The following is a 72,089-nucleotide window of genomic DNA, read 5'->3' as shown; positions in this document are numbered from 1 at the left end:
TGACTATAGAGGACACAGTCGAGGAGGGACTGTGAGCTATCTCACACAAGGCACTTCGTAGAGTGATGAGGGACCACTACAAGCACCTGAAGACGACAGAGTTCTGTCTACTTCCCTAGGCCCTCGACCTCAGACTTACCCCTAGTGAGTAGAGTTTCGCAGCCGGCAGAGTTATCCTTGCCGAGGAGGATAGATGCCTATGTGTCTCAGCTATTCACCTACTGGAGCAAGATAGGTACGTGACCTAGCTGGAGTAGAGGAGACGTCAGGACCAGGCCCTCCGATGGGAGTACCAGGAGCGAGACTCGTAGGGAGCATAGGAGCGAGCTAGTCTACTAGAGATAGTTGCCAAGCTGTAGGACGAGCTCAACCGTCGTGAGGAGGACCACAGAGCCAAGGTCATTGACTTACAGGACAAAGCAGCCGACCTAGGCAATAGGAACTGCTACCTTGACAGCAAGGTCTTAGAGTTGTAGAGAGAGTTGGACGACAAGAAGGCCAAGTTCAACCGCAGAGGAGACAGAGAGAGATCCAAGGGGATTGACATGCTAAAGATCCAATCTCGAAATAAGACCCTGACTCAGGAGCTAGAGGAGTTCAGGAAGAAGGCCGTTTGCAACTAGGGTCACCTAATCGAGGCACTCAGGCAGACAGAGTACCTACAGGACAAGTGTGAGAGGACATGGCAGGCTTGATAGAAGTCTGACAGGAAGCGCCTCAGGGAGATGAAGGGTATGTGGGATCAGCTACCCAAGGAGATTCGCAGCAAGACAAAGCGTAGGATAGAGGAGTTTGAGTTAGCCCCGACTTGCCTCAACCTAGACACCTGCCCTACCCTACCTAGAGCCAAGCCTACTGAGGAGCTCGCCAAGGCCTTAAAGTATGTGTCCCGACTTCACAAGTCTGATGAGGAGATCGAGATCGAGAACAGTCGTATCCCAGCTGCGGTATATGAGTTAGAGTAGAATGACCCTGCGTGGTCATGAGTCATGTCAGTAGCTTCTGTAAGTTGTACCCCATGATGTACCCCTTATGAGATGTATTATGAGACATTATGCGTAGTACGATTCTCGCACATCTTTAAGTGTAGCTACTAGAGATGGTGCTATGTAATAAAACCCATGTAATGAATGTTTTGGATCTTATTGCATCTTATGGATCTTATTGCTTTTTTGTAATGAGTGTTGGATAGTGTAAATATTTTTCTTTAAATCATCAAAAATCATGTAATCATATTAAATTATAAGCACTTTTGGCACAAACACTAAATTTTCTATGATCCGTGTTGCAGATGCCGAACCGCCGATCTAATCACCTAATGAACCGTGGACATGCGCCCACCCCTAAACCAGCTAAACCAAATGGGGGACGTGGTGGCAACAACTGTGGCCATGGCCGTGGCCATGGACATGGAGGGATACCCTTCCACCTGGAGAATACTCCACCGCCTGAGGAGAACATTCCTCCACCACCACCACCAAACCTGGCAGAAGTGATGGCATAGCAGACCCAGCTTCTTGCAGCTCTTGTTGAAGGGGCAAACCATCGCTATGGAGGTCAGCAGAATGACTTCCAAAGGATGCTGGAGGGATTCCTGAAGCTAAGGCCACCTACCTATGATGGCACCGACCCTGACCCGCTTGCAGCCGATGACTGGCTCAAGGAAATGGAGAAGAAGCTTGACCTCACTACTTTCACCGATGGTGAGTGTGTTGGAGCTGCCACACACCAGCTCACAGGTGCAGCACGCGCCTGATGGGACAGTTTCAGTGATTCCCATGAGGACCCTACCAATATCTCATGGGATGAGTTCGCCGAAGCATTCACTGAGTATCACATTCCCAAGGGTATCATGGAGGCCAAAGTGGAGGAGTTTTGCAACATCAAGATGGGGAAGGAAAGGGTGACTGAGTACACTACTCACTTCACCAATCTTCTTCGCTATGCCCCTTCCTTTGTTGTGAACTCTGAGAAGGAGAAGCTGTACTATTATCGCAAGGGACTCAACCCGCATATCAAGCTAAAGTTTGGCGGTATTGAGAGCAACACATTGCGTGCTCTGGTGGATCGCTGCATCCAGATTGAGAAGGACCGTGCAAAAGCTGGAGAAGAGTACAGGGAGAGGAAGCGTAAGCCTAAGGAGTCCTTCCATGGACATGATCGCAAGAGGTTCCATAGAGATGCACCCTCCAGGGAGCACTCTCACCACAACAGGGATGACAACCCTGGATCAAGTAGGGGAAGTGGAGGCTACACCGCCAAATACTCCCACCCTGCTTAGGATCGTTACACCCGAGACCGTTATACGCAGGACCGCAACACTCAGGACCGTTCCAACCATCCCTGCTCAGCAAGTGAATGCCCAGCACAGAACTGCTCCACACCAAGCATAGGAAACTGGAAGGCACCTGCGCCAACCCCTACAGGCGGTACGCCTTTCACCTGCTTTGCTTGTGGTCAACCAGGTCACAAAGCCGCTGAGTGCCCACAGAACTTAGCTACTCAGAAGTCTCAGTTCAAGGGATCTGCTACCCATGGTCGTCTGAACCATCTGGATGCTGAGGAAGCACAAGCTACCCCTGATGTGGTGTATGGTATGTTTTTAGTCAATGGCAATACTGCATTAGTTTTATTCGACTCTGGAGCAACTTGTTCTTACATATCATCCAAGCTTGCATGGGAGCATGACCTGCCTGTAACCCCACGTGAAAAGCCTATCATCACCAGTTCACCTTTAGGAGATCTAAAATGCACCCACATCTATAAGGGAGTGAGTCTCACCATTGAGGGTCTTATCTTTAAAGCCGACCTAACCCTGTTACCTTCCATGAACCTAGATGTCATCCTAGGTATGGATTGGTTAACCATTCACCGAGGTATCATATCATGTTCACCTAGATATGTCCAAGTGACCCACCCATCAGGCCAAGTCATTAGATGTGAAGCCCAGTCTAGAAAGTCCACCTCTATCCTATGTGCCCTTAAGGCAAGTTCAGAATCACAAAAAGAGGAGAAGATAGTTCATGATGTGCCAGTAGTCAGAGACTATCCTGATGTATTCCCTAAAGAATTACCGGGTATGCCGCCAGACCGTGATGTAGAGTTCATCATTGATCTGTTGCTAGGAACAGGACCCACTGCCAAGAGACCCTATCGCATGTCAGTTGATGAACTGGCTGAGCTCAAGAAATAGCTTGATGAGCTCATCTCGAAGGGATATATCAGACCCAGTGCTTCACCCTAGGGATCCCCTATTCTGTTTGTCAAGAAGAAGGATGGTTCAATGAGAATGTGCATTGATTACCGAAACTTGAACGCAGTCACCATCAAGAACAAGTACCCCCTGCCAAGAATTGATGATCTACTTGATCAGCTTCGAGGTGCCAAGTATTTCTCCAAGATTGATCTCAGATCTGGCTATCATCAGATGAAGATTTGAGAGAATGACATCCCGAAGACAGCTTTTGTGACTAGGTATGGTCAGTTTGAGTTCACCGTGGTGTCCTTTGGACTCATGAATGCTCCCGCATACTTCATGAACATGATGAATAAGGTTTTCATGGATGAACTAGATAAGTTCGTGGTGGTATTCATTGATGACATCCTTGTCTATTCATCCATCGCTGAAGAACACGAACATCATCTGAGACTGTACTTGAGAAACTAGCCCAACATCAGCTTTACGCAAAGTTCAGCAAATGTGAGTTTTGGTTATAGGAAGTTGCCTTCCTAGGCCATGTACTATCAGCTGAAGGTGTTGTAGTTGACCCAGCTAAGATTGAGGCTGTGAAAGAATGGGAACAACCCCGTAATGTGACAGAAGTCAGGAGTTTCTTGGGATTGGCTGGATATTACCGCCGATTCATCGAAAACTTCTCCAAGATAGCCCGTACGATGACTAACCTTCTAAAGAAGACTAAGGAGTTTGAATGGATGCCCGAGTGCAAGCAAAGCTTCCAAGAATTGAAATAGAAGCTTACCACGACTCCTATGCTAGCATTGCCTGATATCAGCAAAGAATTCGTGGTCTATTGTGATGCATCCCACCAAGGACTTGGATGTGTACTGATGCAAGATGGAAGAGTGATAGCTTATGCTTCTCGATAGTTGAAAGAACACGAGAACCATTACCCTACTCATGATCTTGAGTTAGCAGCAGTTGTGCATGCCTTAAAAATCTAGAGGCACTACTTGATAGGCAACAAGTGTGATATCTACACCAATCACAAGAGCTTGAAGTACTTTTTCACACAAGAAGATCTGAATATGAGACAACACCGATGGCTAGAATTGATCAAGGACTACAACCTAGAAATTCACTATCATCTAGGAAAAGCTAATGTAGTCGCAGATGCCCTTAGCTGTAAGAGTTACTGTCACACTTTGATCACTGAATCCATACCCCCTAAGCTCAAGGAAGAGATTGATGATTTCCAACTTGAGATACTACCGCATGGCTTATTAAATGAACTTCGCATATAGTATAATCTCACAGATCGCATCCGTCAAGCTCAGAAAAATTGTGAAGAGATCGAATATCTCCATGGTTTGATGAAACTAGGCTACAAGACCAACCACCATAAGGATGAACAAGGAACCATCTGGTTCAAGGACAGAATCTGTGTACCTTCTGATCTAGCCCTACGAGAGGAAATTCTATCAGAAGCCCATGATTCTAAGTATTGTATACACCCTAGGAATTCAAAGATGTATCAAGACTTGAAGAAACACTTTTGGTGGAAAGGCATGAAGACAGACATTGCAAGACATGTGGCATGATGTGACATCTGTAATAGAGTAAAGGCTGAACATCAAAGGCCTGCAGGATTGCTAAAGCCTCTTGACATTCCCGAGTGGAAATGGGAGAGCATATCCATGGATTTCATAGTTGGATTACCCCGTTCACAGAAAGGCAACAATTCCATCTGGGTGATTGTTGATCATTTGACCAAGATTGCTCACTTTGTACCAGTAAAGACCAAGACCAATGCCAAAAAATTAGCAGATCTATATATTGAGCATATTCTCAGACTGCATGGAGCTCCCTCTAGTATTGTATCTGATCGTGGTCCTCAATTTGTGTCCCAATTCTGGGAAGCTCTGCACAAGTCCATTGGAACCAAACTCGATTTCAGTACCGCTTACCACCCACAGACAGATGGACAGACAGAACGAGTAAATCAGATCTTAGAAGACATGCTTCATGCTAGTGTACTAAACTATGGCTCTGATTGGGAGAAATGCTTACCCTATGCTGAGTTCTCTTACAACAACAGCTACCAAGCCAGTATTAAGATGTCACCATTCGAAGCTCTATATGGCAAACCATGTAAGACACCTCTGATGTGGTCCCAACCAGGAGAAAGATTGTTCTTTGACTCCGCTAAGATTCAAGATGCCGAAGAAGGAGTAGCTCAAGTAAGAGAGAATTTGAGAATTGCTCAAAGTCGATACAAGAGCTATGCTGACAAAAGGAGAAGAGAACTTGAGTTTAATGTGGGGGACTTCGTCTATCTCAAGGTATCCCCGCTATGTGGGACTGTCAGATTCCATGTGAAAGGAAAGATTGCCCCTAGATTTGTTGGCCCATACAAAATTTGCAAGAGAATTGGAAAGCTCGCGTACAAACTTGAGCTACCCGGGGAATTGGCGGGTGTACATCCCGTATTTCATGTCTCATAGCTAGCAAGTGTTTGAGGGTGCCCGATGAAGTGGTTCCAACTGATACACTTGACATTCAAGATACACTCGAGTATAAAGAACATCCTTTCAGAATTCTGGATAGAGATACCAAAGAGACCCGAAGCAAAACTATTCCAATGTGCAAGATTCAATGGAGCAACCACACCGAGAGAGAAGCAACGTGGGAGAAAGAGTCTGACCTCCGGCTACAATATCCTTACCTCTTTAAAGAGTACGTTACACTTTAATCTCAAGGACCAGATTCTGTTAAGGGGGTAGGACTGTAACAACCCAAAAATCCATACACCAAAAATCACAACTACAAAATTTTTCTCAAAACTCCCATGGGATGATGAGTGTCATGTATAGAAACCCAACCTAAGAGATGCCTTAGGTCTAACCCAACCCAAGTCAACACATAAGCATGGCATGTCATTTGTTAGTTATGTTTACTTAATTTCCAACAATCAAGGTGTTGCATACATTGTTAACTAAAATGGTGATTTGAATTTTAATGAATTATGTATTGATTAATAAAAACCACCAATTATTGAATTCCACAATGAATAATTATATTAACATGGAACCAATATCCCAAACATATACCATGACCAACACTTTTTCACCATGGAACATTATGCCATGGGTGCAACATGCTACTTGATTTATATACACATGTGTGAAGCATAAAACAAAAATAGAAAAAGAAAAAGAAAAATAGAAAAAGGAAAAGAAGAAGGCCTCGCAGCCCAGGCCTGCTCGGCCCAGCGCGCGCACGCAAGCCCAGCAAGCAGGCCCAGGCTACCGTAGCCGCCCGCGCGCCCAGCCCCGCCAGCTGCCGCTGCCACTTGGGCCCGCACGTCAACTGCGCGCTGTTCACCTGCGCGCCCCTCTTCCCTTCGCCGCAGTCGCTGCCAGCGGACCCCGCTCGTCAGCCATCCCCTGCTCATCTTCCTCGTGCCACGCCCAACCGTCAGTCGACCGGAGGCCGACAGCGAGGGCAGAGCGGGCCAGGGGGTCACGCCCGGGCCATGGCCTTGCCCCCCCTTTGGCGCCGCGCCCACGCCAACTCCATGCCAACCACCCATGCCCCACGATGCCGCTCGATGCGCTTGGCGCAATCCTCAGCTGTCCGCCGTGGAGCTCGAAGCTCCAGCTATAAGAGCCCCAGCTCTGGAGCCCTAGCGATCGTCCATCACCCACCACCATTTGGTGGCCATACACTACGCACTGGAACCAAGAGAGAGGAGGGAGAAGGGGAAGGAAGGAGAGGAGGAAAGCACCGAAGCCGCTGCAGAAAAAAGGAGATCACCGGAGCCGAAGGTGATGCCGTCGTCTTCATCACTAGCGCGGGCAATGCGGCACTGCACGGCCACCGGAGCTGCATGGCCTCGAATCGACATGGCATCACCACCCACTCTTCCACACCACCCACGGTGAGCTTTTCCCCCTTCCGGTCTCTCTCTGCCGCTGGACCTCATCGTCGGCCATGGCGCTCCACACCTGGAGCGCATAGGCCAGTGCCTTGCCTCCGGCCACTAGGAACACACGCACCCTCGCACACGTTAGTAACACACCATGACCACCCCACCGGAGCCCGTAGCGCACCAGCATACGCATCGCCATCGACACCATGTCGCCATGGCCGCTGGAGCCCCTAACGGCCACCTGGAAGTCCGAAGCCCCGCTTGAGCCCTGGACGCCTTCGTCGTGCACCCATGAAACCACCGGAGCCATCGTCTGCCTAGCCTAGTTACTGAAGAGCCGGCGTGCGCGACCTTGCCACCGGCGGGCACCGCCGAGCCGCCAGCCGCCGTGGCCAACGCCTTGGAAGACCTCGGCCACAACTAGGGCCCCAGGATCATGATCGCTGTGGCCTAGGGTAGCCTTTCCCCTCCCTAGTTGGGCACCAGCCTCGCCACGGAGGCTCACTAGCGAAGCTAGCTACCGGCAGGAGTGCTGTCGTGGGAGAAAGACAGGGGAAACATCCCCCCCTCGCTGACACCCCTGCGTGAACTCGGTGCATATGAGCCGAGCCAAGAGGAACAGACAATGGACTCGGTCCACCATAGACCAGTCTGCGGTCCATGGACTGTGAACTTGGGTCCACCATGAGCCGAGCCCATGCCCACAGCCTGAACACGAGGCCCAGTAAGAGCCCATGACCGTGATGTGGCAGCGTCACAGCGTGCCACGTGTTCGGCCCGATCTGGCCCAGACCGGCCCAACCCGAAGCCCGTTTGAGACCCGACCATGTTGACCGTTGATTGGTCAACATTGACTGTTGACCTGACCCCACATGTCAGTGACACGGACACTGTGGACCCACACGACAGGTGCTGATGTCATGCTGATGTCACACGGGACCCACATGTCAGTAGCCCATGCAACCAGGGTGACGTCATGCTGATGTCACGTTGACATCAGCTGCTGACGTCAGCAGCCAGGCCCCACATGTCAGTGACCCTGACTGTTGACCATTGACCATTGACTCGATGATTGACCGCCGTTGACATTGACCGGACCCACCTGTTAGTGACCCAATAGCCTTTGGCCCCACCTGTCGGTGTGGACGACGCTGATGACGTCATGCTGACGTCAGCTGGGCCCCACCTGTCAGCTCGAAACCGTGATGCCAACGTCATGCTAACGTCATGCTGACGTCAGCAAGCCACGTGGACTGACCACATCATGACACGTGTCAGCCCAGGATTAATTAAGCCTTTTTCCATTTTTAGAAATAGATTTAAACTTTGGAAATTCATAACTAATTCATATGACCTCAGAAAAATATGAAACTAGGACCAAAATTCATCTAAAAACAAGCTCTACGCAATGAACCCATGTTTGAGTACATTTGGCTCTTTTGAATTTTCATTGTTCCTTTGTGCTATTCTATAGACGTCGCTAACGCGACTATAATGCGATCGTTTGCAGACTCAGAGGAGAAATAGACAGAAGAGGACCGTGAGTACCGTGAGGAGTATGGAGACGACTACACTGAAGGTGCCACATCCCACCCAATATCATAGCACCTATTACGCATGGCTAAATATAGAACTGCTATGGCTTTACTTCATTGATGTAATCACACTGTGATAGGACTTGCATGGTAGTATGCTTACTTGATGGCCTCTACCTTGATGCAACCTTACCCTTGGTCACCTAGTTGTTAGGCTAGTCACACACTTGCTACTATACTTCAGTGCTTATTACTTCTGCTACGCTTGCACTATATTGATGCGTGGTGGAAATTGGTGTTATCTGGACTGTGGGGAGAGTGCTGCGTGTGTGACTTGGGTGCGTGGAGGGTGAGGGTTGTGTCGACCAAGTTGGGGTATATGACGAGCCTGGGGCAAGTCTTGCCGTGTGGTGCTACATGGGCACCCCTAGAATGGATACCTGTGGTGGGTAAATGGTATATGAGGTGGTCCTGGGTGTGAACCTGTGATGAGAGGAGCCTAGGATGGAGGTGCTGTGGTGGCATGATAAATGGAAACCCTGATGGAGACATTCTAGCTTGGTCATCCCTAAGGACTTACTAGTACTCAGATTCACCGGGAAGCCTTACGTACTACTTGCCCTATATGGTGCGGGACAGCCGGACTACTTGGTAGGATATTGCCACTACTGCTACATTGATAGCGGACAGTGTAAGGAGGTACGGGGCACGGAGGATTTCCCCCACACCCTTCCGAGACTTCATGGAGACCTTGTTGACCTGGCTCATGACTCATAGTTTCAGCCACCCCAGACCAGACTTGGGGTGTACCAGGGCTGAATGGTAGAGTGGCATTATCCTAGGCTAGCAAGTGGTCGGAATCAGCCCAGTTGACGATGATCAGCGAGGAAGGCGGATCTTGTGGTTATGTAAAACCTCTACAGAGTGTATGGTTGATCGATCGATACATGTGCCGACTTGTCGGCTATGGACCTTTCCTGGGTTTCGCTTAAACTAGATAGAGAGATGAGTCCTTCTCTTCTTCCCTCGAGAGAGAGTGTCGGTTGTAGCCAGGGGCTACAGGCCTTGAGATAGTGCCGAGAGGGAGTTGGCCTATCGACTGAGCGATGGTATGGTATGGAGATGATGCGGAGGTGGTGGTATGTCGATCCCAGGATCGAAACCTAGCTCTGGAAAGGGAATGGGGTGGATTGTGCCTGGGAATGGTGTTAAAACTAGACAAACTACTATTATATACTTAATATGCTAAATGCATAGGAAACCCCAGCCTTATAGGTTCCTTTTGATTATATCCAATGCGCATCCAATTTCCACAAAGCAATGCTCATAGGGTTGAGAGTGGCCAGCACAAATCGTACTGATAATTTTTGGCACATAGGTTCTGCTGAGGAGTTTAGCTCCGAGGAGTTTGACGGTTGAGGGGTTCGTGCCTACGCTCGAGTTTGGCGATCTTATCTTCAAGCTGTTCTGAATGAATGCTACTTTTGATTCTGCCAATGTGGCGATGTAATAATTTACGTAATTCCACACTATTTGTACTCTGATATTATCATTGTATGGATGTGATATTCAACTGGAATTTGGGTAATATGATCTACGATGGTCTTATTACACTTCGACGCTATGGATTTCCCTTCGTGGAAATTGGGGTCGTTTCAGTAGTAGTATGTAATGAATGAGAAACTTATCAGGGGAGAAACAATGCAAGTATGTAATGAATGATTTATCATGATGCATGCATGTTCCATACGTCCTCACAAACTTAGGAAAATTAAAACTTCTAGCGGCATACACGGTGGCATACATACGTTCTCTCATAAATAACATAACTAGTTGGGCTACATGTTTCATTGTTAGCGTACCTGTACAAGAATTTCATTTTAGTCCAACCCCACAATTATATAATATAGAAATGAAAATCTAGGCTCTAGGTTGAATACTAAATACTTCCATATATATATATACTTCCATATCAAAGCTACCCGAAAGTAAATACGTCCCATATATATATAAATATGCATATACAACTGTATCAAAGCTAACCCATAATTAAATACCTTAGTATATATATGAGACATATATATACTTCAGTATCAAAGCTACCTCTCCCCTTAGACCGCACGCTCACAACTTGTGGTCATGCCACTCATCATCTTACCTTGGGCGTAGAGGCATTTGATTCATACATTACCACTCAAGTGAATGGCAGCCATACAATAGCATGACGTATGGACGACGAAATAAAAACCCCCATGTTAGTACCTATTTAGCCACCTAAAATCCTTAATTGGGCATAAGGGAAATGATCACTGGCACACCTTAGATTCAAATTTCAGATTTGAACACCTATATATATGATTATGAGTTGCCAAAAACTAGTTTTGGAAAACAAAAACCTTTGTTTTAAATATAGATGTGGCAAATAATGTTAAATCTTGCTCCGACGCCAGCTGTAACAGAACCATCCAATTTATAAGAGCACAAGTATAATGGCAGCCACGGAGCGATAGCACTTTCATACTTGAGCCCATATAAACCCGATAGTCCGTCGAGTACCATGAATGGTCTTGATTCGTCGCCAACATACAACAAAGATCATACATGATTCAACATACATGCCACATATCACATAGAGTTCACAATTACATTACCATCCATCGGAGTACAATTAAAAGTTATTACAACCCAAGTTCAAATAAAGTAGTAGTACTAGTAGTAGTAGCAGAAGCAAAGGTAGTTTTGAAACTAACATCTCACACCATTGTTCAAATACTTGCCAGTTTGTGATCACATCCCACAAAAGCATCATAGATTAGATATATAGAAGCATCTTGCCCATGGCCTACTCCTCGTCCACGGCGGGACAGAAACAGTTCTTACAATATCCATGATATACTGTGTTATTTGCAACAAGTGAGAAATAAACCCTGAGTACGAGAAGGTACTTAGCTAGACTTACTCATCATAAACCAAAAATAAAGTGACTCTAAGGATCATGCAAGGCTTTATAAGTGGAGCTAGCTTGACCACATTTTGCATAAAAAAGCCACTAATTCAGTTATATATTTTATAATTCGGTCATCAAGTTAATTATAGCTATTCATCTATAGATTAGCAACTAACCTATGCCAAACATGTGGTATATCATTTATTAGCATAACAATAGTAAGCATAGCCGGTGTAATAATTCCATGTTTAGCGTAACCATCATATTTCATAATCCAGTTACTATGTTGTTGGAGCTAGTCAAGTTTCTCAGTATTAGAGAGAGACAGTGATTTGAATCGGTTGCAATCAGCTGGGCAGTATTCCTAACACAAACCCAGGTCTACCAGCCATGGTAGTCTTAGGTCACCTTTGGTACAACTTAGGTACACATTTCATGGATTTGATCAGATCCACACAATCAGGGACTCTACCACTTGCCAGGACAATCAGGACTACCCTACCCTTGGGCTCATGTCTGGCCCCCCATACATCCTTACTATCTCCAGTGTGCGCACTTTGATAGAACAAGGCCCAACCTGAGTTGAGCTACTTGGCTTCACGGTTGGAACGAGTTTTTCGTCCAGCTAAGTGAGAGGCATGTGTTCAATCTCGAAAGAAGTGCCAACAATGGTACGGTCCTTAATCGATACGGACAGGATCAACATAGACAACCCAACACCATTGCATATAAGATCCCACCCGGTCTTCACTTGATAACATCCTATGATTATTTTCCACGATAGCAAATATAGCCAACCATGCTCCGGTATCCACCTATATCTCACAGATGACAGGAAATCACCCGACTTCTACCGGTCTAAGCATTGCTAAGCATATATTCGATCCTAGACCTACATAGGGTTCAAGGTATATATTGGGACAAGGTAGTTCCATGCATCAAGTGTTTCCAATCAACTCTTAGAACCTAATGCATCAAACATAAAGGACTCAAGTAATATTTTGTAAAACATAGGAGGCTTAAAATGCTTTAGGGCTTGCCTTTTAGAAAGGAGGTAGGCCTATGATCGGGGAACTCCGGTAATTCCTCAGGAACCTGCTCCTTGCTTTTGGGAGCTACCTGCTATGGTGCCTCCTGATTCTCCTCCTCCTCTACCTCAAACTCTAAGAGTGATTCCTTCCGGCGATCCTATAATTATGAGCGCAAAATAAGATACAAGAATACACAGGTAATGACATGGATGATATGATATGATGCATAAAATAAATGTTCTTAACAACAAGGTATTAGGGTGATAACAAGATTAACTTTCTTTTACTGAGTAGGTGAATATCTCCTCTCTAGTAACTAAACAAACATCCATTTAAAGCATTTTCTAGACTGCAAGACAACAGCTACTTGTTTCGACCATAACTAGAGTTTTATACACCCAAATAACATTATCTTAGACTTTTTGGGAATATTATAAAATTGTCTACAACTTTACTTGAATCATCTTAAGGTGATTAAGTATCTATCTAGGTCAAACAATTCAACCTTCTAGATCTATCCAGAGGACAAGTAAATCTGATAGCAGACTTCTAACAGATATAACTCTTAAACCATTAGGCATATGACCATTAAATTTTAGGACAAGCAAGATCAGTAAGTTATCTACAACTTTGTTATTAACAAGTTTCACAGAAAAGGTCAATATCATCATGAATTTGCCAACACAACAGAACTACTCATGCAGCCATTTAGTTGAGTTATAAAGCTATAATTAACTAGCTGCCTATAACTAATTACTTCTAAGCCCAACTAATAACATCAATTGATCATATGCATTAGAAGCACCACAGAAAACATCCTGGTTAAGCCCAACTAATTTATTTATGTGTATTTATTAATTTCCTTATATAATAGGGTGATTTAGAGGATAAATATTTATTAATTTCCTTATTAATTTATTTATGTGCACAGTAAATCTTGAGAAAATTATAGTAGCTTAAATATGACCCCAATAGTCTATTGTACAAATTTTATTCCATTTGGATAAGTATAGCCACCTCTACAAAAATGACAAGTTGCAAAGGCTTATTTTAGCAAAAAAATAGTTTAGCCTAGTGAAAACTGTCAAACAATAGATTTCATATTTTTCTTACTTTCACCCTAGCACCATAACACTATGCAAAAATTTGCATGATCATAAGTTATGTATTTTTACCCCATTTATTTTTACTAGAAACTAGCAATTAATCAAGGTTAAATAGGAAGACTATATTTTTAGTATGCCTACTGTAGGTTTAGTATTTTTACTAGCTAAAGAATGTCAACACAAGACTAAAAAGATTAGAATCACATGTTTAGGACCTCCCTAACTCAAGTTATGCATTTTACAAGATAAAGGTCATTTCAAAAGCACATAACCAACTTAATTTAATTCACATAGAAAACTACTCCAAACAACAAGTTTCATATTTTTATCAAATAGTATACTGCATGATGAATCCAATAAAATTTGGTTCACTCAAATTGGACAACCCTAGCTCTAGTTATGAATTTCCAAAGTTTGCATTCAAAACTAGAAAAGAATAAAGAAAAAACAAACAAAATCCTAATTGCTATGTACACCCGACACAGCACACCTAGGTGCCGACAGCTGGGCCCCATAGGTCAATGGGACCCACATGCCACTAAGATCGAGGCAGGGCACGGTGTTTGACCGGTGAGAACTTGCCGACGGTGAGGTCTCCGGTGAAACCACCACCACCATCATGCTCCCCTCGTCAACCTACGTCTAGTGGTGTAGGTGGTTGAGCCGATTACGGTGGTAAGACCGGTGGCAGCGAGCATGGCGGCACGGTGGAGGTGTGTGGTGGCACCATTGCTGTTCTTGGCAATGCCGAGCTCTCCCGAGCTCGGTTAAGGCTTCAAGGTGACCTACTTGATGACCTAGGGCTAGGGTTAGGGTTCGGCAAAGCACCGGTGAGCTCGGCCGCATGCATAGCAACACGGCGGTGAGAAACACGATGGTGCAGTGCATGTCGTTCTAGCAAGCCAGCGGTCAATGACGGGTCTCCGTCTTCAGGGTTGGCACTAGGGTTCATTGCGACTCAGAAACAAACATAGGAGGGGGAAGGTGGGGTCATGCGAGGGCTGGCCACAACAAGCTTGAGCTCGCGGCCATGGCGGGCACACTCGGTGCGACAGCGTGTTCCCACATGGTGGCGGCAATAGCAGTTAAATAAATGATGATGTGAGCATCTATGACCTAAGGCAATGACGGACCAAGGGAGAAAGAGGTAAGAGGAGCGGCGGATAGGGCTGGCCACGGTGAGCTTGGAGCTCAGCAGCACTCCGTGGCCATGGCGGCAATGACGACATGAAATGTCACATTACCTGGGCTTGAACGGTGGCAATGGTGGGTCAGGGAAGTAGAGCGGCTCACGGCGAAGCTATGCACATGATGGATTGGGTGGAGGTGCGGCGGTGGTGGCGCACGAGTGTGGTGAAAGTGTGCGGCGGTGATGGCGAGCATGGCTCCGCTCGTCGAGCTAGCGAGAGGGAGAGAGTAGAGAGAGAGAGAGAGTGAGAATGAGCGAGCACAGCGGCTTCGCCTCCCTTTTCTCCCCCTGCTAGCCTGATCGGTCGGGCTGACGCTGATGAGCGGCTGCCACACTGTGCGCATAGCCTGGTGTCAGTCAGCCACTGCTACGCTGCTGCTGCTCTGTTTTAGGCCGGCGATGGCCAACTGATGGGGCAACCTCAAGCACATGTAACTCCCAAATGAGCTCAAGTTGGTGAAAACCCCCTTAATAGGAAATGTAGAGCTACAGGTACTCTCCATCTTAGCTTTAGAAAGCTTCCTCTAATTCGCCATGGTTTTCATACTACAATGCTCCAAAGTAGGCTACTTTGAAACTGAAAACCAGCTTTAGACTTAGCAAAATTTCTATCCCTAAACAACATTTGATTGCTACTTTGGAGCTATTTTTGACTATGTTAGGCACTGAATTAGCTTATGACCCTTAAATAAAGTTTGTTACTCATTCAAGAACTACAACTTTTATTAAGGACGCACTACTATGCAAACACTCTATGCTATAGTTCAACTTTGGTTAAAGTAGGATCATGAAAAAAATGACATCATGAGTAAACTAGGACTTAGAAGCAAAATTGGCCCATGTCATGAATACGAACATTGTTCCATTTACCATCCTAGATATTTCTAAGGCATTTTCCTAACCCCACAACCATCTTTTGCATTGGTCACACATGATCACAAGCATATGCATGTATATAATCAACATCACATGTGATAATATGTAAAGATTAAGATGAAATTTCATATTCTAGAATGCTTATCCTTTTTATATGAAACTACTATGTGGTGCTTCTTTATCTGTGCTATTGTAGTAAGTGCGGTAGTGCTGCACTTCCAGCCCGGTAGTGCCGATGTGCGATAGTGCTGCGGCTGAGGAGCGACTGTATCGTGCCTTGATGTTTCAGTAAATCCCTGAGTGCATGAACTGTTATTCGCATCACGTTGATATTCTTGACACCGTGTGCAGCACCCCATAGGAGCATGGATGTAGGGGGAGCCCCATTACTTTGACTAAAGTGTGAATTTTGGCATCTAATGCCAATTTGAGAATTTAAATCTCAATTCACACATTTAGGGGGAGTCTCTACACCCATGGCTCAAAAAATCTCAATTATATTTCATATCTTTTGTGAGCTCTAATTGGGTTATCATCAATCACCAAAAAGGGAGAGATTGTAAGTGCTATCAAGCCCTAATTATGGGTTTTGGTGATAATGACCACGCAATTAGAGGACTAACAAGATTTATCGAGATGACAAGCAAAAGATTCATTTATGAGGATGTCATACATAACGGAGGAGCCCCCAATTACAATAGGTGATGTCATCAAGCTCAAAGGAGGTTTATTTTATTTTATATTTAGAATTTGAGTATAGGAAAGCCATACTATAAAGGGGGACACAATTCTTAAGGTAACATGTACAACCAAGTGCTCAATCTTACACTAAAGCATCCTCAAAGTTTAGCCAAGACAGCTAGCTCAAAACTCCCTTCCCCTTTGCTGTCTGGCCTGGTGCGGCAGTGCCGCACCTGAAGCATGGTTGTGCCATAGAGCGGCACTGCCACAGATAGGCTACGGCACCGCCGTGACTCATCTGACCATAGGGAGGGGGGAGGTATTTATACCTCCTCACCCTCACAACGGCCTTGTTTGACCTTCAGCCACTCAGACCGACACAGAACAGACTTATGCTCACTCTCTCTCTCCTCCATTGGTACCATTAACCTCTCAAGCATTCCCTTTGATTTCTCCATCAATCATTGAGGGAAAAGGCTCCAAACTCGATTAGAGAGCAGATCCGCTTGTTCCCCAACTCTAAAGAGAACTTGGTTCATATTTTGGCCAGTGGTTGTGTTTGTTACTTTTGGAGCTTGTCTCCTAGCCGGCTAGAGCATTGCTCATGGAGCTTGCCAACTTGTGTGGCAGCCCCGGAAGGTATGTAACCATCTTTTGAAGCTAGTAAACTCATTCCTCATCTCAAGAGTTAAGTCTCTTGACTTGAGAACAAGGAAGGGTTGCAAAGCCTTAAGCCTTAGTGGCTAACCTCAACAACATGAACTTAGGCAAGCCTTAGTCGTGAGCTAAACCACGAGATAAATCATTGTATCACCATGTACTTGATTTACTTTGTTGTCAATCTTATTGTTGTTGAGGTGATTTTCTTGGGTTTGTGATTGATCTACTTATGTGAGCTCCTCCAACTACTTCTAGCTGTCGATCTGTGAACTATACACCTGCAGGAAGCTCAGTAAATTCTCTGATCTATGTTTCGATTCATAGTTTTTGAATTGTTCTTCTAGATTATCTGTAGGTGCGGCAGTGCTGCTGTTTTGGCCTGGTAGTGCTGCAGCGCTGTAGTGCCGTGGGTCAAATTTTACAATTGTTCAAGTTTTGTTTTAACAGGCCTATTCACCCTCCTTTAGGATAACCAGAGATCCTATAGTACACACTACTCTCGCCATCTCTCCACTCCCAATGCGCGGTTGGCCTTTCTCATAATGGAATAGCCAAGGTATTAGGCTTACCGGAGTATGTGGCTAGTACTACAAGTCACGATCACAAGCTAGCCTACAATGATCAATCCTCAATTGACATAAGCAGGATGAGCATGACTAGCTGAACTTGTCTGCCCAAGAACACTTACCATAACATCAATTCATGCTCGGTCTCAATTTAAACATCATCATTTATCATGGTATTCTCGTGACCCAAAAGCAGAGCCGAGAAGAGCAAGGTAAAACCTATTTCCCACGAATGATGAAACCATCATTCGACTTCTATAGAAGTCTAAGCATTAGAGGTATCGACCTACACATACTAGTGGGGTAACAGTAGGGATACCTGAATATCAAGGGAATCATGCAGCAACGGTATTCGATCAACTCCTAATTACTTAATGCACATCACACAAGACTTAAAGTATAATAAAGATTTGTAAATACTAGAGAAGGGTTTATGCTCTCGGGCTTGCCTACGTTGTAGAGAAGGTTAGATTCCAAAGAGAGATCCAGAAGTTATACTTGGCACCCCACCACAGATGGATGAACCTTCTCCGAAACTTGATCAACATGAATCTTCTCACTCTCGTGCACTACACGTAATAAATGATGTAAGCTTAACATGATGGGATGCATGGCATGATGCATGATGAGAGACATTCAAGTGCATAACAGAAGTTAAACAAAGTTAAGTAGTTGAGTACAACTTTCCTTCACCAAGAAACTAGGGTTATTATCATAAAAATATTTTAGTTAGTTAACTAACAAGTTAATTAGTTGTTATCATGAAAGTATTTAAGCTTAACATGGACTAGCAAGTGACTCACATTTATCCTAACTCATGATCATTATAAGGAACCCATAAAACTAATTATTGATTAAGCTATTTTAATTATTATATAAACATGTTGATTATAACACATCAAGGAAAATAATTAAGTTGCCAAGCAACAACAAGTGTTTGGGTGTTCCAAGGTCCACAAACAATGCCCAAAATACACCAAAGCCATTTAAGTATTTTCCTAAATCATTTTAGCATTTATTAATTAAAGCAAAAGCAGTGTTTTCCTAAACGTTAAACGGTAAACAGTCGGTCACCTACCGTTTAGTCATTATTCGGGCAAAACATCCCATTAAACGGGCTAAACGGCCAATTAAACGGGGAAAACGGGTGATTAAACGGAAATGGCGCACCACCGTGTAGCGTTTACACGGTGTTTAAACGGGCTAAACGACCGTTTAGGCGAACAGTGAGCAAAAGGCATTTAAAAATACTTAAATTAATTAACCAAGTTAGAATTATTAAAACAGTACCAAACTTTTTGTGAAGGTAGATATTAATAGGTTAATATTACACAAAAAGTTTCATGATTAAAGGATTATTACTTTTATTTATAAAAAATCATATAACAAGCATTTTTGTATTAAAAGATGCAATTTTTAAGCATACCAGAATTACTTATCATGATCAACTAATATTTTTCTATTATAGATCACATCATAGCAAAGCTACACAAAAAGTTTCACATTTTTATCGCCTCTAATTATTTAATTATAAATTAAATAAAATTAGCACATTTAATCATTTTCTAAAAAAGTATAAACTGGCGAAAACTTTTCTCACCCAGCTCACCCTTACCCCCAGCCACTGACACGCAGGACCCGTGGTCGAACCGACCCTACCTGCCTTGATCGTGACTGCGCCAGCGGGTAAGCGGCGTAACTCATCAGCGACGAGTCGGCCGGCGACGGGGAGGGCACCAATGTGACCCCATGATATAGCGCATCTATCTAAGGTACTGGTTGAACACCTAGGGTTCCACGACGAGCATAGCAGTGACCACGATGGCCCCGCGATGCTCCAACGCGGCGGAGACAACCGGCGATGAGGAGGCCACCAGCGCACTCGCCTCACTCACGCAAACACGCCTACGTTACTAGTTGAACGGCTTAAGGCCTCGCGCGAGCATGCCCACGGCCATGGCGGCATGACGGGGAAGAGCGCGGCAGCGCGACGTGTTCCGGCCACTAGGGCATGGTAGAGATAAAATGGAGGGCACGGTCAGCGCTAGGAGCGCACCACGAGCATGCTCGGCTTGATGGTTCAAGTGGAGGCGGTGTGGATGCGGCTGCCGACGGTGAGGACGAGCACGGCGGCACAAACTAGACGGCGAGGTCATGTTCTGGCGCGTCCTGTGGATGAAAGGAAAACTAGAAAGCCGGTGAGCGTCATGGCATCAAGGTGAAGCTGAAACGAAAGCTGGGATGGCGAGAGGAGCTCCAGAGCGAGCTGACCACAGTGAGGTGCCCATGGCGACCGTGGCGGCTCGGTTGCGGTTAGGGGCAGATCCAACGGTGGGACGGGGGGGGGGGGGCTCGAGCCCCCCCTACCCATACCGAAATAGTGGAACCCCCTATAGAGCCCCCATGAATTTTTAGGGAAAGTTCTATAGTGTAGGGGGGCTGAGACTTAAGATCGAGCAACAGTGTTGTTCAGCCCCCCCTAAAATATTTTCTAGATCCGCCGTTGGCTGCGGTGGCAAATGGCGCCGAGGGCGATTGTGGTGGAGAGAGGTAGGCGAAGCACAAGGGCGAGACGAAGTTGGAGGCACGAGCAATTGGATGGAGGGCGAGCAAGCATGGTGAATTTGGTCGGCAAGCTCTCGCTGTCTGGCGGCGGAATAGAGAGAGGAAGGGAGGAGACGGCGGCTGGGGTGGCTTAAAACGGTGCGGAAGAGGCTTTGGGGCAAGCCAACAGCTGCTTGGAGCCATCCGTGGAAGCAGCTATGCATCGCACGTGGGCAAGGCGGTGAGCGAGGGTGGCGGTGATGGCGATCAGGCTGCTGCGTGGCAGCTGCTTGCCGACGCCTACTGTTCATGTCTGACGGCCCCTTTCCCTCTCTCATTTTCTCAAAATTTTTACACAGAAACGTGATGATCGGTCTTAAGCAAAGTTTTTCATTGATCAACGATCTCCAAATTTACTTAAAGGATCAACACCAAAAGGTTGACGGTTTTGAAGATTTAGAATTAAGAAGATAGGTACTTTGAAACTGCCAAACTGAACTCGGGTTTAGGGTTTTGTAAATTGTTTTGATTAGCAAACTTTGGCATTTAATTAGTGATCAGTCATCAAACAAACATCACAAGCAATTGCATAACATCAAAGTCCACACTTCACACCAATTCATGGTACAAAAATTGCACAAGTTTTATTTATGAAAATTGGCTTAATAAATCTCTAAAGGTTTAACTTAGTAACTGGTTTTCAGGGACAACCATCAAAATGACTGTGGAGCCAGCATTAATTCTGGAGCTCAAATTTCATTATTTTTGACTTGGAAACTCAAACAAACTTTTGTTCCATATAAAAGAGCATACTTTAAAATACAAAGTTTATATTAACAAAATTTTAATTGTTTAAGTAAATTCACATATATAAATTCACAAATATTCTTAATCACTAACATAGACATCACTTGGTGCAACATATGAAACACGATATATGCAACATATAAATGCTATATTTGCAACATGAAATGCATTAATGCTTCAATGCTTGTTGATTATGCTTGATGATGCTTATGATCATAATTTTAGTTGCTTTTTAACATCTAGGATGTTACATCTGCTGCGCTAGCACACCATGTTGCAAGAGATTTTTCAAATATGCTACTGTGTTTTCCTTTTTTTCCCAATCAAAGATCATTATTGTGTTGATCCCTTGGCATTCAATCGTCAACTCTCCCAAGAACAAGATTGTTGTTGAATGCCCTCGTAGACTGACGATGCTCACGGTAAAGCCCACCTTCCCATTTGCTGCCAAGCCAGGATGTTGCCACTCATGCTGTTGGTCCTAAGAAAGAGAAAGAGGAGGGAGAGATGAGACTGTGTGTTGCGCTAGGGTTGGGCTATACCGTTGTAGGGGGCTCTCCACAAAACTTCATGGAGGTTGCTGCAAAATGACAAGGTTACCGAATGTTGGCTTCTTCACGTTGAAATAAAATTTACATCAAGGTTCTAGTAATAAAATACCCAAACACGGTTACCATTTAGAGAGAACAAGTCAGGCGGCGATTTGAAATTTTCAAATGTAGAGGCCTTTTTTACAAAATAGACAATGACATGCGTCACTATGTGCAAGAGCCACCCATGCTCAGAATTCTCTTGAATGAGGAGATAGAGGGTGCTTTTAATAAACCAAATATATTAATGTTGCATATCTTTTCTCGGTGGTGCTTATGATAAATTGGTGGCATTAGTTTGGACACAGCTAAGCATTGCCAAAAGAAATTATAACTCACAGTGAAGCAAATAAGAAGTTGTGAAATGGTGCTAGTTATGACAACCAAGAATGAAGCATGCCATAATGAACCATCTAAAGAAATAAATGCCAAAGATGATGATATCTAGATTATTCAATAAAATTAATGTATGTATGTATATATACATCATAGTTTAGTAGTATGAATAATGTACTATATCACTTAATAACTGTCTGCTTCCGGATATTATATTATATTAATATTAATATTTAATTGTATTTAGTGCTTCAACTTTTTATGGGCAATTTAGTAATTTCCATGGCCACAGACATTGTTAAATACCCGCTGGCTGCTGCTATTCCAATTTTCAAGAACCATATTCCAATAGTTTCCTCTTCTTGGTGCCGGTGAAGGGAAGGGAGGCTTACCTCAAAGGTATCTATTGATGATTTTTTCATTTTTATTTGTGTTTTTAAGTTGGATTTTGCTATGGTAGTCTAAAACAATTCTGAGACATTCATTTAATTAGATCGCATGGTTACAATCATCTACTACCTTCAGTTAATACAATCATCTATTACCTTCAGTTAGTAGCATATGATATGTACGCTCACCACCTAAATCGAGGTTCCCCCACCCTCTAATGCCGAAGAGGCCACCAGAGGCGAGGGGGAGCCGCCGAGATTGGCGCCGGAAAGCACTCACCCTCGGTTCGCCCTGATCTACTATAGCAAGGGGGAAACGTGTTGAGAAAGGGAAGACCACGACACATTAGCTTTTTATGCATGTAACGCCTCCATGTTAACAGTGTCGCGTGGGGGAAACGTGTTGAGAAAGGGAAGACCACGGCACATTAGCTTTTTATGCATGTAACGCCTCCATGTTAATAGTGTCGCGTGTACCTCCTATGTTAGCCGGCATGTTAGGCTTAGGCGGTGATTTTTTTATTCATGTGCGTGTTTTTTTCCCTAACTTCCATTAGTTGCCAATTTTTTTCACACATATAACGTGTTTTTCTAATCACGCATGTAACGTGTAATGTCCCTATATTTTTGCTGGTTAATATTATAACAAACCATATTATTTGGTAACATGTCATGTACATAAATATAATCCACCGGCCACAGTTGGTAATGTTAGCGAACTGTCATGGAACATGTATAACTCAAAGCCATAGTTAACATTACATGTTTATTACATGACTTGTTTAACGATTTTGACGTATTCCTCGACATGACTTTTGTGTACTTTTTTTAACCAATTTTAAGATAGAAATTTGTATGTTAGTGTAACGGTGTATACATTATGAACCTGCTAAAAAGAACTTTTGTGGTACCCTATCATGGCCAACTTTAACCTTGTAACTTGATGGGTTCACATGCACCATGATATAGGATTGATAGTTGTATCATGCATAACATATCATTGATACAGATGGGAAAAGAAATTTGGATAGCGCTATTTACCAATAGTTCGAATTCGAATACAGGATACCGATATTGTCAGATGCGAATATCATATCTTAGGCTATATTTATTTATTTAACTAATTAATTTATAAATTAAAAAAATCAATGGTTCAGATGTATTGAAGTATCACCTCCTAGTTGGTAACCGGAAGTATAGTAACATTACCCTTTAAAGTTACTATAGTGATGAGGACACTGATCATACCTTTTCATCTGCTATTACAAGGAAAGCCATGGAGGAAGGGCAGCAGCAGGTCAATGCTTATACTGATGAGGACACTGATTACACTGATAATGAAGACTACAACGACGAGGACTACACTCTAGAGCCCGAGACGGCGTCCAAACGCCAGAAGCGCCACACTCCGGAGCAGATCCGAGAACTCAGAGCGTAATACAGTAGAACCAATTAAATCAAACGAGAAAGAATTAATTAATGTTTTCTTGGTTTATTACTTTGGAGTTAATTGCTTGAGTGCCCAGCCCTTTATATCTGTCTTGTGTTGTGCAGTGCATACCAACAGAATGACCACCCAGACGAGCCGACACGGTGCTCGCTCGGCGCAAAGATCGGCTTGGAGGGCAAGCAAGTGCAGTACTGGTTCCAAAACCAGCGTTCCCAGATGCAGGTCACAGTCATACACATCTTTTCATTCCATTCCATGCATGATCAAATGTACAGCTAGTAGTGGAAAGAACTGACGGTTGCAGTTTCTTTCAAAATTCCTGCAGGCAAAGGCTGTGGTGCAGAAGAGCAAGGCGGCTCAGCGGGAGACTGCTGCACTGACGGCCGAGAACATGTCGCTTCGCAAGGCCATACTGACCAACTCCTGCTTCACATGCGGCGGCGCAATGGTGCCCGCCGAGCTGCCGGCCGAGAACCGGCGCTTGCTGATGGAGAACATGAGGCTCAGGGTCGAGTGCATACACGCCACCGCCCTGCTCAACCAGATCTTGCGCTCGGCACCCCCAGCCGAGCGGCGCCCACCAGCAGTCGTCGCCTGCCGCCCTGTGCTGTCCGTCGGCGAAGGGGCCAGCAAGGCCGACCGCGCTGCTCGTCTCCGCAGGCACGCGGAGGCTGCCATGGACCAGTTCCTACTGCTCGCGACCAAGGGGGAGCCGCTGTGGCTGCCCACCCCCGACGGGGAGGAGCTCAGCTACCTGGGGTGCCAAAAGAAAGCGACACTCCCGGTGCACCATGGGTTCTGCCCGGACGGATTCATCATGGAGGCCACCAGGAAGACTGGCATGGTCAGAGCCTTTGTCGCCGACCTCATCGTCATGCTTACAGACGCGGTACGTGCGTGCACATGTACACACATCTTCGTTCTCCCATCCATGCATTCCTGCAGCAATCGCACTGCTAAATATGCATCTAAAGTGGCTTTAATTTGGTGTTCGTGTTTGTGTTGTTTGTCGATCAGAAGCGCTGGTCTGAGATGTTCCCCGGCATCGTGGCTGGTGTGACCGCCAATGGTGCCATCTCCGGTGGCGTCTTGGGTTCACGTATTCAGCTGGTGTGTTCGGTTCGCATGCATATTCCATTCGACATCTGTGTTTTTTTAGCCAGCGATATATGTATTGGTCGTTCAACTGACATTGTGGAGCACCGATCGAGCACTTGCAGATGAACGCAGAGCTGTGGGTGCAGTCGCCACGTCTGCTCAACCGCAGCATCAACTTTCTGAGGTATAACAAGCGGGTGGCCGAGGGGCAGTGGGCTGTGATGGACGTGTCCGTCGACGGCATCCTTGGACCGCTAGGCAGCCGCACCGCTGATGCTGCCGCTGTTGCAAACAACACAGGCTGCAGGCTGCTGCCGTCCGGCTGCCTCATTGAGGACATGGGCAATGGCTACTGCAAGGTAAGTACAGTCCAACTCCAGCTTGTTACTACAATCCCTCCATAAACAGTAATTATATTTTAGAATTCAGACCTTCAGCTTGAAATTCCCTCGTGCATTGCAGATCACATGGGTTGTCCACGCGGAGTACGACGAGACCGCAGTGCCAACAATGTTCAGGCCACTGCTCCGCTCTGGGAAGGCTCTCGGCGCGCATCGCTGGCTCGCGTCGCTGCAGAGGCAGTGTGAATACCTCGCTGTTCTGCACTCCATCCAGGTCCCGAGAGGCGACAACGACAACACAGGTGAGTCATGTCATGGACAACAAGGAAACTGTCCATATATAACCTCTGATTTCACTTTTCATATACTCTTGGATTAATTAGCTGGGAACACTAACATTTGAGCGATATATATATCGGCTTTGTTCTTGAAAGCTTCCACTGCAGCTGCCATTTCGTCAATGGGGAAGAGGGGGATCCTGGAGCTGGCACAGAGGATGATGACGGTTTTCTACTCGGCTGTCTCTGGTCCCGTCACTCAGCCGTCCAGCAACCTCTACGAGTGGCCTGCTAGCGCTGGCACAGGCGCCAGAAGGACTGACGCAGCTGTGCGCATGGTGACCTGGAAGAAAGCCGGCAGCGTGGCTGACCTGGTTCTGAGCTCCAGCACCACGGTGTGGCTGCCGAACACGCCGCCGCAGCTTGTGTTCCAGTACCTCTGCGATGGCCAGAGCCGCGGCGAGTGGGACGTCTTCGCCAATGGCGAGGCGGTGACTGAGCTCTACTCTGTGGCCACGGGCCATCTCCATGGCAATGCTGTCTCCGTGCAATACTCCAATGTGAGTTTATTATTTGCAGTACGTTCTAGCTAGCAATGCTATCACAGCAAAGAGTCACTGGATATATATCTATCTGATTCAATTCTGTTGCAGGTGATGACCGATGGAACCGACAGCAAGAAGGTGCTGATCTTGCAACAGGCGTGCACCGACGCGTCATGCTCCATGGTGGTCTACGCTCCCCTCGAAGAGGATTTCATGCGTGCGGTCATGGACGGTGGCGACCACGCCTCTGTCTTCCTCATGCCGTCTGGGTTCGCCATCCTTCCGGACGGCCATGGCAGGGCTCGCCATGCTCCGAGCTCCTCCAGCGCTCCCGTCGGCCGCGACAACACTGCTGGGTCCCTGCTCACTATGGCATGTCAGGCGCTGCTGCCCGGCTCATCCCCGTCTGACAACCATGCCGCTGATGGGGCCTTCGACGACGTTGGCAAGCTGCTCTGTCATGCATTGAAGAAGATCAAGGCTGCCGTCAAGGCCAACATCGTCATCCCAGCTTGATGCAAGGGGTCGGGCACAATGCCGAATAATGCTTCTACCAAATTTGAGACTTGCCCAGAGAATAAAAACATTTAGACTCGGTTATCGACGTGGTAGTCCCCTTTTCGGAACATTATCGTCATTCTCGTTTTCTCCATTTTATTGCTTTTGTCATGGATTTGTGTTGGTTTAATAATATGGATTATGTTAGGATGGTTTGTCATAATGTTTTCTTGTAGTGATCTGGTTACTAGTACTTGTTGCTTGAAAATTTCAGTTTTTCTTCACTAAGAGCTTGCCATCAGGTTTTTCGGTTTGCCTTGGTGTCATGATATTTTGCAGCGCAGGTAAGTTTCATGGCAGTGTCCAATTTTAAATTGATCGGAGGTTGTTCGTATCAATATCCATTTGAGAATCTAAGTTAAGATGTGTCTTGGTTGGCACAATGAGTGATTATTGGTTGGCTAAATTCAGCCAGATTAGGCCCCAGATGTAATACTATGTTGATTGGATGCCTGGTTTAGCAGTTGGGTGGTTGGGCTCTTGCCTCCTTCATGCAAAAGTTGTTTTCCAAGCATGTTTGCCCTGTATCATGAGGATACTTTTGCAATCATGTTTGACCACTATCACTATCTTGGGCACATTATGGTAAGTGTTGAACGTAAATATTCTGTTCACATATTTAACAAGCTCACAAATACATTGACTAGCTAACTGGTTCCTTGATTTCCCTTTCTGTATGATCATCCTAAAGATGCTGAGCTACTCAACACCCTTCATCAAGTTCTATGCTGAGATGGAAACCATCTTTGGCAGCGGCATGGCAATAGGCCGATTTGCCCATGGGTCCAATAAACCTCTTGGGGTGAGCTTTATACAGGCTGACAGTGCTGCTGGCAGAATGGAAGGCACATCAGTGAATCAAGGGGGTGATGAAAAAGACTGAGTTGGGGGAGGGCACAAGGCATGTGTTGACCTCCAATGGTGGAGGTAAACACAAAAGGTCATACTTCGATGAGAATGAGATCCTACTCATGACAACCATGAATGATGTTGCCAACAATGTTGCCAGTGCCCTAAGGGAGACTGGGCCTGCTCGATGTAGACATGTACCATGCTATCATGAACATGTCTGGATTCATAGAGGAGGTCCTCATTGTGGCCTCCAACCATCCACACTCGCACCTTTCACAGCAGCGTTGTAACCCATATCGCAATCCAATTTCGGCCTCGGCAGTAAGCTGTCGACAGTGATACTCATAGCCATTACCGTTGGTATCTGAGACCGACTAGGGTGTACACTACACCACCGTATTGACTTATCATCCATCCATGATAAGGTTCTTACTTCCATTGCATTGAAACACGACCCGTGTGTGTGGGTATGCACTAACACCGTCGCATGGCTTATGATCCGTCCGTGATCAGATCCTTATTCCGTCGTATTGGAGCGTGACCCACCTGTGTTGTGGCGAACATCACCATCGCTTCAGCGTATGAACCGTCTGGTCATAGAGCATGGTCACCATCGTGTTGCAGTACGATCCGCCCGTGATGATCCTTTAGTCGGTGTCGAGTTACTGAACTATTCGGCGGTGATGCACTATTGACTCCTGCCGCATCAGACGAATAGTGGTGGTGATGGCCGTCTGCTTCACCAAAGGCGAGTGGTACGGCGGTGATGACAAAATAACCAACGGCCCTTACATCCGACGGTGACAGAATTGCACCAGGTCTTCACAATATATTTACTAATTCAACTGGGCCTTAATAACTTACTGAACACACACCATACAAATATAATCATTACACATTATTCATTATATCCACAACGAAGAGTACTTGTTATAATAACAATGCTCGACACTAACACAACAACTGTGTCAACTGATGAATTATCATAAGCCATACATAGATAGCATAATAAAGGTTCTGCTCCCTACAGACTTACGTAACTAAAAAGAGGTAGATGTGCTCCGCTCTTTCAGATTGGCACTCCTTGATCAGCTTGGCAGCCAATGCAGCATAGAACCCCTCTTCTTTCTCCCATAGCCATTGCAGGAAAATCGTTCAAAAGCACTAAAACTCTAAAACCTGCACAATGCAAAGCAACAAAATTAATAATATTCAACATACTATTGGTTTAGTTACCAAGCCAAAATTGGACTATATATAGATTCAAAACAACTCCCTACCTGAACAAAGACATGTCCTAACAATAAAATACAGCATATGAATCTTTACTGCTCTGCTAATGACTCCATGAACAAGGGAACATAAGAAAGATAGTGAGGTCCATTCAAATAAATTCAAATAAATACTCCTGGTACTTTTATGATAGCGGATGACCTAGGCAGGGAGGACATGAACTTTTCTGCGGCTCATGTCATATGCCATCAATGTTCTGTCCTCCCCAACAAAGAAAATCAAATTTCATTCTAGGTGAACTACAATCACTCTGTAGTCCGCATTAGCAGCCTCAGAACTGAATCCAATATTGCTCAGTCCAAATAGCTATAGCGTGTTCACCGTATGCTTTAATGTCCATTTACTAGTATCATAGTCTTTAAGGATCTAGATTGAAAGGTCAAACGTATTGAAAATATCAGTAATACATTGACACAACTGACCTTGATCTCCATGGATGGACATTGCAGGACCTGATGGCCAAAGAATTTTCCTCCATGTCGTTTCCTTCATATCAACAACTATGTGGGACACCTCCAGCATGTGCATAAAACCATTAAGAAACACAGTTCCTAAAAATTTGCATGCTAGAATATCCTCTCCGCATTCAGATTCTCTACACATCCATGCTCAAGTTTTGGATGAGTAGATGCTAACAACTAACACCCTAAGCGACCTTACCCACAGTTCTACCACATGGAAGTGCGAGGAGATTGTGGGATCGAACCCCAAGCGAGCTGAACCATAACAAAGGTTGCTATGCGACAGTACCGCTAATTTGCTAGTCACCGGATTGCAGACAACATAGCGAAGCCCAACGCACCAGCAGAGGAAGAGGCCTCTACAGCAATCTGAGATGACTAAATCCTAAATGGGAAAGGGCAAGAAGGAAAAGGAGGGGTATTCACCGGTGAAGCTGGTGAATCGACGTTTGCCTTTCTAGTTGCCATACATGAATCCGGTGACAAACTGAGGCAGCTCCTTACGGTGCTCGGATTTGGAGATGAGATGGTACCAGGAGCCACACACACTTGCAGCTGCACAAGGTGCGGGAGGTGAGGTGGCAGAGGATAAGGACCAAGACATCGTCTATGAGGATGTCTACTTCGTTCCTCTTGTTGGTGGCCTCCTCCTCCATCTTGACTAGGATGTCGTGGAGCGGGGCTGGCGATGGAAGCAGCAGCACTGTCGCCTGAATCAGAGTAGGAGCACCTACGGGGATATGCTCGTGAGCACCTTAATGATCAGATGGAAGCTTGATTCGTACTCAGATGAGATAAGAGGGGAATAAAAAGCCAAGAAACATGGATAAGGGAAGTGCAAGAAAGCATTACCCTTACCTTTGGATCTTGCAGCAGTGAGCTCGAGTGACCACGGCGGTGATGAGTACCAGCCTAGTCACCGGTGGATCTGTGCGGGCGTGCCGGTGTGGCGCACCGGCGTGGAGCACTAGCTTATCGGTGGTGAGTGGTGGCTTGCATGCTGATGAGTAGGTGAGGAATAGCAGCACTTGAGGAGGAGACAGACAGGGTGGCGGCTAGGTGGGTAGCAGTCTTTGTAAGCTAACTAAAAGGCGCCAAAATTCTAAAAACGCATGGGAGTCTCGCGCTGGCTTATAAATTTTGATGATACCAGTGGTGAAGGCTACCAGCAGTGGTGATTGGGTCTTAAAGAAGATGGTACGTAGCACCTAACGACGAGTGTGTCATATGGAAATTGAACGTTGGAAATGAACAAAATATTATGAACATTATTTTTATAGGTTACAGCAAGAAGATGTTAGCACCTAACGCCGAATAACGACGGTGATACAATTTTTTCAATGATGCTTATATCCGATGGTGACATAATTGTACAATATTGATACTAACAATGTTCAAAATCAACAAAAGATATTGTTTTTTATTAACTCTGTTACACTTTTCATTCACCATGCATACAATAACAAGGATCTATCAGCAACTATAGTTATGATGACAAAAACCTTGGTCCTATTCTTTAGCACTACTTCAGCAGTACTTTTCAGCGAATGAACAATATTTTTCTCTCACAACAAATTAGCATAAGCATCAACATAAGCCAAATTTCAGCGATGAGTGTAGGTTTATCCCCGCACTCAGCGATGGACATCTCGTGAAGCGTGGAACTTGGACAAAGGCGTAACTAAACCTTCACCACGCCTCCGGATCTTCACCATGAGTAGGGACGATGCCTGGAAGAAGCCTGTGGAAGAACCACCTCACGGAACTCCCTCTAACATCCTAGAGGATGAGGAGCCCCGTGAGGAGCCTTGCCCGTGACGTCTTCTTCATCATCGGGGAGAAACACATGGCACGGCGTCGAGAGATCCCAGGTGGAGATCTATGGGCTCAAAAGGTTTCCCAGCAACAGCAAGGCACCCTTCGCCCTCTAGGATTTCCTACAGATATTCTGACCTGGAAGTCTCCCGCACGCCGACCATCAATGAGCCTAGCCGCAGTGTCACCGGTGACCCAGGCCACCGAAGATGGTATTGTTCTTCCCCATCTCTTCATGGAACTTCCTCTAATACCTAAGACGAACGGCCACCAGCAGGCCACTATAGAACCCAATCTTGAAAACCTTCTCCCAGCAACAGTGGAGCCACCGAAGTACGCCATGGACCATGGTGGACGAAAGGAGTTGCCGCTATCTCACTCAGTCTAATGCTAAGGGATTTGGAGGGAGGGGAGGGGAGGGGCGAGAGACTCAGTGCACCCAGACCTGGCTTAAATAGGCCAACTTGAAGATGCACCTAGACTCAATGCAGTTAAGATGCGTGATCTAGGGAGCACGCATCAAGGAAGATGAGGTATACGACAGTTCCTGGCGTAACAAGTGGTGGGGATGGTGTTGGAATTTGGGACATTCAACACTCACCTTGAAGGTGCACCCAGACTCACTGCAGTTAAGATGCGTGGTCTAGAGAGCAAGCATTAGGGAAGATGAGGTATACGACAGTTCACGACGTAACAAGTGTTGGGAACGTTGTTGGAAGTTGGGACGGCATTCAACAGTCACGCACGCTTCCCTGAGTTTTGGGCTTCCTGTGCATCTTACTACCTCAGTCCCAAAAAAAGACTTATTATGAAAATATATTCTATCATTAATCTGTTGATATTTGTTTTGGATTATAAATGTTTGTATTTTCTATGTAATCCCTTGACTCCTCTGGAAGCGAGAATTGCATTCTTTTTGGGACAGAGGGAGTAACATTTTTTGGTGTGAACACATGCCCCCAATCTCGTGCATAACTTGATGAACCCACTATAGAGGTCCCCTAGGGCTATAAATTTGGAGGCAAGGTGGAGTAGAAGGAATACTACTTGTGTTCATTTGTTGTGCTATGACACATATCTTTTCTTCTTCATTTTCTCCTTCTAGTCTTCTTCTGAACAATGGTTCACGACAAGCGTCCAAGGGAGGAAACTCTAGAAGCCACGGATCCACCTCCGCGCCTTTGTGTCCCTCTTTGTTGCCAAGGGTGAGAGGGAATGGTTTCTTATCTCTATGGCCACCTTGCATTAATCCTTAGAATATGCAGGGCTACCTCTCATGCTATGGTACATCGGCTAGCTCCGGCGGTGGTTAGACAACAATCGATTGTGTGTGCTATCGAAGCACAACTTGCTAGGTCCATGGTATCTTCACCTTCATCTTCATCCTCCTAGTCGGGTCAGGATATCTAGAATCTTATCCGTGAAAGGAGGGAGGCCGAGAACATGTATTCTAAAGCCATGCTTGAGGTAGGTCGGCTCGAGCAATGTCTCGATGCTGTTAAAATAGTCCTCTCTACATCTGAAGAAGAGACCAATGTTGCTTAGATGAGGGTTGATGAAGCTCATGCTAGGGCAGCAGGTAAAATTTCTTTGAAGAGGTGTTGCTTTTATATTTGTGACTTTATCTGGTAACCCTTCATTTTTATTAGATCTTGAGGAACAACTGGCTGCTTCTCGTTGTGAGATCAAGGAGGCTCATCATGGGGAGATCAACCTAGAGAATCACCACGAGACCCTCCAATGTGTAGCACTTGGCACAGTTGTAGCAGTCAACGCCAGGGGTGTTTCTCTTGAAGGTTGCCTGTAGGATGTCTCGGTTCATGCTAGAGAAGTGGCAACTCATGGGGTCTGCTATGGTGTAGGTATCGCTTAGGCTGCAGCGCAACTGCGTTTAGGGCACGAGCTATGTCACCTAGAACCTAGTTTTCTAGACACTAATCAGTTGGAAGATCAAGAGGACCTGATTGGAGACTTCACTGATGCTGCTGAGGCTATCGCAGTTATCATCTATGCAGAAGATGTTGTAAACAATGTTTTCCCAGGACCATAGATTATATTTAGGGTCTTATAAGTAAAGAATATATTGTTTGAATGCCACTTTTGATCCTATGTCTTTTATTGTTATTTTTTGTTCTAAAGGCGATACTCCAGGTGTCAGCTATTTTGAGCCGATAAGACTTAGCTATCAAGCATCGACCCAAATACTTGGGTAGTACTTCTTTACATATTTTCCATTAAGATCTACAAGATAACAGATCTGTATCATACGGCGGTTTGCACATACAAAGCAATAGATCTGCATCTCGATCCTCCAAGGTACAAAGATCATAGAATCAAAAGAATGACGCAGCACATCGCAAAACTTCACCCTAAGTGAGGTGCTCTACCTTTCATCTTGCAACCCTCACGGTCAAGGGATGTGATCTGCTTCTTGACCGTGAGAGTTGCAAGATAGAATATAAGCACCCAATCTTGAAGAACGAGCACCTCGCAAACTTGAAGCACCCTAATCGAGTATGGAGCCCTTGAACAGGAGAGAACCAGATGATTACTGATCTTCTGTTAACACAAGATCTACAAGAAGATCTGCAATCATCAAGGTCAAGCTCCTATTCAACGGCATCACCTCGCAAAGGATGGAGAAGGAGCACCTCGCAAAACTTGCACCAACATCTCAGTGAGGTGCTTTATATTCCATAATCTTGCTACCACTAAGGATCAAGGGATGCAAATCTACATCTCGATCCTAAAAGGCAACAAGATTATGGAATCTAAAGCACCTAATCTTGAAGGCCTTCTCCAAACACTAGCATCCCTGTGAGGTGCTTTATCTCCATCTTGAGGCCGTGAGAGGTGCAAGGATGAAGACAAAACACTTCTTGGCGATGAGGAAAGATATAGTAGCTCACGAGTGTGTGGATTGAGCCCAAGAGGTGCATCTGGACCCTGGTTAAATAGGCCAACCTTGAAGATGGAGAAATGCAAGTAATGGTGATGCAACTGTGTTGTGGGTAGTTGGGAAATAACTCATGTTGACATCACCACCGATAGACCAAACAGTCGTGGAGGGCCGGCGGCCATAACATGTATCCTAGTCGGCTCGGCTTTTCATAGGACTGAGAAAATACCACTGCCACATCTATTGTTAACCCGTTGGTGGTAGAAGTCTCAACTGTCGGTTTCCTTCCTTAGGAAGCCTCGCTATCGGTCCAACCGGCGGTGGAAGTATAACACCGTCGCTTCTATCGCTACGGCAGTGAAAGTGGCGATAGTGAAAGATCAATCTGTAGTAGTGATCTACTGGACAACAAGTCTCGAGGTAAGGGGTTTATGAACATGGTGGATAGCCACAGGGTTCTTTCGCTTAGGACCTTCCTGGCCAAGAACTACTACATGTAGTTTGTTTGCCTATGGCAAGCAAGAGGGAGATGCAGTCGCGAGTATGATTTCTCCACCCTCCTTGACCACTCTCCATCTCTAATGTTTGGTTACTAATGTTGGTAGTCTCATGTACAACAAGGTAGCTTTTGGGTATGCCTTGGTGTCTCATTTGGGGGTGGCTCACTATATTGTACATGTATTGTGGAGCTCCTACTGGATGCATCTATATTGTAGGCTATGTGAACACTTGAGCCATATGTTCCCAAAAGCCATATGATGTCAACCTAGCTTACTTATATTACTTGATGATATGCTCCATGTTGTGTAGATTTGTAGTGCTTTGTTCAACTATTGCTTTATATGGTCTTACAATCTATGCTGTTGATGTATTGTTTGGTCTCCATTGTTGGTTTTTATTGATTTTGGCCCATGATGACAGCTAACACACTAGGATGACGTGGCACTACTACTGTTGTTGCTGAATTCGTTGGTTTGTTGCTAATATTGTGCTTTCACTGGGTAACTACTAACTATATTGTGCTTTGACTCTATGTAATATTGCATTTTGACTATCTTCAATATTATGATTTCATTGTCATGGTCATTGTTGGACAACTAGATGCATTTAGCTCAGTGCACTAGTACTGCCTTCTTCCATGCAAACAAACATGAACCCTATTTGTCTATTGAGTTATTTGTTTTTTTCCATGTTTCAGCTTTTTTTTTGTAACCTTGAGGTATTTATTACAGTGAAGTAGAGCCACCAGTGATTCCTTTTTTATCTAAACAATTTGCTGAATCTAAGGCCACAGATTCTGTCAGCCTTTTTTGTAACCTTGAGGTATTTATTACAGTGAAGTAGAGCCACTAGTGATTCCTTTTTTATCTAAACAATTTGCTGAATCTATGGCCACAGATTGTGCCTATGATATATCTACCTTGATATTCTTACATGATGGATGCAGTACATCGGTTTGCCTTTTGAGATCATTAGTTCAAACTAAATGAAATCGGTGACCTCCAATGCAAACTCATTCATTGACTCTGCTGCACTCTAGACTAAGGCTTCTAAAGTTTTTCTATTGTTTACACACTACTTGAATGCACTATGGTGCTAGTGATGTGACAACAATAATCCTAATTAAATGGTTTCTATGTAACAAGCACTTGAGCCATTCTGGTCTTTGTTGCAGATCAATGTGTGCTTGTTGTGTTCAAGGCGCGCCGAACTAGAGTTTACACCAACGGGCACAGATGCCAGGCCAAAGTGAATGGTTATCCTAGTGCTAGTCACTGCAAATACAAAAACTTCAATGAAGCAGTTCGATATTTCAACTCAAGTATCAATTCAAAATGTTACCTGCCTTCTGTTCATTCTTGCACTCAAACCACCTATTGGTACTACAAGCTTTGTTCTTTGCAATTTGTTGGTATTGTTCTTGTTTGCCTCTTTATCTGTGTCTCATGCAAAATGATGAGCATGTGTGGTTCATGCAACTATAATGTTTAGACATCGTGTATTAGTATTTCTGGAACTTGGTTAAAGTTAAATCATTACTGTTGATGTTAAGGTCAATAAGAGGGTTCTAATGTTTGTTGGTAAGTTAAATCAATATTGTCTTTCATGTATGGTAATCAGGCCCGATTATGTGAATTTAGAGACCTGGAGCGGAGCTAGAAAGATAGGCCCTTTAATATACCTCTAATAACATAATGATGTTTCTAAAAATAACTCTAATAATATAATGATGTTGCTAATAAATGTAATACATAAAAAATATATTTGTTTCTTCTTTGTGATTGCATCAAGGCCTCTATCCTTCTCTTCTTCTTCTTCTTCTTTCTTTTTTCACTTCCAAATGCGTGCTTTTTAGGCAACATGAGTTCAGTATAAATTTAGAAATTGGTAAGTGATTTAAGAAAATTATGCAATACTCAACTCAATTTCAGAATTTCAGAAAATTCAATGTCATACCAAACATGCATGCTGCACATAATCATAAGGGCCTAAATGGCTAAATCCCAAATCTAAAGAATAAAGATTGGAGACAAAAACAAAGTAAATATTGATTAAACATATATACTTGTCATACCACATACACAAAACACAATCAAGGAGCTTAGGGGCAATTTCATACATCCGTTACTCCGTACGTACACAGACGAGGAACGGAGAGTGGGCCGTGGGCGCCGGCGGCCGGCGGCCGCTCGCCGGTTCTGGTTGTTGCTGCGAGCACGCGACGCACAGGTGCACCGCGCACAGCCGATCGGCGATGGCAGCACGAGCGCAGTGTCGCAGAGTCACAGGTCGCAGCGGGGAAGAAGGCAGTCGCGGCCGTGCGGCGGAAGGGCAGAACACGGAGTCACGGACGCGGAAGCCAATTAGCCGAATCGACGCGATGGAAGACAAATCGGCAGCACGCACGTGCCTTTCCTGCTTCATGGGCTCCTAGCTCTGGGGCCATACTATGGGCCTCTTTAGAATAGTTCAAAGTGCTCCAAACCTATTGAAATCAGCTCTGGATCTCATTTTGTTAGCCGAACACCTACCCACCAGCAGATCTGAAGCCACCAGAAATCTAGATTTGGGGGCCAGATTCATTGATTCCAGGTGCTCTGAAAAATATGGGATCTGTACCTCCTCGTGAAGTTATGCCATTCGTTAGTGGAAAATAACAGTTCGCTCGTCTTTCTTTTTTCTCTCCGATGCCACGCTCGCCCCTGTCCCCGCGCGCTCGCCAAGCCGACCATTGGTCCCGACGCGAGCAGTGCTGACCGCAGAGACCCTGGCCCCGCCCCGCCTCGCGCTCGAGCGCCGCTAGGCCGCCATCCGCGCCACCGAACATGAGCTCGCCCCCGCCCGTCCTCGCGCCAGCGAGCGAGCGCCGCCGCCACGGGGCTTGGCTGCCCCCGCGCTCGCCCCTGGCTCGGCTGGCCGCTCCGCCTCGGGCCGGCCCCGCCGGCCGCGCTGACCACGGGGACCCCGGCCCCACCCTGCCTCACGGTCGAGCGCCGCCAGGCCAGCGGACAGGCCAGGTGATGTAGCCTGGGGATGCCCTGGCCCAACTCATCCGCACAGACCAGGCATGTCTTGGCAAACAAATAGATCCTGAGTTCATTTGTGTTTCTCTAGAGCCTGGCCAGCCAGGTGCAAGCATATGCATGGAGGAGGCTAAAAAGACTTCTGCTCTGCGAGTTGTTGTTCCATGCAGGTCGCCAAACAACTTCTACATGTTTCCAGGCTCTATCCTGACAAAGAAGTGAAGAACCAATTGTACTCCTGTTGCATCCATCTAGCCTTACCACTACCAGTGTGGGCCTGGCTCCCTGGCATGAACCTGACTGGGATGGGCAACAAACCAATCACGCGTTATGGGTGACTAAGAAAAGATGATGTTGCAGTGTGTGATGAATAATTGAGACATGTATCGAGAGGTTTGAAGTTTTTGGTGGTGCATGTGCATAGCAAAACACGATGAAATGCTTCGAGTAGTTTTGAGATTGCATTCAAGTTTTTTTTTCCTTAGACTGCAAAAAAATGTTGTTACGCTTGCAAAAAATCAATCACCTATTTACCTTATAATAGGGAATAGGGACATATTTACAGAAGACAAAATGCTATAGACATGAATCAAACGTAACAACGGAAACTAGAGATATTGACAATTCTTGACCTTCGCCAATCGCGCTTGCACGCAATCAAAAGACTGAGATTTACTGGTAAACGACCAATTGCTCATCTGCTGGGCACCAACCAAGCTTTCCTGTTATTACCATGCACTTGTTGCTTCTCAACTGCGCGCCTCTTTCAAGTTCAAGACGTGAGCTGATATATTGCAGATTGAAGTAAGGTACGAGTATATATGTCCATAGTCTCCTAATGCTGCATCTTCAACCTCTAGCTGATCATCGTTCTCTGGTATTCACCACTGCTTCCTTCCTTCTAATACCACAAATTAAGGTTGCTACTCTCTCTAGCTTGTTCACAAGATCACGATGGTGAGCAGCGGCATGGACACGACGAGTAACAAGCATGCGTGTCGTCCATGCTGGCCCCTAACCCTGGCAAGGCGACGATCCTGGCCTTCGGCCACGCCTTCCCGCAGCAGCTTGTGATGCAGGACTACGTCGTCGACGGCTTCATGAAGAACACCAACTGTGACGACCCGGAGCTCAAGGAGAAGCTCACCAGACTCCGTAACAATTCCCTTATTAATAATGCACTTCATTCATTTTTCTTCTGTAGATTTCAACTAGTAATAACAAGTTTTTGTTAGATTGATCTCCACCAATTGGGCCCTTGGATCCGCGCCCTGATCGGGGACGCCCAACCACTCCATGGTTGGTGGGCCCCCGTTGGGCCCCCGTCGCACAGTGCCATAAAAAGAGAGGTGGGGGCTGGGGCATAAGGCATGAGAATAACCTGAGCCGCCAGATGCCCCACCTACAGTCCCTAAACCCTAAGCCGATCTAGTGAGGGTGCGTTGCCAGCGACGGGAAGACCGCTACCGACCACCGCCGCCTCTACATCACCGCCACTGCGTCCGCGACTTCACCGCCGGACCTCACCGTGCCACCGACAAGCACCCCATGGCAAGCTCGTCTTCTACGAAGGCGGACGATGGTTTGCACCTCCGCAACCCCTCTCTGTCTATCTTTCTCTCTGTTTCTCACACTAGCATGTTCTACGGTTTGTTATTCAATCAAATGTCAGTATGTATGCTAGATCTATGGCTAGATGATCCTGTCAAGTCTATCAATGGTATCAATCGCCTAACTAGGCGTAGATCTAGTTCATCGGGGTAGAAAACTGAGTAGAAGAGTAGAAGGAGAGGATTCGATTTGAAGAAACGGATCGGACCCCAATCCAAAACCCTAACCCTAACCCTAGAGTAAGGACGAATGAGGGGAGGACCTACCCGGACTCTCCGCCGCGCGTCACCACCGCTATCGCGCGGGTAGAACCCGCCATCGCGCGGGAAGGAGCTCCACCGCTGCCTCGCTGGCGTGCGGGGAGAAGCAGAGCCACGCTCGCCGCTGTGCGCGCGAGCCCGGCCGAGGGCAGCGTCACAGGACCGCTCGACGGCGGCACGCTCACCCACTAGGGAGCGTGAGCTCCGGCGAGGGGCCTGCGGCGGCGTCGGTAAAATCTATGGTTTTGGGGTTGTGCTCCACCACAGCGCGTGTGGGGGCGTAAAGTGCACCACCACGGTGCCACTCGACGGCGCCGCACGCGTGCACCGGCGAAGGGCGCCATGGCAGTGCCACCACGCTTCTCTCTCGGGCCGTCATGGTTCGGAGTGAGAGTGGGAGAGAGAGCCGACGCCGCGGCGTAGAGAGAGAAGAGACAGTGAAGAATGACTTAGGGTTAGGACGTCAGCGCCGCGCGGCGCCATTTTTGTATCCGTCAAGAATGATGGACAACCATCCGATCGCGATGAATGGCTAAGAGCCATCAGGCCGGATACAGCCCAGGCGGGCGAGTGAAATCCCGGCCCTGTCCCAGGTTGCGGCCTGGGCACGGGGGAGCACGGGTGCGAGCCACCGCCGCAGGACGAATGTGCTGCTGGGCCGCGATAGTGCGCAGCACGCAAGCAGTTTTGGCCCAAGTTGCACAATTACTTTTTTGTTTTTGTTTTTTAATTTTCAGAAGCAAATTTTGATGATTTTTTACTAATTTAAATCTCTATCAAAATTTGAACCAACGGGATAATTTTTTCAAAGAGTAGATAAATGCTTATGAAAAGTAGATAAATATTTTTTATATTTCCGCTGCAATGTTAAAGTTTATTATCTTATAATTAAATTCAAACCAATGGGAGAATTTAATTTGAAGAGTAGTTGAATTTTATTCAGTAAATTATAATATTGTTATTTTTCTGACCAACGTTGATAATAGCAATATTATATTGATTATTCATAAGTTTTTTCATGCATTAATTCTATTTCTGTCCAATGGTGATGTAAAATTAGTGTACAAGAAAGTTGTATGTTTTAATTTTGACCAACGTTAAATTAAGGCATGCAATTATTATGACATCTTCTCACTATCTCTGACGGTGTTTTTCAGGACTCAACCCAATGGCTTTTATCTCGCACATACCGTCTCTTGAAGGGGTAACTATAGGGTATGGCGAGAGAAGTATAAACTAGCACTTGCGCTGTCTGAAAATGATCTAGCGCTTACCTCCTCGTGTCCTACTGAGCCAGTGGACCCGGTGAGGGAAAAAAATGAGTCTGATGCTGATTTCACTGCTCGGCAGCGAGATCATGCAGAACTGCGGATGAAATATGATCTCAAACGCAAGAAATGGGACATTTCAAACCGCAAGTGCTTGATGGTGGCTAAGTCCATAATTTCATATGCTATAAGGGGGTCTATCCCAAATTGTGATACCGCCACAGAGTATCTTAAGAAAGTGGAGAGTCAGTTCACTAGCTCTTCAAAGGCTTATGCCAGTACTTTGATCAAGAAACTATTCAATAAGAAATACACTGGTGGCGGTATCAGAGAGCACGTACTGAAGATGAGCAACACAACTTCGAAGTTGAAGCTAATGGATTTGGGGCTCAAAGATGAGTTCCTGATTCATTTGGTTTTTGCTTCCTTGCCTAAGGAATATGAAACTTTTGTCATTAATTACAACATACAGCCCGACAAATGGGATATAGAAAAGCTCATTACAATGTGTGTTCAAGAAGAGAAGAGGCTGAAAAGCTCACAGGGTGATTCTGCTAACCTTGTGAAGGACAACAAGAAGAAGAACTTAAATAAGAATGCCAAACCTCAAGGAAAAGCCCCTCAGAATGACCACCATCAGAATAACAACAATGCTCAAGTTGAGAAAGATCAGTGTAAATGGTGCAAGAAGCATGGACATTACTAGAGGGACTGTCCAGACTTACTGAAGAGCCTTCTGAAGAGAGGTGAGGATTTTATTACATTCATAGATGAATCCTTGTATTTAAGTTATGCAAAATCTACTTTGTAGATTGATTCAGGTGCAACTATTCATGTTGCCAATTCATTATAGGGATTTTGTACGAGGAGGACCCTGCAAAGAGGAGAAATAAGAATTAAAGTTGCAAATGGAGTTGAAGCTAAAGTTGAAGCTATTGGAGGTCTTTCTCTAGAATTAGATTATGATTTTAGACTTCAGCTTTCAGATATTCTTTATGTACCCTCTTTGCGTAGAAACTTGATAAGTGTTTCAAGATTAGATGATGATGGTAATGGCAAATGTCGGATTGTGATTAATAATAAGTGTGTTGGTCTTGCCTTCCGATAAGACAAGCTTTATTTATTATCACTTTCTGTGAATGTGAATGATGTGAGCACTGAGCATGCGAATGTCTCCTTGCCTATGAATGCAAGTAATAAGCAGAAGAGAGTTCATGATACATCATCGAAATTATGGTACTATCGTTTAGGCCATATTTCGAGGGAGAGAATAGAGCGATTGATTAAGAAATCAATTCTTCTGCCTTTAGAATTTTTAGATTTAGAATAGTGCATAGATTACATAAAAGGAAAGTACGTTAAGAAAATAAAGAAAGATGCCAAACAAAGCATAGAAATTTTAGAAATAGTTCACACAGACATCTGTGGTCCTTTTCCTATGAAAAGTGTGGATGGTTATGATTCATTTATAAAATTCACAAATGATTATTCTTGTTTTGGCTATATTTATCTAATTAAGGAAAGATCAGAAGCATTGGATAAATTTAAGATATTTAAGGCTGAAGTAGAAAATTAGCACAACTTAAAGATTAAGGTAGTAAGATGCGACCGTGGGGGAGAGTACTACGGCCGACATACCCCATATGGCCAAGTTCTTGGACCTTTTGCAAGGTTCTTACAAGAAAATGGCATAGTTGCTCAGTATTCTACACCGGGCGAGCCTTAGCAGAATGGAGTAGCTAAAAGACGCAACCGTACCTTAATAGATATGGTGAGAAGCATGATAAGTTACTCTACCCTACCGATAAGTTTATGGATAGAGGCGTTAAAAACCACCATTCATATGCTTAATCGAGTGCCAAGCAAGTCGGTGCCCAAAACACCATATGCGTTGTGGATTGGAAAGGAACCCTCGCTTAACCATTTATGTGTGTGGGGTTGTCCAGCTGAGGCAAAAGTCTTTAACCCAAACATAGGAAAGCTAGACTCCAAGAAAATTAGTTGCCATTTCATTGGCTATCTAGAAAAGTCAAAAGGTTATCACTTCTATTGTCCTGATAGACAAACAAAGTTTGTAGAAAGAAAACATGCTGTCTTCTTGGAGGATGGTATGATCAGGGGGAGCATGGGTAGCGCGAGAAATTAGTTTTGAAGAGAAGTGGGTATACATGGCCACTCCTATGGTTCAGGAGCCATTCTTCATGCTATCTGTTGTTGTTGTACCAACAGTGCAAGACACTATAGTAATAGCACCTGTCGTTAGTTCTCCTATGGCAACAATGAATGAACATGAGGAACCTATCTTTTAGGATCCCCTAGAACCCGTTGTCATACATGAGGGAGAGCAACAATAGCCTCATATAGAACAAGCGTCATCTAACGAGGCCCCTAGGTCTCAAAGAGTCAGGAGATCAGCCATTCCTGATGATTACAAAGTATATGAATGTGATGAATTTCAAATGGAGGGTGATCCCACCTTATTTGAAGAAGCCATGAGAAGCGCTCACTCATCCAAGTGGCTTGAAGCCATGGAAGATGAAATGAAATCAATAAAAACCAACGGTGTTTGGGACTTAGAAACAATTCCTAAAGGAGCCAAGACAGTAGGCTGTAAATGGGTCTACAAAACTAAACATGACTCCAAAGGGAATATAGAAAGGTTTAAAGCGTGACTTGTGGTGAAAGGTTTCACGCAAAGAGAAGGCATAGATTACAATGAGACATTTCCTCTAGTCTTATGTAAGGATTCTTTTAGAATCATAATGGCGCTTGTAGCACATTACGATTTAGAATTACATCAGATGGATGTAAAGATGATGTTCCTAAACGGGGATCTGGAGGAAAATGTTTACATAGCACAACCAAAAGGTTTTGTTGTGGAAGGAAAAGTATGTATGGGATGCCGCCTGAAGAAATCCATTTATAGATTAAAACAAGCTTCAAGACAGTGGTATTTGAAGTTTGATAGTACAATAAGAAAGTTTGGTTTTTAAGAAAACATGGAGGACAATTGCGTTTATGCAAAGTTCAAGAATGGAAAATACATTTTCCTAGTCTTGTATGTGGATGACATCTTGCTCGCTAGCAGTGATGTTAATCTACTACTAGAAACAAATAAGTTCTTATCCTCGAAGTTTGATATGAAGGATCTCGATGAAGCTACGTTCATCCTAGGAATAGAGATTCACCAAGATAGAGAAAATGGGGTTTTAGGATTATCACAAAAGGCATACTTAGAAAAAGTTCTAAAGAAATACAGTATGCAAAATTGTAAGTCTTCACTTGCTCCCATAGTCAAGGGCGATAGATATGGGGAATTTCAATGTCCTAGGAACCAATATGAGATCGATCAAATGAAAGTGGTTCCATATAATTCAGCTATTGGAAGTTTATAGTATGCTCAAGTGTGTACTCGCCCTGACTTAGCATTTGTTACCGGGTTACTTGGCAGATATTAGAGTAATCTAGGAATAGAACACTAGAAATTAGTAAAGAAAGTTTTGCATTACCTGTAAGGTATGAAGGGTCTCATGCTAACGTACAGAAGATCTAATTCCCTGCACATAGAGGGGTATATAGATTCTGATTATGCGGGAGATGATAGAAAATCCACGTAAGGATACATATTTACTCTCGTAGGAGGAGCTATATCGTGGAAAAGCTCAAAGCAAACCATCACTACATCGTCCACAATGTATGCCGAGTTTGTAGCATGTTATGAGGCCACAGGGTATGTGAATTGGCTGAAGAAATTCATGCCCGGGTTGAAAGTGGTAGACAACATACATAAACCACTCAAGTTATACTACGATAATAATCCAGCAGTATGTTATGCTCACAACAATAAGTCAAGTGGTGCTGCCAAACACATTGACATAAAGTATTATGTTATGAAAGACAAAGTCTGGGATCATATAATTAGTCTTGAGCATATAAGAAAAGAAAAGATGCTTGCGGATCCGCTTACAAAAGGCTTACCACCCAGCGTGTTTAGAGAACACTTAGCCGGCATGGGTTTAAGGGAAAGCCTATGATTCCTGGACAATGAGGGCATAGTTGAGAATATGTTTCAAAATAGAGAGGTGTATTGTAGCTGTTTAATCTAATGGCAACTGACCGTGACGATGAGGCACGCTCTACGCACTGATGTGTAATGGAATGGGAACAAGATAAAGTAAGTAAGTTAAGTTTAAGTCATAAGGTGAGATCAAGGGGGAGAATGTTAGATTGATCTCCACCAATTGGCCCAATAGCTAATTGGGCCCTTAGATCTACGCCCTGATCGGGGGCGCCCAACCACTCCATGGTTTGTGGGCCTCCGTCACATAGTGCCATAGAAAGGGAGGTGGGGGCCAGGGCACAAGGCACGAGAATCACCTGAGCCGCTAGACGCCGCACCTACAGTCCCTAAACCCTAAACCGATCTAGTGAGGGGGCGTTGCCAGCGATGGGAAAATCGCCACCGACCACCACCGCCTCTACACCATTGCCACTGCATCCATGACTTCACCGTCGGACCTCACCACGCCATAGACAAGCACCCCATGGCAAGCTCGTCTTCTACGAAGGCAGCCGATGGTTTGCACCTCTGCAACCCCTCTCTCTCGCTTTCTCTCTGTTTCTCGCACTAGCATGTTCTAGGGTTTGCTATTCAATCAGATGCCAGTATGTATGCTAGATCTATGGCTAGATGATCCTGTCAAGTCTATTAGTTTTATGAACTTGCATTATTGGTGGTGAACTAATCGATCCAGGCAAGATGACGACAGTGAAGACTCAGTACGTGGTGATGTTGGAGGAGATCCTCAAGAATTACCCAGAGCTAGCGCAGGAGGGTCTGTCGATGATGAAGCAGCGTCTGGACATCTCCAACGCAGCGGTACCACAGATGGCGCCGAAGGCATCCCTTTCCTGTGTCTGCTCATGGGGCGGCACGCTCTCGTCCATCACCCACCTCGTGTATGTCTCCTCCAGCGAGGAACGGTTCTCGGTCGGTGACCTGCACCTTGCGCGCGTGCTCGGGCTGAGCCTAGACATTCACTGCGTCATGGTCGCCTTCATGGGCTGCTTGGGCAGCGTGGTGGGGCTCCACATCACCAAGGGCCTTATCGAGAGCTGTGGCCAGGGCGCGCGCGTGCTCCTAGCCACCTCTGAGACCGCCATTGTGGGGTTTCGCCCGCCCGACCCTGATCACCCATATGACCTCATGGGCATCGCGCTCTTTAGCAATGGCACTGGTGCCACCGTCATTGGCACCGACCTGGCACCCGGTGAGCGCCATCTCTTCGATCTCCACTCGGCGCTCCAGTGGTTCCTCTTGGACATGAAGAGGACCATCGAGGGCTGGCTCACAGAGGAAGGCATCAAGTTCTAGCTAGGCCAGGAGCTACCCCACATCATCAGGCGCACGTGGAGGACTTCTGCCAGAAGCTGATCAAGGAGTGGGAGGAGGTCAGCGATGAGATAGCGGCTCCAAGCTGAGCTATGAGGACATATTCTAGGTGGTGCACCCCGACAGGATAGCCATGCTGACCAAGATGGAGGGGCACCTAGGCCTTGGCATCGACAAGCTCTGCACGAGCCGGTGCGCTCTCCGAGACTTTGGGAATGCCAGTAGCAACACCATCGTGTACGTGCTGGAGAACATGGTGGAGGAGACCCGGCGGAGGAAGCTGCTGGCTACGCTGGCCAAGGCGCCGGCCGATGATAGGGAGGACTACGAGTGGGGTCTCATCCTTGTGTTTAGGCCCGGGATAACGTTCGAGGGCATCCTCACTAGGAACTTGTAGGCAACCATGTGTGCCTCAGCTCAGCTCTAATCAGATTCACCTCATGCTTGTTTGCTTGTGCTGAGTATGCCCGACATGCCTCTGTTATCAACTTCTTTCATTTGATTGCTGCTTTGAGGGAGAATGCAATTAACCACCAATGTTGCTCATGATCATCAATGAAATAAGGACCATCGTTTCAGCAATTGAATTGAATCAACCTCTAGTTTCTAGATGGATAGGAAACGTGATGTGATAAATATGTTCTAAAACTTCTTCCTCGAACAGGGGATGCACATTAAAAAAAAGTTCATGGCTACTCTAAACTCGGGTGAGAAATCTAGAAGCTCACACCCAAATTTTCTAACTGTTAGATCATTTGTCAATGGGGCTTACTAGCGCTCGGACGTCTGAACAGAAGCACGCGTCTGGACGCCCGCAACACACCCGCCGCTTAGCCCAGTGTGTGCTCGCCCATGCGGCGCACTCACCCTTGCACACTCATGGATGTGTGGCCAAACAGCCAGCAGAGAGCACCTACCTCCAGCGGCCAAAATGGATTGGTAGAAAATGGCAATGCTCCAGCGCCCCTACCTCTGTGATGGGTCCCGCATAGGGTGGTTGTTTCCCACGTGCTCCCCTCTGGTTGCCCCCACTTACAGACGTGCATCGGAGCATTGATGCCCACCCTATTGCTCGCCCTGTTGTTGCTTGCCCATGCCCCGCTACTACTCGTCTGTGTCTTCCTGTCCTGCTACACCCCCTTCACACGCTCGCCCCATGGGGACCGCCTGCGCCTCATGAAACACTAGCAGTATGGAGGACTTGCTGCAACAAATGTGTAAAATAGATGAAACATTTGAACATATGCTTGCAACATGTGTGTAGCCACTACAACATATGCAACATTTAGATAAAACACTTGCAACATATGTCTAAAAACAACTAAAACATTTGAAACACGCTTTCAACATGCTTCTGAAACCTTGAAAAAAACACCTAAAATACTTGAAAACCTTTGCAAACATATGCAACATCCAGATAAAACACATGCAATATATGTGTGAAACATGTACAACATCTAGATAACACACTTGCAACATACGTCTATAAACATAGATGAAACATTGGTAATAGGCCTTCGCAACATATGTGTACAACCACTACAACATATTCAACATCCCGATCTACTTTTAATACATCGATATAAAATACTTGCAACATAACTCTAAAACACCTAAAACATACGTTTGCAACATGCTCTTTCTTCAGTGCAAACATCTCCTTGCTGCTTCGCAAATGGAGGCTCGTGGGCGCGTGGAGGTCACTGGTGTGCTCGCTGAGAATGTGGAGCTAGGCGGCGGCACACAGAGGTCCAGTATGGGGGTATGTGGGGGGTCTAACCCCAAGTACCCATGGTGATGGACATGGGCCGCTCCAACAGGGATGGTCCAACCCACAAGATGAAGGCTTGCGGTGCACGACACTCCTTGGCGCACGCTACAAGGCATCTCGGCGACATCTTGGAGATCGCATAGAATCTATTAGGATATGCTGAATGTATGATTCCATGTAAAGATTATCTCTTACCCGATCAGACTTAGACCTAATCGACATGTAACCCTACCCCTCGGGCTATATAAGGCGGGTAGGGGACCACCCTCAAAACGCACGTAATCATATATGGTAGACAATACAAGCCGGTAGAACAAATGATTAGGGTATTATGTTGAGCTGATGGCCTGAACCTGTCTAATCTTGTGTCTCTGTCACCATCTAGTTCCTGTTCACACGCACCTCTCCGATCAATCTACCATCATGGGTGGCCCCCTCGGTGGACTACCGAGCATCTTTAGTCAACAATTGGTGCACCAGGTAGGGGTGTGCGCTTGATCCCATGGCGAGCCAGATGGTATGCCTCCTGATCTCTCCATTCGCTCCCAGGCCAGACCAATCCTTCATGGTCGGATCCATCACTTGGGTCGTCAACGCCAACAGCGATGGGGAAATTGTCCTACCGGTGCAGGGCAACCCTGCGCTAATCGCACCAATAGCTACGTCAACAGATCTGATCTTAGGATCTCTCCCATGGTCGCCTTCCTCTCTAACAACTCACTCATCAATGACACATCGGCTGAGGAAGCCTACCCAGCAGGACGATCTGATCTCCTCTATAGATCGGGTCAATAAAAAGCTGGCTGAATGCATGTCGCTTGTGGAGTCAGTCATAGATCGGTCTCCTAATGATGATGAGTTCCCACAACTCTTGCACTTCCTAGCGGTTAGCACCAAGCGTTCTGCTTGATCTCGCTGCTCGAGGTGGCAAGATACAGATCTAACCATCACGGCAACTCCAAAGGGGCACTTGGGCAACGCCAACCTCGCTGTGGCCATGAATGAGCTAGATAGGCTCCAATAGACTCCCGAGCTCACCAAGGCTACCACCATGCTTAAGGTAGCGGTGGTTTAGGTCCTCAAAATTCATGAAAATCAAGCTCCATCTCATTCCACCGGGTCGAACCATTCTGGGAGGTCAAGGCGGACTCCTTCCAATCATCCAAGTGGTGGCCCCTATATCTAGAGGGGGTCGAGAGGCAACGTCCTCGTAAACCCTAGGCAACCGCCTCGCTACGCGAACCCTAATGCCAACTAGGAAGTCAACCAGCATCATGGTGGAGACATTTAGGGCCATCTCAACTAGCTCACGACGTTTGTCGTCGCATCGATAGGCGTCGCAACTCACGCCACGCGGGTGAGATCCTCTGCCAACAAGAGTATGATCAAGAATGGGGCAATCTCAAGGCTGCTCTTCAGTCGATGGAGCCATCTAATTCTAGTAACACCGCTCGGCCTGCCACCGACATCGCTATCCGGCCTGCTGCTAGCGCCGCCGGCATCACCCCAAGAGCTATAGGAGCCCCCACTCTGCCAGCCATTGATGACACTGCCATAGTCAGTGATGGCCCACAAGCCTTCATGAGAAGGCTCCATGCCATACAGTGGCCCACAAACTTCAAAATCTATGGGGTCTAACCATACAATGGCCATGCCAATCTTGAGCAGTGACTGACGAGTTATGCCATCATCGTGCGAGCCGACGGTGGCGACACTGACGTAATGGCCATTTACTTGCCAATTATGCTTTAACCCACCGTAATGAACTGGCTCACAAGTCTCCAGCCGAATATCATTGACTCTTGGAATGACCTCAAGAAAATGTTTGTTGAAAATTACTAGGTGACTTGTGAGCGACCAGCAATAAAGCATGACCTGGCCAGGATCTACCAGAGGACAGGAGAGCTCTTTCAGAGCTACATCTGGAGCTTCTCAAAAGTAAGAAACTAGATTCCTAACATCCTTGAAGCTAAAGTGATCACCTGTTTCATCTGCGCGCTCTGTCATCATGATGAGCTCCATAGGAAGTTCAATAGGAAGCCATCGATCTCGGTCAGGAGATGCTCTAGACGACCAACTAGTACGCTAATGCTAAAGAGTTCGACCAGCACCATAAAGAAGAAGTTAGCCAGGCTCCCAGCTCAGACTGATCATCCAGCACGCCACGATGACGATCGCCGCATTGATCGGTGCAATGACGACCGCGACCACCATCGCGATGACCGTTGTGACAGACCGGAGGGCTCCAAACCTGGGCAGCTAAAACGTCATCGACCTGACATCTTTATCAGCTCCATCGAGTAGCCTCATGGTAAACGTAACTATGACGCACAGTTCAACAAGCTCCTTGATGGGCCATGTCCGATCCACAAAGGCGCAAAGCATACTAAGAGGGAGTGCATGGGCCTTGCTAAGGCCTTACTCGAAGAGCAAAAGAAGGAGCGTGATGACCATGATGACGACGTGGGCAAGGATCGCGAGCCCCCTAGAGATGTAGGCACTACTTTCCAAGACCCTAGTATTGGTATTTATTAACTTGTCACTTGTTTTAATAGCCACCTAATGTATGTCTACATCTCTTAACATTACTTTACTAGGTTGTCATCCCTAGTGATGATGCCAGAGATGCTTGTTGGTACTACTTAGCATTACTACTAGAATAATACTCCCTACATTCCTTAATATAAGCCATATAGATTTCTAAAGAAAATTCCAAAATATAGGCACGTATCAGCTCCCACGCCGATTAGTTTGGAAACCTTCCCACCGTACATAGCACATGCCCCAACCAATCCCTTAGATTTAGGAAGCAATCTAATTGGGAGAGAGAAGATGGCCTGATTTTCCTTTTTTTCTTCGGTCTCACATCCTTCTCCAAGCCATGCGTTAATATTGGTGCTAAAAACTATATGGCTTATATTAAGGAACAGAGGGAGTACTAAGTAGCTCTTTATTATTTTATGTGACTAGGAAGAATATATATATATATATATATATATATATATATATATATATATATATATATATATATATATATATATATATATATATATATATATATATGTATATGTATATATATATATGTATATATATGTATATATATATGTATATATATATATGTATATGTATATATATATATATATGAAAGGGATCTGCAAGCGCACAGATAATATACCATTGTAGCACTTCACCCAGGAGTATTCTAGGTATCGTTATTTATATTTTTACCATAGGGAAGGTCTGACAATGACATGTATTGATAACTTATGCTAATGATGGAGAAGTAAACCAAAACCAATATTTTACTCATAATAAGGGTAAGTCAAGAGGTAAATGTATACATGAATAGTGCATAATAACTAATCATTAATCACTCGTAGTACTCCTTTCTATGGCATTAGCATAGTTAAATAGAATATTAGAGGAATAATTCCTAAGTTATTCTTAATTATAAGTCAAAGCATACATTGATTAGTGCAATTACACCTAGTTGTCATGGCTAAGATCAACTTCATATCTACACATAAGGGATATTACTAAGGAACATTAAGAACAAAGCCTGTCTTCCTTCATAACTAGATCCTACTTGTATACCTATATTTGGGGAGTGGACTACAAAGGACTCAACGAGAGTGTCACATCTGCGATCTACCACATGACCCGGAATATAGGGTGTATCCATAGGTAAACAACGTATAAGCATGCACCACGCTTACACAATGTCGATCACTCACCCATGGTACCTTAGAGTGAGCGCTATACGAACTTATGCATAAATATAAGGATAATCTAGCTATACTAAGTATATTATCGAAGTAGACCATGAACATAATAACTAGGAACATAAATGATATGAATAATGTTGTCATAACAATTGTAGCAAACATTTAAACGTAATGAGAGATACAAAAGAGAGGGGGTACAAGGATTATAGCAAACCACGCTCTTGACACGATTAGGAATCCAAGTGAAACCTGCTTGCCTTCCTCTAGACCTAGCCTAACTAGCTATGCCCTAGAATATGGTGAAGCTCTGAGGATGCTTAGGGTTTCTGTCTTCTCAAATGACTTCCACCTTAGGGGGTTGGCAGGGGCTGATATATATATGTCAGAGCATCAATCCTGAGCCATCGGATCAAATCAACTTGATTAAACAGCGTAGATGCAATCTAGGAGGTGGTGGAGAACCGACATAGCAATGAGGGGCTGATAGGTGGGCCCTAGGGGCCGGGCGGCCTGCAGGTGGGGCTGGCCGACCCTACTTGGTGGTGCCTTGCCCTCTGCTTCAGTGTGGTGTCCTCTCGAGTCTTCTGGAACCTTCTAGGGTTATTTTTCACTTTGGATAAGCGTGATTAAGTCTGATATCTAGATCCACCTTGACGATTTTCTGGATAAACCCTGCAGAAAATATAGATTCAACAAAACTCGTGGAATTTGTTAGTTTAAACCCCTAGACCTTTGTTGGTGATCATATTTATGCCCTTATACATGTTATGTTGATGGTTTATAATGGTTGTTAACTATCATCAACACACAGTAGGACCATCCATACAATCTTCGGGGGCCGTGTAGCCTCAGAGAATAGGCACGACCAGAAACTCACCTCTCGGTAGGTTCTATCTATTAAGGCTACCATCACCATTGTTGACCCTAGATAGCTCCCCTGGTCGGATCAGCCCATCACCTTCACCAGGGGCGACCACTAGGCAGAGATCCCTTACTCTGGATGCTTCCCGCTCATTCTAAACACTATCATACAGAAGGTGTGCTTCATGAAGGTCCTCATTGATGGGGGGAGTTCCCTCGATATCCTCTTCACCAGCGCCCTAAAGGAGTTGGGCTTGTCCAAGCAAGACCTCAACCCCGTCAACTCTCTGTTCTGGGGGATCATTCTAGGTAGGGCATCTTAGCCCCTCAGCGAAATCATGTTACCAATATAGTTCGGCACCATTGAGATGTTTCACATTGAGTACATCACCTTCCTTGTTGCTGACTTCGACACCACCTACCACGCCATTCTTGGCCGACTGGCGCTGACCAAGTTCATGGCCATACTGCACTACTCCTATCTAGTGCTAAAGATGTTGGTGCCTGAAGGAGTCCTTTCTTTGCCAGCCAACCTCACTGTTGCTTATGAGTGTGAGAAGGAGAGCCTCGCCCTCGCTGAAGCCTTCAACCTATCTATGTGCATGGAGGCATGCCTTGCCAAGTCCAAGAAGGTGCCTGAAGATGATCAGGAGATCCCAACGATGGAGGCACCTCGGCAAGCTACTAAGGCTAGTGAAACCAAGGAAGTAAGCCTCGGCCTTGCTGATCTAGCCAATACCATGAAGATCGGGGCCCATCTAGACCTCAAATAGGAAAACACGCTCGTCAGCTTCCTACGTACCAACACAGATGTGTTTTCATGGAAACCTACCGACATGCCTGGGGTACCAAGGGAGCTAATCAAGCACTCCTTACATGTCTCGCCGACCACCAAGCCAATCAAACAGAAGCTTCGATGATTTGCACAGGACAAGAAGGGGGCTATTAGGGTAGAATTAAACCGGCTTTTAGCAGTTGGATTTATCAAAGAGGTGCATCATTTTGAGTGGCTGGCTAACGCAGTGCTCGTTCAAAAGAAGAATAAAGAATGGAGAATGTGTATTGATTATACCCATCTCAACAGACTCTGCCCTAAAGGCCCCTTCAGTCTGCCTCGCATCGATGAGGTCATAGATTGCACCACCAGTTGTGAATTGCTTTCTTTTCTAGCTTGCTATTCTGGTTATCACTAGATCTCCTTAAAGGAGAAGGACTAGATCAAAATGTCCTTCATCACGCCGTTTGGCGCCTACTATTACATCACCATGTCCTTCGGACTAAAAATGCTAGTGTGACATATCAGAGGTCCATCCAACATTGCCTTAAAGATCAAATAGGCCACAACGTTGAGGCCTACATCGATGATGTAGTAGTTAAGTCCAAGACCGTTGATAACCTCATGGCTGACCTCGAGCAAACATTCAAAGCCCTCAAAAAATACCGATGGAAACTGAATCCCACTAAGTGCATATTCGATGTTCCATCTAGTATTCTTTTGGGCTACATCGTTAGCGCTCAGGGGATGATGGCAAACCCTAATAAAGTCTCAGCCGTCACAAGAATGAAATGCCCGACTTGTGTGAAGGACGTCCAGAAGCTTATGAGATGCATGGCGGCTCTAAGCCACTTCATATCATGATTGGGTGAGAAAGGTCTCCCCTTCTTCAAGCTGTTGAAGGCTAATGAGCATTTCGAGTGGACGGAGGAAGCCAATAAAGATTTCGCCGAGCTCAAACAGTTCTTGACTTTGCCTACAATTATGACTGCACCTCAATCCTATGAGACTTTGCTGATTTACATCGTTGTGACCTCCTAGGTTGTTAGCACGGCTATTGTTGTCGAGCGTGAGGAGGCTAGACATGTGTACAAAGGCCCAGCGACTAGTTTACTACATCAGCGAGGTCCTGAACGAGTCCAAGATGTAGTATCCCTAGGTCCAAAAGCTATTGTACATAGTCCTGATCACATCCTGCAAGCTCCGCCATTATTTTGAGTATTACAAGATCACCATAGTCACCGAATTCCCCCTTGGTGATATCCTCCACAACAAAGAAGCTAGAGGCTGTATCATCAAATGAGCGGTTGAGCTTAGAACCTACTCCATCGAGTTTAGGAGTTGACCGATGGTTATGTCACAAGTTTGGGTAGATTTCATCACCGAGTGGACCGAGGTTCAAGAGTCGATGCCGGTCGACTGCCCTGAGCATTGGAAGATGTATTTTGATGGCGAGCTCAACATTGAAGGCATCGGTGCAGGCATGTTGTTTATTACCCCCTCTAGGGATGAGCTCCTCTACGTACTCTGGATCCATTTTCTAGCCTCCAATAATGCCGCTGAATATGAGGAAGCTCTCCATGGCCTTCGTATCACCATTGAACTCAGTGTCAAGCACCTTGTGTTGTATGGTGATTCCGCCCTGGTCATCAACCAGGTCAACAAGGATGGGTCCTACACCAACAACAAGATGGACATTACTGCGCCGAGATCCAAAAGTTGGAAGGGAAATTCTACAGCATAGAGTATCACCATGTTGTTCGGGACGCTAATCAAGCAGCCGACCACCTATCTAAACTGGGGTCTTATAGAGCTAAAGTCCCAGCAGGTGTGTTCATTCAAGACCTAATGACTCCATCAATCAAGGAAGGGCAGCCAGTCGACAAAACGCCCCCCATCGAGCAGTTAGTCCTGGTGGTCCCTACTTCTAGCCTTGTTTGGAGAGAGCAGTTCATTAAGTATCTCACCATAGCGGAGGTCCCGAGTGACAAAACAGAGATGGAATGTCTCATTCATTGTAGTAAGCACTACATGCTGGTCGATGGCAAGTTAATGCGAAAGAACTCAAAAGATCAACTATTGCAGAAGTGCATCTCCTAAGAGGAGGGTGAAAAATTACTGCTTGAGATCCATGCCGGCTCATGTGGCAATCATGCAGCCTCCAGAAATCTAGTTGGCATGGCTTTCAGAGCTAGTTTTTACTAGCCATCAGCCGTGGCAGACACCAAAGCGCTCGTTTGGTGTTGTGAAGGTTGGCAGTTTTTCGCTAAGTAGATACATGTGCCAGCACAAGCCCTTCATACCATTCCCACATCTTGGCCCTTTGCATGCTAGGGACTAGACATGATCGAGCCCTTCAAACCGGCTCCAGGAGGTTTCAAATATGTGTATGTCGCCATTGATAAGTTCTCCAAATGGATTGAGTACAAGCCTCATGTCACCGCAACCACGAAGAAGGCAACCAAAATGTTTGAAGATATCATGCACCGCTTTGCCTACCAAATAGTATTATAACTGACCTGGGTTCTACATTCACCAGTAATGACTTCTGGGATTTTTGTGAAGACCGATGCATCTCTGTCGAATACGTCTCGGTCGCCCACCCTAGAGCCAATGGCCAGGTTGAATGGGCAAATGGCATGATCTTAGATGCCCTTAAAAAGAGACTGTATAAGAAAGATGAGAAGCATCCGGGCAGGTGGGTGAAGGATTGCTAGCTATAGTCTAGGGACTCCAAACCTAGACCAGTCATAACACTGGTCTCTTGCCATATTACTTGGTGTACGGCTCGAAGGCTGTTCTGCCAGTCGATATTGTGTTCTAAGCACCAAGAGTCAAGAACTATGATGAAGAAAAGTTGGCTGTTGCCCGATAAGAAGACATTGATCGCCTAGAAGAAGAGCTCTTGGTTATGTGTGTTCACATGGCCAAAAATTTAGAGGGCCTACAAAGGTATTACAACTGCAACATCCACGAGCGATCATTCACGGTCAGCGACCTTGTACTCAGCAGGAAGCAGAAGACTGAGGGCTTGCACAAACTCCCCTTGCATTGGGAGGGCCCGTACACCATCAAGAAAGTTACCCAACCAGGGTCTTATAGGCTATGCAACTCTAAAGGGATAGACATCCCCAACTCCTAGCACATTGAGCTCCTTAGGGGTTTCTATCCCTAAAACATTCCAAATAAAGATATATATTTCTCCATATTTGATGATTTAATAAAGATTAAGCATTGGCCCGCTCGGTCTTGGCTAGTTTCTCTGACCCTAGCCGCTCCAAGTGCATTTGCATCTGGCTTGCTCTTCCTTGAGCTCGACCAGGCTCTCCTCTAGTGCCTTCACCAATGCCAGCAACTGCTTGTTCTCCTTGAACATGGGTTTGACTTGTTCTAGTTGTCGACGCTAGTGTTCAGCGGTGCGCATCATGTCCTACAATAGAATCAATTACATAGTCTGCTACAATGAAACACATACCAACTCAAGTACAACTTACTCGTATTTCTTTGTTCACCAACCTGAGGTTGGCCTCTAGTTTCTGTATATGTGAGTCGGCATGCTCTTCATACACCATGTCGGCCCAGTATCCATGCTTCAAGAACATGTGCGTCATAGTCTTCACTTCATCCCATAGAAGCGATAGCTCCTAGAGGATCTCCTCTATCCACTCGACGGTTTCCCCTGAGGGCCCTAGCACATCTTTAGGATGGGGGTGGCTTGGTGCCCCTAGACTCAGCCTAGGTAGGGCCCTAGGGTGACTAGATGCCTGTTCCACCCTAGGGCCCAACCCTATCATCGATGGGGACGCCAAAGAACTTAGCATTGGCCCTGCGCCCGCGTCAATCGCTTTGGTGTCTTCAATGGGCTCAGCAGCTCATGAACTCCCCATGCCATCGCCTGCGTGAGATCCGTCCACCCTTGGCACCCTGGCCAACCCTCCTCCACTCATGGCTCTGATGTCCATGAGGGCAGCAGGAGGCGTCACACCATGAGACCCCTCTGTAGTCCTAATCATCCACAAGGGGTTAGTTGATGGTTTGCTGTTTCACAGTAATTGTCTGTCAGAAACTCCATGGCATAAATCAAGATCCAAACAATTATGAAAATAGTTACTTACTTGCTAGATTGCCTGATGGTGCATTTGATCTTGTGCGCACCACTGGGGCCACCCGTCTCAGTGGTTGGCGTGGCCATTCTCCCAAAAACCTAGGGGCACGGGGCTTGCCTCTAGAATTGTTACGCTAGCGGATGCGTCTCCTCTGGCCTGAGCCTCATAGTCAGGCTTGAGGACTTCAACTCTAGCTTGGCCGGTAGAGCTCTCCACCCACCAACCAGGACTCCTTGTCTGCTCAGTGTGCCCCGCCATGCTGGTACCTTCTTCAACCGGAGGATGGGGGCTGCAGCTCCTTGATGAGCCCTCCTCGACAACAATGTCTCCCTATCCTCCAAGTCATTGTCCTCGCTCACTACTACACTCACACCTTTCACAGACGCATCATAACCCACATCGTAGTCCAATGTTGGCCTCAGCAGTAAGCTATCGATAGTGATGGTCATAGCCTTCACGGTCGACATCTGGGTCTGACTGCGGTGTACACTAACACCATCGATTGGCTTATGATCCATTCATGATTAGGTCCTTATTTCAGTCGCACTAGAGCATGATTTGGCTATGGATGTACACTAACACTGCCGCATTGGCAAATGATCCGACTTTGTCGAGGCTATCAAAACCGTCGTGTGGGTACATCAACCGCTTGTATAGTGGTCACCAGCACCGTCATCTTGTACTTTGACCCAACTATCAGCGGTGCGGGTTCACTGTCAGTTCGATGGCTGAGATGCCTATGTAGAGGTTAACACCACTGTTGCTTCAGCGTATGACCCGCTAGTACAAAGGTCATGGTCACCGTCGCCTTGCACCATGATCCGCCTTTGATGATCGTTTAGTCGGTGTTGGGTTACTAAAGGATTTAGTGGTGATATACTTTTGATCCCTGCCGCATCATACATATAGCGACGGTGACATAATTTCATCTAGTTTCACAATAGTTACTAATTCAGCTGGGCCCTCAATAGCTTCATGAACACAAAGCATACAAATATATAATCATTACATCCATAAATCATGTTCACAAACAAGAGTGCTTTTGACAATAACAATGGACGCTACCATAACATCTTTCTCAACTGATGTCCTAACACAAGCGGTACATAGAGCATACTAAAGGTACTGATGTATATAGACTTACATAACAAAATGACATAGGTGTGCTCCTTCTATGTAGCACTCCTGCTTGTAAGGCAAAATGAATATAATTAGTGCATCCTTTGGATTGGTAGCCAATGCACCATGGAACCTATTCATCTCTGTTCCACAACTTGAACAAAGCAACAGAATTAATAATATCAAACATACCATTCCTTTAGTTAACAAGCCAAAATTGGCCTATACATACATAGAATGAAAACACAACTGCCTACCTGAACAAAGACTGTCATGACAATGAAATATAGGAAATGCACCTTTATTGCTCTGCTAATGACTCCATAAACAAGGGAACATTAGGAAGATAGTAAGGCTTGTTCATATGGAAACACCCTCTTGATCTACAAAAGCGGATGACTTGGGCATGGATGACATGAACCTTTCGTCGGTCCATGTCATATGCAATCAATGTTCTATCCTTCCCAACAAGGAAAATGAAATTCTATTCTGGGTGAACTATAATCACTTTGTACTCCTCATCACAAAGTTCAGAATCAACTTTAATATTCATGCGTCCAAACAGTTCCTTCGTGTCCACAACATGCTTCAAACTCCAGTTATCAGTACCATAGTCTTCAAGTATCCACACTAAAAGTGAAGACCTATTGCGAAAATCAGCACAACACACACATGTGACCCTAAGCTTGATGGATGGACATTTCAACACCACCTAGTTTATGAATTGTCCTCCATGTGTTTCCCTCCATATCCACAACAACTATCGCAGAGTACTCAAACATGTGCATAAAACCATTAAGAAAAACACTTCTCAATTTTGAACATCGAATAATACTACCCTTGCCCCATTCAGATTCCTTAAAGGTCCATTCTGCAGTTTTAGATGAGTAGATCTCCATACCTACGGATGCACCCTCAACCTCAACAAATTCAATCACATGGAAGTGCGAGGACATTGGGTCAAAACCTAAGCAAGCCTTACCAACAGAATGGATGCTATGCGGTAGTACATGCCATTTGTGGGTCACCGGATTACATACAACATAGCGACGTAATCCATCAAACCCAGCACGCCAGCAAAGGACGAGGCCGCTGTAAGAATCTAAGACTTGGACTTTTTAAGGGGGAAGGGCAAAAAGGACAAGGAGGGCCATTCACCGGTGATGCTAGTGAAGTGGCGATTGCCCTTCCACTAGCTGCCATAGAAGAAGCCAGCAACAGTCTGTGAAAGCTTCTTACATTGATAGGAGTCAGAGATGATGCGCCTCTATGTGCGACAGACACACTTGTAATAGCACAAGGACCGAGCAGGGAGGTAGCTAAAGATGTCAACATGCACATCATCTAAGAGGATGTCCACTGTGTTCCTCATGTTGTGGGCCTCCTTCATCTAGAAGGACACCACTAGCTGAAGAGATGAGACCGCCTTGCCATGGAATTACATCAACAAACATTAGTAAGGAGATAAGTTTTGAGGAGAAGGGACGGCGATGCAAGTAAGGCCTTATTACACTTGCCTTTGGATTTGGCGGCGGTGAGCATGAGTGGCAACACCAGTGATAGCAGTAGCTCGTTCGCTAGTGGATCTATGCAGGCAATCCAGCGATGTGCACCGGCGCGGAGCAAGGGTTGAGCAGTGCTGATGAGGAGCGGCGATGACGAACAACAGCAATGAGAAAAAGAAAAGCTATGTGTGTGGGGGGGGGAGGGTGGTGGCAGGGTGGGGGTGCAGGGGGGGATTAGGCGGGATGTTGGAGTAGGTTGCTTGCTCTCTGTGTAACTTTTACGGCACGCGGGAATTGAACTTTCATCGGTTCCACGTGGGACGGTTCAAACGCGGGATTGGAAAATTTTCAACTAAGCGGCGATGAATGCAGAGTACCATCATCGGTGGCTAGGTCCTATTACCACATGGAGACCTCCGTATGATATGCTGATGAACACTAAGGCACACAATCCCACACTTAGAAAACTAAGAAAAGAATAATTCTAGTACTTAGATTGAAAGGAAGCCAACTTGAGTTCGATGATGAATAATAAGGCACACAGATTTACATTGAGGCGAAGGCCAAAACATGCACTTAGAAAACATAAGGAACGCACAATGCCAATACTCTCGTATTGAAAGGAATCCCACTTGAGTTCCATACATTCATACCGAATAAGTAGGTGAACACTACCAAGCTAACAAGCATGCCGAAAGCTAAAATGCTGATACTAATTAGGCTGACACTATGCAAAAGTTAAAAAGGCCTTCATATGTACATCATTGGTTGCATAATTAATCATTCTCCATGCAGATCCTAGCCGACCTCCATGGGATCATTGTGAATCTCCATAATATCCTGCAGATCATTGTCGGCCTCCATGGGATCATTGTCAATCTCCATGTCATCCCCAGCCTTGACCACTACAACCCTGTCTGTGTCCATTGGTACACTTTCATTTAGCTCATCGACTTTGTTCACAAAGCACTGATTTGGTGAACCAATAATGAGGACAATAAGGCTCACAAGCTACACTCCATGGATATACAAGGCCACAAACTCCATAATGAGAAGATGCATTTTCATCTGCAGATCCAACAAAATTACTGTAGCTAGGTTGGAGGTGAAGGAGCAGAGAGCATGAGAGAGCAATATAAAGGAATGTAGAATTTGGTGAAGGAGGAGTAGATCCAGTGCAGTTACCCTAGATTTAAATGGAGCAAAGAAGTAGGGATGACGCACTGAAGATTTGTGCGCCGGCGAGGTTGGAGGTGAAGGAGTAGTGAGCACGTGAGAGGCTGCCTTTCATCCGACGCTAGCAGGGTGAAGCACACCAAGGGAGCTGAGTGGGGAATGGATGGGAGGAAGGTGTGGTAGGACCATAGGAGTGTATATATAGTTCAATAAATTGGTTGCCCCTGTACCAGGGCCTAGTGTCCAGGGAAGTAGGATGCCTCCAACACATCAATTGATACTTGGATCTACTATCATTTATAGTTCAATAAATTGAACACCTAGTTAATCACCTTGCATTTAGTTCAACAATGGTTGTACAATAGTGATAGATTTCAGTTCGACGCATCAATTGATACTTGGATGTACTAGCATTTACATTTCAATAAATTGAAGACTTGGATAATCACCTTGCATTTAATTTAACAATAGTTGTACAAAAGTGACAGATTTCAGTTCAATACATCATAAATTGATACTTGAATCTACTGCGGTGAACTAAGCAACTTACCAATGAACATGACAAGAACTAAGGTAAGTACAAAATAGGTGAAAGAAGAATAGGAAGAACATTTCTTTCTCAAAGGTATGAAATCTTCCATCATATTCATTGGAACCCTGGCCATTTCTTCAATCCGTGGCATAATCTCTTCCTCCTCCGGCAGATGTTCTTCATTTGTTGTAACATTGGCCTCTGCCTTTAGCTCCCAAATCTTGTTATGTAAATCCAAAATCAAAGTCCTCAGAAATTTTCTATCTGGGGGATCATGCCACTTAAAGAACCCGCAATCTAAGTTGGGTTACGAAAAAACCAAACTACCATAAGTACCGTGTTATTTCAGCATTTGCATTGCAAAAATAGAATGAACAAGAAAGAAATCGAGTTACATTATTTTCCCTGCAGCATCTGTGGTACCGAGGTCTTGGGTTTCCATCACTCCACGAAATCCACTGAGGCATCTTCAAGTCGTGGCAACACAAAAGTGGTGGCTAGTATGCATAGGGGTGGTTCTCAACACGACATAGGATGGGTAGCCCCCTCCCATTATAGCCTCCTCCACTGGAAGCTGGTGTTCTTCTTCCGACGGTGCCCTGGGATGGTGCCGACCACTAGGAGGAGTTGGAGCTAGATGCAGCCATGGAGCAGTCAGGGTTTAAAGTGTTGCATACTCTGAGTGAAAGAGGTCAGCCTAGGTTTTTTGTCTACACTTTTGCCTCCCGCCAAGGCGCCAAAACATCCTTCAAAACCCTCGCACTCCCACCAAGATGAAATGATGTGTCACCGCCGGTTCAGGGTACTATTCGCCTATAGAAGAAGGCCTATTTTGGATCCTCTGTGCTTACATAGAGGTGTACACATGGACCACAATCAAGACCAACTAATTCAGTTAACAGTTCAACCAAAGTAATAGTTCAACAATTATACAGTACTCATACATACTAATCTAGACGTTTCATCAGTACATATAAACTGCATTAACATAAAAGTTTCACAAATTCTAAGACTTAATGTCGGATGGGTCAGCAATTGCTAAGGTACTCAATTGGTTGATGCGTTCCCAAAAGCCAGAGGTAGTGAACCATAGCAAAGATCATAGCATCTCTGTCCATGGACACATTGTACCTATAAAATATGTCTACTTCCTGTCGAGTCCTATAAAGCACAAAAATCTCTCCACAAACAGGGTCTTGAAAGATTCTTATCAAATTTTGTGGTTCGAGAAGGTGACTGTTTGTATATATTAACGCACATAGAATAATTCGCAAGCACACGGATATTATATCGATGTAGCACTTCACCAGAACTATCCTAGTTTTATATCGAACTTAAGGAAACGTGTGTAAGAATAACTAAATCTAACTTAACCCAACTTCACAACAAGGCTTAGATAACATAAGTATAAAGGAGATCGCAAAGGTCTTCTAGTTCTAACTTTGAAAAGCTTTGTCTTCTATTGTTCAATTCTAGGGATATTACTAAAGAAAACATAGGCAGAGTATGTTTCCAATAGTAACAAGGTCCTGCTAGGCGTACAAACAGGAGGTGGACTACAAAGGATTCAATGAGGCTATAAGAGTCACCCTCGTGAGCTACCATCGATCAGAAAAGTAGGGTACGTCCACGAGTAACTGAGTCTAAGCACCATGCTTACACTACGAATACTACTGTAACCCAGGAGCTACAAGGATTAAAGTACTCAAAAGAATCACAAATCTGAAGAATAATATGAACAAGATGCTTACTTGAATTAGAAAATGATTACCAGAGAATCTCATAAGCAAGCTCAAGAAGAACTTGGTTCCGCTAGGGTACAAGCCGTAGAAAGAACACCGATAGGCTGGGACTCCTCCAAAACTCTTCCCTCACACTCTATCTCTCTATTTCCAATATAAGACTAAATCCTATTGAGGACTAATTTCTCTTGATTGCTAGCTCTGATCCTGGTGGACATATGAATTAGGGTTTCTGGTCCTCAGGCTCTCAGGATCAAATGCCTCTTCTGAATATGTTTAGAGGAGGAGGGTATAGGTAGGTATATATAGGGCCCATCAAGCATCCTAGACCCTCGGATCAAACCAACTTAAAAGGATGGTGTAGATGTGATCCTAGAGGCCATGGAGAACTGACGTAATAACGGGAGGCTAATAGGAGGGCCCCACAGGCCGGTCGGCCTATAGGTGGGGCCGACCAGCCCCACATGGCAGTGGCATGAGCCCTACCTCGGTGGAGAGCCTCGTGGAGTCTTCTAGAGTCTTCCTACGTTGGTCCCGCTGTGAAATTCCATGATTTCCTTTAACGAATAGGTCCTCCTTGGTGGTTTTCTGATTAAATCCTACTAAAAACTAGATTCACCAAAACTCATGGAATTTGTCAGTTTAAAACCCCTAAGTCTATGTTGGTAATCTATTTTAGTCATTTATGCAAAGTATATTGATGGTTTGTGATGAATGTTAACTACCATCAACAAACTCCCCCACACTTAGGCTCTTACTCGTCGTTGATAAAAGGATGGATTACTTTAGACATAACCTTAGGACAAGACATCAACATAAAACTATTCCCAGTCATACATGCTCTGGAGGATTCAAAGTGTCTACCATGAAACTTTGGGCGGTTGAAGTATAGAACAGCTTGAAACATATCACCATCTTCCTTTAGTCAAGTCAATTGGAGAAACATTTTAAGATTTTTGAAAACAAAACATAGCTTACCTTCTCCTTTTGTGGTACTATTTTTGGATTCTCACCAAGGCAACGATGACTTTGCTTTGTTTTTGCCTACTTCTAAAAGCTTATGTGGAGCTTAGGTAGGGATAAATGTGAGAACATACTTGCATTGCATATATTGTAAAGTCAAAACAAGGATCCAAGGAGAAAAAATGTCATACTCTTAGATCAAGATGTGCATGTGTGTGAATATATATGGTGGCTAACCTAATTCTACTATGCTCCTTGAAACATATCTCTCTTGATTGAAACTTGAAAATACTTTGCAAGAAAAGATGGGCTATCTTATTCTTTTTTTTTGTTTTTTAGACGGGCATCTAGGTACCCATTGTTTTAGATATCTCAAACACTTGTCCATTTTTTTCCAATACTTTTTCTTTTTCTTTTTCTTTCTTTTATGAATAACTTTTGCATAGCACATGCCTCTTTTTCTGCAATTAAAACTTTTCAAGAGAGACTTTTACAAGAACTTGGAGCATTTATCTTGACAATCATATTTTTGTGTCTATTCCCAATATAGGAGTAGAAAATTTTTGGGTGGATGAAAAACATGTTTTTGCGTACTCCTAGTGTAGGAGCAGCAGATATATGTGGAGTGTATGTGATCTTGATCTTAGGAGCATGATAAATTTCTCAACAAAGGTCACAAGGTTTGACCAAACTCAATACAATGACAAGTAGTATATGTAGAAGGTTTTTCTAGTCTATCATATTTGGCTTTAGTAGGACATTGCTTACCACAAAGGAGATGTGTAGCTATTCATTTTCTCTTTTTGAAATAAAATTCTCCAATAACAAGACATCAAGAATCAAGTTCTCATTATTCTACTATATCTCATTCCAGAACAACTTAAGTATCATGGGGTCCCTAATAATAAGTTTCCAATAGTAGCAAGACTTATAGGAAGAGTGTTATGTGAGTCTATCCTTAAGTCATGATTGAAATAATCTTTCCTTAGGTTTTAAAGTTGTTTATCAAAGGTTTTTCAATTCGGTTTGAAACGGAAAGCGAGATAGATGAAAATAGATCATATTGGAATCAAACCTGACCGTGGACAAAGCTCGTGGTGGGAGGCCACTGTGGTGGGCTAGCTGGCCCAAGAGGGAGACCGGGTGGCCTGCCCCAGAGCCCATTTGGGTCCATCTTTTGTCGACATGGTCCTTGGTCCATTACTTCCTGAATTTCATGATTTTCATGATCAGATCTTGTTTCGTTGTTGCAATGTGCTTCCCCCACACTTGTTTCCTGTTTTCCTTTATGCACAACATGTGGAGACAAACACATATCCAAAAAGAAATAGAGAGCAGGTAATAGTAACAAAATTCCATTAATAGGGCACTTTATTACACAATCCAACATAACACAAACTTTAAACTACCTAGCACAAACTTCAACCACCCTAGCAACTAAGCTAAGCAAATGACCTAAACATTGACCTAATTGTTCCCTATCAATCCACAACCTAACTTTAACTCTCATACTTCTCTTTATTGACAACATAGCGACTTAAGATAGTAAGCTCATATTCTAGGTTCTTGCAATAAACTTGCTCCTTATCTATCCTAAACTACAGAGCGGGGGTATAGTCGGTGAGGGTTTTGATCTTGTCATGCAGCATAGCAATGGTCGGCAATTGGTGCTTCTCATTGTTCTCTAGGACAGAGGGTGGCACCCTCTTCTTCTTCTCCTTCATCGGCATGACCTTGACTTGCTCAGGAGCAGCACAAACACCATCAATGCTCAAGCGAGGCATGACCGACTTGTACTTCGCACACGTGACATCTCTAAACTTATTGGTCTTCACCCTGATCTATGTCTCATTCGCCCTTGGAGGAAGGAGGTTGATTTCCTTTGGGACCTTGATCTTTGGCGCCTCCAGCTGGTGTGGTTTGTCTTGAAGAAGTAGACACGGTGGTGGTGGAGCGATCATCGGACGACTGATAGCTTGGGAGATGTAGGATTGGTTGGAAGGAATAAGAGCTACTTGTCATGGCGGGATGATGTTTAGCGGTATGGCTTCTTCAATTCTGTTGGGGACAATCTCTCTACCAGCCATTGGAGTTAGGGAGGTGGAGATCTTTAGTTCTGCTAGAGATAGAAGGCTTTGATGGAATGGCTATGGAGGTAGGCAGGGGCTCATTTATATAGGGGGGAAAACTTGCAGCAGGGGTCAAGATCTTATCCTTTAGGGTTTCATAATGAAGGAAAAAAAAATGCGGCGGAAAACTGTGGGATAACAAAGGTAAAGGTTCTAGAATACATGAGAGAATTGACTAGAGGCAAGAGGGCTAACAAGTGGGCCGACGGGCCTATAGGTGGGGCCAGCTAGCCCCACATGTCATATCCTTGCGGAGGGTTTTCTCATGGTGGTTTCTAATGCCTAACTAATCCCAAAAAAGATATTCTCTCATTACGAAACGTAAAGAGGAGGGTAGTGGTGTAAATCTATGGAAAAATAAGAAAATCTTCCTCATCCAAATCCTCAGGTGGTTTTTAAGGTTCTAGAAAGATCTTAAGATGATGACCATTTACCTTGAATAACATACCTTCATCATTTTGAAGTGTTACCACTGCATGTGACGAGGTGCTTATAACCTTGAATGGTCCTTCCCATTTGCTCTGAAGTTTTCCATGCCCGAATAATTTGACCCTAGAATTGAAAAGTAATACCTTATCTCCTGGGGAGAACTCCTTCTTTTTGATCCTCTTATCATGCCATCTTTTGGTTCTCTCCTTGTATATCTTGCCGTTGTGATATGCTTTTCATGCCATTCGTCCAGCTTAGAGAGTTGCATCTTCCTCCTAGTTTCTACGGCTTCAAAGTCCATGTTCCATCGCTTGATAGGCCATTGAGCCTTGAATTCTAGCTCAACAGGTAGATGACAAGTCTTCCCATAGATGAGTTGATATGGTGACATCTGAAGTGGTGTTTTATAGGCCACTCTATAGGCCTATAGTGCATCAGGCAGTCTATCCTTCCATGCAGTCCCCATCTCCTTCATCGTCTTCTGTAGAATATTCTTGATTTGTTTGTTCGATGTTTCTGCTTGGCCACTTGTCTGAGGGTGGTTTGGAGTAGCGACATTGTGACAGATCCCATGTCTTAACAAGTAATTGTGAAAGTTCTTGTTAGTGAAGTGAGTGCCTCCATCACTAATCACCATCCTTGGAACTCTAAATTGTGGAAATATTATCTCTTCAAACAACTTCTTGGAGTTCTTTGCATTAGTAGCTCTACATGGCATGGCTTCAACCCAATTGGAGACATAGTCAACTATCACCAAGATATATTCATAGTTCTTTGACTTTGGAAACAGTCCCATGTAATCGATTCCCCCGACATCGAAAAGCTCAATTTGGAGGTTGTTGGTAAGTGGTATGACATCTCTTGAATTGATATTCCCGTGCCTCTAACACGCTCCACACCTCCGGATGAAGTCCTTCGTATCTTCATACATGGTTGGCTAGAAGAATCCACTTTGCCAGATCTTTGAATCAATGCAGAATGCACCATAATGTCCTCCATATGGCGATGAGTGGCATCATTCTATGATCTTAATGCCTTCTTCTACTGGTACACATCTCCTGAGTAGGCCATCAGAGCAGACTCTAAAGAGGTATGGCTCATCCCATATGTGGAGATGACTTTTATAGATGAGCTTCCTTTTGTTCTCCCCTGGGGGTACATAACCTGCAACCATAAAATTAACAATATTTGCGTACCAAGGATTGGATTTTGTGATCTTGAAGAGCATGTCATCCCATAGAGAATCATTGATGGGCAATTCCTATGGATTTTCAAACTGCATTCTAGACAAGTGATTGACAACAGAATTTTCTACTCCCATTTTATCTTTTATTTCTAAGTCAAATTCTTGGAGTAGCAAAATCTATCTTATAAGTGTAGGTTTAGCATCTTTCTTAGTGAGCAGATATTTCAAAGCAGCATGATCAGAATAAACAATCACCTTGGCTCTTACTAAGTAAGATCTAAACTTATCAATAGCAAAAATAATAGCCATGAGTTCTTTTTCAGTTGTTTCATAATTAAGTTGAGGTCCTGTCAAAGTTTTGCTAGCATAAGCAATTGCATGATGCTTTCTATCTTTTGTTTGTCCCAAAACTGCCCCCACAACATAATCACTAGCATCATACATAATTTCAAAAGATAGCGACTAATCAGGGGGTTGAATGATTGGTGCAGAGAAGAGTGATTTCTTAAGAATTTCAAAAGATTTTAAGCATGCATCATCAAATTCAAAGGGACCATTCTTGGCCAAAAGATTTGTAAGTGGTCTAGCAATATGTGAAAAATCTTTTATGAAGCAGCGGTAAAACCCCGCATGACTAAGAAAACTGCAGATCCCTCTAATATTCATGAGAGGAGGTAACTATTCAATTACTTCAATTTTAGCTCTATCTACCTCTATCCCTCATTCAGACACCAAGTGTCCAAGCACTATGCCTTCTCTAACCATGAAATAACATTTTTTCCAATTAAGGACTAAGTGCTTTTCTTCGCATCTTTGCAAAACCTTGTCTAAATTTTTAAGACAATCATCAAAAGCTTTTCTATAAATAGAAAAATCATCCATGAAAACTTCCATGATTTCTTCAATCATATCAGAAAATATAGACATCATGCATCTTTGAAAAGAAGCTAGAGCATTACATAATCCAAAAGACATTCTACGATAAGCACAAGTTCCATATGGACATGTGAAAGTGGTTTTGCTTTGGTCATCTGGATGGATCGGTATCTCATGATAACGCGAATACCCATTAAGAAAATAGAAGAAAGAGTGATTTGCCAGTTGCTCCAACATTTCATCAATGAAGGGCAACGGAAAATGATCTTTCTTTGTTGTCTTGTTAAGTTTTCGGTAGTCAATACACATCCGTCATCTAGTGATGGTTCTTTGGGGGATTAGTTTATTCTTTTATTTTTTTAACAATAGTCATGCCTCCCTTTTTAGGCACAACTTGAACAAAGCTAACCCACTCATTGTACAGAACGGGATAGATGATCTCGGCGTATAGGAGTTTCAAAACCTCTTTCTTAACAACCTCTCTCATCGCATTGTTAAGCCTATACTATGGCTCCCTAGAAGGTGTAGAATCAGGATTCATAGGGATATGATGGGTGCAAAGAGCAAGGCTAATTCCCTTAAGGTCTTGGAGCGAGTAGCCAAAAGCAGAGCGATGCTTTTCTAAGATAGTTAGCAAGCATAGGGATTCTTCCTAGGAGAGTTTATCATTTATGATCATAGGAGAATCCTTATCATTATTGAGAAAAGCATACCTAAGACCAGAAGGCAGGGGTTTAAGCTCAATGGTGGGCTTAGTTGGTTCCAGCAATTCATCTAAAGGTTCAGGCTCTGTATGATTTTTCTCTTCTTCTTCAACAAAGAACTAGGCATCATCTTCAAGGTTGGGTTCGATCAAGCCAGCAAGAGATGCAACCTTAACCTCTTCCATTGGGTCTTCCTCAGGAATTGGTTCAGTCTCAGCATTTAGAGAATGAGTAATGGGTATAGAAAGTTTAAAATTTTTCTCGAGACTTAGTTTCAACTTCCCCGTTTGTCCTTCTTGAATAAGTCTTTCAATTGGTTGTCCTATCAACAGGTCAAACTCCATGATAACAAAGATATAAAAGCTCAAATTAACCATGGTTCCTTTTACCTAGATAGGGAGGACATACAAAATTCCCAAACTTGGGAGAATGTGTCCTGAAAGACTTTTCAATAACTTTGTTGTTGGAGTTAATGACATGTCTTTTAATAAATCATGAGCAAAGGATGCATACATGAAATTAACACCCATAACTAGATTATAAAGAGCATCAAAAGTAGCTTTGTTAATTTGGCAATGAATGGAAATAGAAGGTGAGTCTAGACGAATCACAATAGACAAAAGCTTTGATTCTTCTAACCATTTATTGCTTATAATAGACACTAGCTCTTTCGTAGTCTTTTTAAGGAAAGCTTCCTCAGATGGGTCCATGATTTCTTCATTGGATGAGGATTTCCTAGGCTTCTGAGGTCTCCTCATAGTATGGTAATTCGAGGTATTTCCATGTTCATCAAAAATTTCATCCTCGAATTCAAGCATGAAATCTGAAATTGGAGTTTCCTCCTTTTCTGATGGTTCAGGATTTGGGATAGCTGAAGTTGGTGATGGGTTAGGCAACGATTATGGTTCAGCTATCTAGGATTCCTACTCTTGTGGCTTCTATTCTACTTCTTTAGGGGTGTTCTCTAGAATTTTAGTAAGAATGCTTCTCCTCGAATTAGCGGAGACATGGAAGAACAATCCTCCTGACGCTGTATCAAGATATTTCAAGGTTTTCCCATCAAGACCCATATAAAAGTGTTGAAGAAGAATGGGGTCTTGAATGACATGGTCAGGGCTAGTATTAATGAGAGTATTAAAGTGTTCCCATGCTATGCCTATAGATTCTTTTTCTTCTTGTTTAAAAGATAGAACCTCTGAATGAAGGCTGACTACTCTAGAGATGGAAAAGAAATGCAAGCAAAAGCTAGAACACAAGGCTTCCCAATCTCCTTGTCTACTCCCTATGGTGAGCTTGTACTAACATTTGGCTTTTCCCATCAAAGAAAAAGGAAAAAGCTTCCATCATAAGGTTTCGTCTGACATGCCTGCTATGCATAGGCATGCACATGTCTGCTTAAACTCATTTAGGTGGGAATAAGGGTTTTCATCATCTTTGCCCGAAAAGGATTGATCCTGGACTATGTTGATTAAACATGGGCGCAGCTCATAGCTAGGTGTTAGAATAGGCTTTGAGGATTCTAGTGGCTCTAGGCATGCGCTCATAGGTGCATCATATTGATGGATAGGGGTGGATGCTAGGTCCAAGGTAAAAGTAAAAGAATAAAAGATAAAAGAATATTGTTACAAGGTTAAGCTAGGTTCAAAGTTAACTCAACAGCAGTTTCCCCAGCAACGGTGCTAGAAATGGTTGTTGGTATATATTAACGCACACAAAATAATCCTCAAGCGCACGGATATTATACCGATGTAGCACTTCACTGGAAGTATCCCAGTTTTATATCGAACTCAAGGAAACGTGTGTGAGAATAACTAAATCTAACTTAACCCAACTTCACAACAAGGCTTAGATAATAGGAGTATAAAGGAGATTGCAAAGGTCTTCTAGTTCTAACTTTAGTAAGCTTTATATTCTATTGTTCAATTCTAGGGATATTACTAAAGAAAACACAGGCAGAGTATGTTTCTAGAGTAACCGAGTCTGAGCACCATGCTTACACTATGAATACTACTTTAACTCAGGAGCTACAAGGATTAAAGTACTCAAAAGAGTCACAAACCTGAAGAACAATATGAATAAGATGCTTACTCGAATTAGAAGATGATTACCAGAGAATCTCAGAAACAAGCTCAAGAAGAACTTGATTCTGCTAGGGTACAAGCCGTAGAAAGAGCACCAATAGGCTAGGACTCCTCCAAAACTCTTCCCTCACACTCTATCTATCTATTTCTAATACAAGACTAAATCCTATTGAGGACTAATTTTCTCTTGATTGCTAGCTCTGATCCTGGTGGATATATGAATTAGGGTTTCTGGCCCTTAGGCTCTCAGGATCAAATGCCTCTTCTGAATATGTCAAGAGGAGGGGGGTATAGGAAGGTATATATAGGGCCCTTCAAGCATCCTAGACCCTTGGATCAAACTGACTTAAAACGATGGCGTAGATGTGATCCTAGAGGCGATGGCGAACCGACATAGC

At 44.6% G+C, this 72,089-nt stretch overlaps 2 protein-coding genes and 1 pseudogene across 2 annotated transcripts; all 3 read left to right on the top strand.

Moving 5' to 3' along the window:
• Positions 1-23,642: 23,642 nt before the first annotated feature.
• LOC136545789 (homeobox-leucine zipper protein ROC6-like) lies at positions 23,643-26,708 on the top strand. Its single transcript, XM_066537764.1, has 8 exons — positions 23,643-23,800; positions 23,921-24,038; positions 24,142-24,705; positions 24,834-24,926; positions 25,037-25,273; positions 25,377-25,557; positions 25,702-26,093; positions 26,187-26,708. Exons 1-8 carry the CDS (start codon positions 23,643-23,645, stop codon positions 26,592-26,594), a joined length of 2,151 nt encoding a protein of 716 aa, XP_066393861.1. The 3' UTR covers positions 26,595-26,708.
• An 11,726-nt stretch (positions 26,709-38,434) lies between these two features.
• Positions 38,435-46,438, top strand: LOC136545788 (type III polyketide synthase B-like; annotated as a pseudogene).
• Positions 46,439-52,736: 6,298 nt separating this feature from the next.
• LOC136543768 (uncharacterized) lies at positions 52,737-53,141 on the top strand. Its single transcript, XM_066536131.1, has one exon. The coding sequence runs from the start codon at positions 52,737-52,739 to the stop codon at positions 53,139-53,141; it is 405 nt and encodes a 134-aa protein (XP_066392228.1).
• Positions 53,142-72,089: the final 18,948 nt, after the last annotated feature.

The sequence above is a fragment of the Miscanthus floridulus genome, chromosome 3 (assembly GCF_019320115.1).
Source record: "Miscanthus floridulus cultivar M001 chromosome 3, ASM1932011v1, whole genome shotgun sequence".
Taxonomy (NCBI): domain Eukaryota; kingdom Viridiplantae; phylum Streptophyta; class Magnoliopsida; order Poales; family Poaceae; genus Miscanthus; species Miscanthus floridulus.
The sequence above is the reverse complement of the archived record's forward strand: the minus strand, read 5'-3'. Positions and strand labels throughout refer to the sequence as shown.

What these genes read in the sequence shown, in the direction of transcription:
- LOC136543768 (XM_066536131.1), top strand. Translation starts at nt 52,737, where the DNA reads ATGTTTCACATTGAGTACATCACCTTCCTTGTTGCTGACTTCGACACC.
- LOC136545789 (XM_066537764.1), top strand. Translation starts at nt 23,643, where the DNA reads ATGGAGGAAGGGCAGCAGCAGGTCAATGCTTATACTGATGAGGACACT. An exon ending in CAGATCCGAGAACTCAGAGC is followed by an intron (nt 23,801 to 23,920) that starts GTAATACAGTAG and finishes TGTGTTGTGCAG; the next exon opens with TGCATACCAACAGAATGACC. An exon ending in TCTCCGTGCAATACTCCAAT is followed by an intron (nt 26,094 to 26,186) that starts GTGAGTTTATTA and finishes ATTCTGTTGCAG; the next exon opens with GTGATGACCGATGGAACCGA.